Source organism: Aythya marila, assembly GCF_965140915.1.
Source record: "Aythya marila genome assembly, chromosome: 1".
Classification (NCBI taxonomy): Eukaryota; Metazoa; Chordata; class Aves; order Anseriformes; family Anatidae; genus Aythya; species Aythya marila.
Window position 1 is genome coordinate 45,962,649 of NC_139042.1, and position 72,089 is coordinate 46,034,737.

The 72,089-nt window shown below is 38.4% G+C and overlaps 1 protein-coding gene across 7 annotated transcripts; it reads right to left on the reverse strand.

The window, feature by feature from the left end:
• Positions 1-17,858: 17,858 nt before the first annotated feature.
• SPRY2 (sprouty RTK signaling antagonist 2) lies at positions 17,859-60,197 on the reverse strand. 7 transcript variants are annotated; one of them, XR_014319006.1, is made up of 3 exons: positions 59,011-59,852; positions 35,992-36,061; positions 17,859-17,925 (listed from the first exon to the last, which is right to left on the reverse strand). XR_014319006.1 is itself a non-coding variant. In XM_082778358.1 (3 exons), exon 3 carries the CDS (start codon positions 55,142-55,144, stop codon positions 54,203-54,205), a length of 942 nt encoding a protein of 313 aa, XP_082634484.1. In that variant the 5' UTR covers positions 55,145-55,195; positions 56,301-56,390; positions 59,011-59,830; the 3' UTR covers positions 53,846-54,202. The 7 variants fall into 7 exon arrangements, 4 of the variants coding, with proteins under 4 accessions (XP_082634484.1, XP_082634485.1, XP_082634483.1 ...); XR_014319007.1 differs by having other exon boundaries at positions 17,873-17,921; XM_082778358.1 differs by lacking the exons at positions 17,859-17,925; positions 35,992-36,061 and adding exons at positions 53,846-55,195; positions 56,301-56,390 and having other exon boundaries at positions 59,011-59,830.
• Positions 60,198-72,089: the final 11,892 nt, after the last annotated feature.

Below are 72,089 nucleotides of genomic sequence, written 5' to 3' on the forward strand. Positions count from 1 at the left end.
AGACAGCTCTCATCAGAAAGGGTATATATGGTCATAGGGGAAACAAAATGTAAACCATTGCTTTAGGTACATGTATATTGTGTCAAAAGACAAAACTGATCAGGAAGACTGTGAATGTTCTATCAGGTAGACTATGGTTAAATCAGATTCACTTTTATCTTATCACATGACCTAAAGAAATATGTGCTAGTGACACAGTACATACTTCCTAATGGAGAACATCTTATTGATTTTACTTGGTGACATTTACACCATTTCATTTTAGTGGTTTTAGCTTACATCCAGAAACAAAAAATGTATGTCGTATTACAGCTATCCAATTTAGATGGTAACAAGTCTCTAATTACTGAAATTAGATGAAGAAGAATCCTGAAGTCATTTAAAAAAATCCTATTTCAGCCAATTTCTCAATAACTTAATCTTCTGAGTGTGTCCTTCCTCTTCCATAAAGGAAAGAGAAAGAATACCAATGGGGCATTAACTAAGAAAATAAATTGGATTAAGATTGAGAATGATGTCCAGCATGTATCTATGCCTGTATAAAAGTTTTCATATTTGGGAGGAGAAAATAAAGTGCCTTGCTTCCCTCTAAATAACAAAATTATCTGTTATTAATACTAAAATTGGAAAAAAAAAAAAAAAAAAAAAAAAAAGCAGGAGGGAGGGGGAATGTGATCAGAATTTGGAAGTTTTATTGAGTCAAATCAATTCAACATTTTTGACAGGTAAGGAATGTGACAGCTGATTTTTTTGTCCCAGTACAAAGGTCCTATGGTTGAAATAGCTTTCCTCTTCCTAATCTATTCTTTCGTCTGTGTGATGAGTGTAGTTTCCCATACAGATCTCTATTCTTTCTCTCAAAAATCGTAAGAACCCCTTTGATTGTCCCCTTACCTTCTTATGCACCTAGAAAAGCCAGAATTCTCTACCTGTTTTACTTCTTTCCTAACGCTTCACAAAATGCCCATGAAAATAATGAGTAAACGTTTTAATGTGGGACAGGGTGTTGGAAGAAAACAAGTTAGGAGTTTTTGAAAACTGAGCTATAATATATTTGAGATGAGTGTGGACTGGACAGTTTTGCTTTTTTCATACTCTGTTTCTTGAAGTACAGAGATGTAAACATGCACCTATACCACGGTAAATGTAACATCCTTCCATGAGATCAGTGGTCAGGACAGTACTCCACTGCTGTAGACTGTAAATGGGTATGTATGAAATTTTCTTTACTCCAAAACCAGAGATATGGTGTGTCTGGACAGAGGACACTGAATACCGAACACCAGGATTACTGGTAAAGAGGTCTGTTATTGTGCTTTCTATGGTCTAATGGTGTGCCATCTATCAGAAAGCCTAAAACTTCTCAGTGATGTCCTCTGTCTTCCCCAGGTAGACTGTACTGAGGAAAGTGTATTAGTAGGTGACAGAACATATGTCACACAATATCTAAGAAAGCCTCTGTCTAGAAGACTACAACCTAATAAAGAGTATCTGGAAGCAATAATAAGTACAAAAGGAGACAAAAGTTGAGAACCACTTTGATGTTACTACGTGGTAATGCTTATGGCTTTTTTTATTATTAAACATTTTCCTTTCTCACCACATCCACATGTGTCTTGCCTGGATTTTGTTTCAGCCAGCTGTGCTGCATCTATGTGCTCTTTTTAACTATACACTAGAGCAACCATCTTACATCACTACTGTTTTTCTTTCAGCAACCTTCCTTTGTGGGGCTGATGTCCAAGTCCTGAACTGTCCATGGACTCTGTGTCAGTGATTGTATACTACAATTTGGAATGAAGGGAGCGTGCTGGGAGCTAGAGCAATTTAAGATCTAATCGCTCTTCGACTGATAATCAGCCCCTAAAACTGTCGACAAATGGAGTCAGAGAGGAATTTTATTTTTTTATTTTCAAAACTAAAAAACAAACAAACAAACAAAAACAAACAAACAAACAAAAAAAAACCAACACTTTAACATCAAAAATTCATAGTGGCACCATTTTAAATTTATATGAATGATCAGATACATCCTTCTCAACAGTTGCAAGTAGATACTAGAAAGCCATTCTCTTCCATATGTGTGAACATTAGGAAAAGATTGATTACAACAGGGTCAAAGTCAGGAACAACTGGAACATTATCAATGTCCTAGGCCTCAGTGGGGTACTTTTTCATGGCAACACTGCTTTCTAAGATCTATGTCCCACATGACGTAAGCTTTATCCTCCACACCCTTCTAAAAAGACTTTAAGATTGTAGGTCTGCATAAGAATAATTCACATTTTTCAAGCTGTATGGCTAGCAAGCAAGGGCCAGATATAACAATTTGTTTGCAGTGTGGTCTTTGAGTTTATGAACTATATGTGGGGAGATTTGAAAGAATAATTTCTGTAGCTGTTTCAGATAACAAAGGCCCTTACAATGGTAACTTAGTATTTATTCACTTAGAATTAATCTATTGCCAAGTTGCCAATATGCATTTTATTTAATGTTGGCTGCATATATGTATATTAATACTGACTTTTGCACAAGTATATTTTCTCATGAATCAGAAGGATTTTTTTTTTTTTTTTTTTTTTTTTTTGAGAAATTGCCCTGATTCCTGTTCCACTCACATAATTTTTGGTTGCATGTTAGAAAGACATGCAGATGTTTCAATGCAATAAAAAGAGGGAGAGAGGGGGACATAACTTTTAGTCCTTCTTGCTCTTACAAAAATAACACCAGGAAAGATGAAAAACACAACCTTTGAGGAAATTCTATGCCAGCTTGATGTCTGTATTGTCAAAACAATCAGCTAAAAACTATATGGAGAATGTAATAGTCTGAATATTTCATGCAGAAATTATTTAAGCATTTGCTGAAGGAAATTATTTTATTTAAGTTTATACAAAAATACTAAAGGGAAACCAATGCCAATATAAATATCGCCTTAAGTATTGTTCGTTATATTTTCAGGACAGCTGAGGTATCACTTTGAGGCAACGCATAGTTTTAGTTCAGGAAGAGTCATGATTGTAACCTTTGATCTTTATTTCCTACAGTTAATATGATAATAATTCTTTTTATCTCATCATGTACATACACATTCCTAAGACTTAAAGCCGGTGGTTGTGCAAGAAGTTATTTGTAGTTTAAATGAAGTACTTGGATGATAAATCAAGAGGTTTTATACAATACTAACTTGTGATAAATCATTTTTATGCTGTTTTGCTTTCTTCAGTGTAGCACCACCTCCAGCTCATACTAGCATATCATAGACTACATATGAAATTTTGTCTGCTCTTGGAATAGAATGCAACTTTTTGGGGGAAAGAAAATTTCTTGTGTGTTTATGTGACACTAAGAACCATCAGAGTCCACCAAATTAAAATAAACAAAAAAGAAAGTAATTAATTAATTTTAAAAAGCAGACTGTTCTACTGCAGGTAGGATCAACATCATTTAATTTTCATTTTACCTTTGAATAAATTATATCTAAAATAGGTCAGCAGAATCACCAGCTAGAAACATTTGTGTGTTGACAATGAAAAGAGCCTGAAATTATTAGGTCAGATGTAGATATCTACCTTGTAAAGAGGTTTCCTAATCTAAATTATCAACTGCAAAGAACGTAAGAGTTTTAGTTTTACACTGATAAAATTAAAATAATTTCTTGGGCACCAAGCATGACGACTAGAAATGCCAAATGTTTACAGTTCCTGCGTATTTCAAATTTTAACTGCATGCATCTAGTCTCTTACAAGGATCCTGTTTAAATCAGACATATTCATGTACTCAAGGGTAGTCTGAAGCTTTATGTAAGTACTTCAAAATTATAATCAGGAGTGATCTCAATACATAACAGTAGCTTGTGGCAATCCTGATCAGGAAGAGGAAAGGGATATGAAAAGAGACTGTTCAGCTGCTGGCCACAACTCTGTCATGAAATATGGACAATGCTTCAACATTATAATAGCACAGTGTGGTGGGGTGTTTCCAACCCCCTGCCCTTCTCCCTTCCCTCCTAACCAGTGAATTCCCCCTTGCATAGGTCAGTATCAGTCATTCCACTAATGGTAGTGGCCTTTAGATAATTTCCATCATTATTCATTCAAATAGGTTATAAGCTACAGAGGAAAGTAAAATTAAGCACATGTATAGATGGGGTTGTCTCAAGAACACATTTACCCTTATGAAAAACACACAAAAATAGCCCTTGGAACATGAGAAACATAATCACAGTTCATGCACATAATTTGTCTTCTCTGTTGTACTTTGATAACTTATTATAGTCAATAAAGCCATTATGCTTTTCTGTGAAAACAAGACTTGTTGTTTAAAAATGCCTGATGTATAACAGTGAATTATCCTTTTAGAATAAAAATGCAATCAAAATCAATGTAATGCCTGATTAATACTACCAAATGCTGTACATGAGCCAAAAAAGGTCTCACTGAATCCATATTGCTTGTATATAAAGACACGTATATACACATACTTGCCTATTACTCTTATCATATTTGTTCCTGTTAAAAATTTTATGAGTCAGTACAGGAACAAATAGACAAGCGGAAGAGGTAATTCAAATAAAAACATGAAATGTGTTTTTGTAGAGCTAACACAGTTAAGAATTACACGTATTTCTCAGAGGGTGTCATACACAACTGATATTCCTCATAGCATTGATTTCTGTGTGAGTTTTGAATAAAAACTAGGAGTAACTGTCAACCAGTGTGAACCACATTTGTTCTTGGTTAAATTTGCAGTGCCATTTTGATTCAAGCCAGAACATAAGCTGTGTGTAAAGGATTGTTTTAAATAATATGTACTAAAGGTTGAATCTTGAAAACTTTCACACACTAGAATAGTGCTACTGATGAGCATCTGATCCTGGTTAACTCAAAGTGCAAGAGTAGTCCCATGTCCACAGAAGATTCTTTAGAACAGTAGATTCAGGCATCTTAAATTTAAATCAAGTGTGAAGAAGTGCTTTGGAAAATTTCTTCCCCCTATGTGTTTTTCTTTCCAGTCAAAGAAATGTTAAATGCAAGGCTAATTCGTTGTGATGTTGTGCTGCAATATTTCCCTTGGCTTGTGTTCCTTATTATTTAATTAAATGTCATCAAATATTTCATTGTCAGACTAAAACATTTGTATTCTATTTTTATATCTCCATTATATATATATATGTATATCCATAGTGGATATGCATATATCAGAGACAGTGGAAGAATAAGAGGTAGAAATACTATAAGGAGTACTTTCTTCAGAACATTCTATGACTGTGGACTCTCTGTAGGTAATTTAATATACTCTGGCTTTCTTGGTATATCACCAAGAGATCACCAAGATTCATTTAGATTAAAATGAAATAGTGGAAAACCATTGTTTGTGTTTTTTTTTTGTTTTTGTTTTTGTTTTTTTCCATACCTCGTGTTATATTATTACTTTGTGTGTTACTGATTTGCAAGTAAGACATTGTATTTCAATTGAATTTCACTATCTTAACAGAAGTACAAAGGGAAGAAGATTTCACTCAGTGGCAGAGTCTAGTTTTCTTATATCCCCTTCAGGATTCATAGGAGGCATATGATAGCAACTACAGCAGTCTTTGCAGAGACACAGCATAAAGGAAAATAGAGCATGGTTCCTCTCATCACCCTTCTGTCATTCTTTAACTCTGGGTGTAACACTCCTACTGTTGAGATCATTGCTTTATTATTGGGGATGTCCGCTAAGACCACCACAAACTGTAGCAAGTAACATCAGTGGTCCCATCATAGACATCTGTCCACTGAGAATCAGTGTGACACTACCTCCTTTCATCGCTTTATAAAGCCTGTTAAACAGCTGTCTTATAATATTCATGTTCAATTCAGGCTGGATTTGAACTCGTTAACTATAAGTAAAATGTTAATTGTGCAACATTACCAATCTTACAGGCACCATTGCATATTAGAAAATGAATTTAAATTAGCCATTTGAGTACCACAGGCAGAAGGTTTTTAACTCTTTTCTCAGTTGACAAATCATAGGACATGAGGAATCAGTCTCAAGTTGCTCCATGGGAGGTTTAAATTGTACATTAGGAAAAATTTCTGCACAGAAAGGATGGTTAAGCATTTGAATGGGCTGCCCAGGGAAGTGGTGGAGTCCCCATCCCTGGAGGTTTTTAAGAGATGTGTAGATGTGGCACTAAAGTGTATGGTTTAGTGATAGCACTCTGTAGGTCGGACTTAGGACTTTGAAGATCTTTTCCAATTTAAATGATTCTATGATTCTGATTGCAACTGTTGCACACAGATGAGACAAGACAATATTCTAAAGCATCAGATGGGGTGACCATGCTCTTGTGATATAAGGGCTTGCAAGTATTAAGGAAAGCGGGGAAAGCTTGACTTTAAGAGTCTAAGACCACAGTTCTTAGCACATGTTCATGATGAGATCAGATGCCCCCTCCCCCCCACCGCACACACACACCTGGTCAGGCCTCACCTGGAGTACTGTGTCCAGTTCTGGGCTCCTTGGTACAAAAAAGACAGGGATCTCCTGGAAAGAGTCCAGCGGAGTGCAACAAAGATGACATGGGGCCTGGAGCATCTTCCCTGTGAGGAAAGGCTGAAAGACCTGGGTCCGTTCAGCCTTGAGAAGAGAAGACTGAGAGGGGATCTTATTAGTTTTTACAAATATCTTAAATGTGGGAGACAGAGGAATTTGGCCAACCTCTTTTCAGTGGTTTGTGGGGATACGACAAGGGGCAATGGCCACAGAGTAGATGAGGAAGTTCTGCACCAACGTACGAAAGAACTTCTTGGTGAAGGTGACAGAGCACTGGAACAGGCTGCCCAGGAACATTGTGGAGTCTCCTTCTCTGGAGATATTCAAGGCCCATCTGGACGCCTACCTGGGCAGCCTGCTCTAGGGAACCTGCTTTGGCGGGGAGGTTGGACCTGGTGATCTCTTGAGGTTCCTTCCAACCCCTACAATTCTGTGATTCTGCTTCAGATGGAGTCTTAATTTAGATGGTTTCAAGCTGCAGGGGGAGAGGCAAACGGTGTTCTTTGCAATTAAGAACAAATAAAGCCACACAGATTCCTACAGAAAAAAGATATATATATATATATATATATATATATATATGTATGCTTTCACATCTTCCAGCTGCTTGATGCCCCTTCCTTGTGACCCTTCCCACTGCCATCTCACAAGTTGCATCACCTCATTTTAAACTCAGGTACCTGCAGCTTTGCTTTCTAAAGAAATGTGAGAGATCTGTGGTGATGTGTCTTGGACAAGGAGGCAAACCAGGAAACCAGTATTCATGGCAATTTCATGTACAGTAAAGGAATACATGTGAAGAGCAGAGAATTGGAAGCAGAGTGAGAAAGAGGTAGCACTGGCCACAAAGAAAAATATAAAATTACCAAGTAAAAGCATTTCACAGAACCACAGAATGGCCAAGATCAGAAGGAACCTCTGAAGATCATCTAGTCCAAATCCCCTGCCAAGCAGGATCACCTTGTGCAGGATGGCATCCAGGGGGATTTTGAATATCTCCAGAGGAGACTCTACAACCCCTCTCTCTGGGCAACCTGTTGTAGTGCTCTGTCACCCTCACAGTAAAGAAGTCCCACCTCATATTCAGCTGGAACCTCCTGTGCTTCAGTTTGTGCCCATTGCCTCTCATTCTGTCACTGGGCAAAACTGAAAAGAAACTAGCTCCATCCTCTTGACACCCTCCCCTCAGATATTTATACACATTAATGAGGTCTCCCCTCTGTCTTCTCTTTTCCAGGCTAAACAGGCCCAGTTCTCTCAGTCTGTCTTCGTACGACAGTACTCTAATCATCTTAGTAGCCCTCCTCTGGTCTTGCTCCAGTAGTTCTATGTTCCTCTTGTACAAGGGAGCCCAGAACTAGACACAAGTCTTTTTGGAAAAAAGAACTTATTTGGAAAAAAAACTTATTGTCTTTAAGGAAAAAAATGAAAAGAATGAGAAGTTAAAATATTTAAACTGCATCAGCTAGATTAGATGTCAGTGGAGCAAGTGAATACTGGCTTTGTATTTGTTTTGCATGTCTGCTGATTCAGCTTAGCTGAATTTTTGTTAAAAAAAAAATAATTAATTAATTAAATCATACACACTGTGAAAAGCAAAAAATATCCAGATGAATATTTTTTAAAGGCTCAACACATCCATTAAATATGAAAATGTACAATGCCACAGACTGTGCTGCTTTATTTTGCAAGAAAGGCCAAATGTCCTGAACAGTGACACCACAAAGAGTGAAGTAGTTAACATTAGATTTAATTTGTGAAATATCTGAATTTGTCTACTTTTTAACCAAAACATTACAGGACATTAAGGCTTTGTCAACATTAAAGGAGTCAGCCTGGCTTATACTTTTCTATATCTGTCACATTATTCATAGGCACGGTCTCATAGGCTGTTTACTTGAATAAATGTACATATGTGCATAAGCAGATAGAGAACAGGAGCCATTAGCATCTACCATCAAAGTTCCCAGCAAGAAGATTTTTATACTTCTGGAGAAACTAACTCAAACACAACAGCATGCTTTGATGGTTTAGTTCAGACAGACCAGTGATTCAGAGCATCTTTATTTATTTATTTTCTTCTTTTAGGGATTCAGTAGATATAGCGAGGCAATTTGCAATAACTGCAACATTACCAGCATTTGAATAATTTACCAATTGGCAGAACAATTCCCATCTCCTCCATTTGACCGGATATTTGTTTTATGTGTGTGCTTGATATGCAATATTTACTCCTGATAAATTGGGGGAGGCAAGTGTATTTGCTTTCACTAAATCAGGACTAGAAGAACTTGTGGTTGAAGCTATGATTATTATGAATATGACATTGAAAATGGGACTAGAAAAACACTATCATAGCTTTTTTTTTTTCTTTTCCCAGGGTAAGACATCATTAGTACTCTACTTTTTAATCATGACTGTTAGCATTTCAATGAAAGAAGATATTATAGGTCTCAAAAAGTTCTTCAAAGCCCTTTTATCCACTCGTGAGCTTCTTCTGTAACTTTTCTACTAAACAAATTTAAAACATTTTAGAGGGTTTCCCCCCTCCTTTTTTATTTTATTTTTTTAAACGGGGATAAAAATTTAAAAGTCAAATTATGTAAATGTGGTGAAATTATGAGCTCTTTATAGCAGTGTGCTCAGGTGGCCAAGAAAGCCAAAGGCATCCTGGCTTGTATCAGGAACAGTGTGACCAGCAGGGCTAGGGAGGTGATCGTCCCCCTGTACTCAGCTCTGGTGAGGCCGCACCTCGAGTACTGTGTTCAGTTTTGGGCCCCTCGCTACAAGAAGGACATGGAGATGCTTGAGCGGGTTCAGAGAAGGGCGACGAAGCTGGTGAGGGGCCTGGAGAACAAGTCCTACGAGGAGCGGCTGAGGGAGCTGGGCTTGTTCAGCCTGGAGAAGAGGAGGCTCAGGGGCGACCTTATCGCTCTCTATAGGTACCTTAAAGGAGGCTGTAGCAAGGTGGGGGTTGGTCTGTTCTCCCACGTGCCTGGTGACAGGACGAGGGGGAATGGGCTTAAGTTGAGCCAGGGGAGTTTTAGGTTAGATGTTAGGAAGAACTTCTTCACTGAAAGGGTTGTGAGGCACTGGAACAGGCTGCCCAGGGAAGTGGTGGAGTCACCATCCCTGGAAGTCTTCAAAAGACGTTTAGATGTAGAGCTTAGGGAAATGCTTTAGTGGGGACTGTTAGCGTTAGGTCAGAGGTTGAACTCGATGATCTTGAGGTCTCTTCCAACCTAGAAAATTCTGTGATTCTGTGATTCTGTGATTATTAAGATACTATTATAATGCAACTCTTGTTTTTATAATATGGGCAACCTATATTCTGGGTATGTAGTTTTCAAAAGGAAACTTTGTTTCCTCATTTGGTATGAAAACAGTATCAAAGTGTGTATGGTTTGTTCTCAATTTCTTTGCACTATCTGATCTTTTTAAGTAATCTATAAAGATTTAAACCATAGGACATGAAGGGTACTCAAGTTACAAGTGCCCCAAGAGATCTTGTCTGTGTTGCACTTTAGAGTTAGAAGTTATTTCCCTAAAACAGAGAACAAGGAAAGCTTAGTGATTTAAAACTTTAATACTGGCGTTTTAAAAGCAGCAGTGTCACTATAAGCAGGAATATTTCATAAGCCTTCCTGCATTCAGATTTATTTGTCATCACTATCTATATCATTCTTTGCTGGTCACACTCCTGAAATAGATAGAATTCAATGTAATTCAATGCCTGATGTAGTTCTCTCCAAGTAAATACACCTCTGCTTTTTTTTTATTATTATTATTTTTTCTTTTTTTTTTTTTTTTTTTTTTCCTGTAACAACGTTGAATTTGAACAATCAGGAACAAGTTTAAATTAATAATACTACTAATAAAGTATAAATGAAATAAAATGAAACCAGCAATGATGGAATGCTATTCTGAGAGTAGCAGCAAGCAAAGCTTTATTTTAAACAATACTTTGGAAATATGTCTATTTTTATCAGTGGAAGAAAATCAGAATCTTAATCTTCTTCTGCAGTTGTAGCTATTTATAGCTGAGAGGCTTGAAATGTAAGTAGAAGAGCAAAAACTCAGCTGGTACAAATCAGCATGGTTACTGAAGTCACTGGAATGATAGCAGGGTTTCACCTTCTCAGCATCTGGCCTTCACACAATGTGAGCAGTTAATGTTTCAAAAGGTAAAGTATGTATGTACAAGCAAAGAAGACATGCTGAATCTTCTGTGTATGCCTTGTTAAAAGGTTGTGGCTTTGATTAAAGTGAATTCAGTGTCTGCTTGACAGGCAAGATTGACAGAACAGGAAACTGGTGTCTTCCATTAGCCCCAGAGTAGATAAAAGCAAAGGCAGACAGATGCAGCTCCCCCCCACTAAGGAAAGGTTTCCTTTAGGACTGAACGAACCATTAGTTTTCAAAGGCTTTCACTCCTTGAGAAGAGAATGCTGTACATCAGACCATACATGAATGTCTTTTTTTTTTTTTTCCCCTCTGGTAGGAGATATTAAGAAAAAATAAAAATAAAAATAAAAATAAAAATAAAAATAAAAATAAAAAGATGTAAGAAATGTGGAGAGAAAGCCTTCCCCTTGTGCCCTCATGGCTTCTGGTAATTAACAAACACAACCAGACCAACCACTGATTTATAGAATACTCTATACAGCTTTTTAGAAGAATTTTATTTCCTGATCACTGTTACTTAATTTTGAACGTATCAAAAGTGCCTCTTGCAAAATATATACTTGCCAGTAAGGATCTCTGGTTATCTCGGGGCTTTGGGGATGTAAAAGTCCTTCTATAAATAGAAATCTTATCGACGTCCAAATGAAGAAAGGACTCAGTTCTGCCTGATTTCTTAATTTTAGCTTACTAGAACAAGTACAATATAACAGAGGTAAGCCAAAGTGGACTGAAAAAAATTTGGTGCTTTTCCAAATGTAAGAACAAGAAGTTTTCATTTTGTAATGCTGTTTACCATTGCTTCTGCTTTTTTTTTTTTTTTTTTTTTCTTTTTTAATTTGTTTATGAGTAACAAGAATTCTGCAATCACTTAAGAGAAAAATGTGAAACCTTGTTAACAGCAATAAAAGTCTGTTAATACTTTTTCAGTATGCAGAAGAAAACAAATCTAATTTTCATCAAATCTTTTCTAAACACCCCTGTGGTTGTTTTGTTTTGTTTTGTTTTGTTTTTTACATGTCTTATGAGTCAATAATGAGTCAAATGTTAGGACATGCAATTTTAAAGAGACTGTGAATGTAAAACCTAATAGAATTTTCAAGGGGGCTTAAAAGTCCTATTACTAGCTATCTTCTGAGTTCTTCAGCCAATTTTTGTGGGTTTCCTATTGCTTTCATCTAAAGTATTCTCTGTGTTTTTATTTCCCCTATTCTTTGTCATCATATGAAAGACTAGCACAAACAACAATGGCAAAGAAATAGGGACTTTTGCCCATTAAAGGCTGTCTAAGTTAGACACAATATCATAAATAAATAAGAGTATGACTAGTAACTGAGGAACAGAGGAAATCAATGACAGAAAAGGGAAAACAGCCCTTTTCTTCTTGCATGTACACTGTAAATATTTATTTTGGTCTTTTTTTTTCTCTGATACAATCACAGGTGTGAGGAGAAGTGGTTTGTGCCAACCCAGAGCTTATTGACAGAAAGCTAGCTGCTGAACGTGGGGTTTTAAGGAGGAATCTTAAGGAGGCGAGCTAGCGTCATCAGGGCTGTTTACTGATCCAGATTTGATTTGCCACGTTAACTACAAGAGTTAAAATAATGACTGTTTTACTGTTATTTAAGCTGTGCTGAAACCACCAGGCCAAAAATGAAATTTGGTGGCGTCAACCCACTACCACAAGCATATCATTCCACTGTCCCCTTCCCAACATACAGCCACTGGCACTGAAGTAACTCTGAGTAAAAAAATAAAGGAAAAAGAAAACTAAAAATGAAACTTTTCTATAAAGAAAACTAAGTGAAAAGGGGGCTTTTTCCTGCTTGGTCTCAGTGATGATATCAAGGGAGTCAGGGCAGGGGAAGAGAGAAGATGAAAAACCAGGGGGAGTGTGAGGGTTGATGGTTCAGAGCCTGCCGACAGTATAGCATAGCTGCCAGATCCAATGGAGTCCCTAGAGAAAATGAAAGTTGCCTTCTTTCAATGAGGCTGTAAACAAGGTTGCTTTTGGGCATACTTGGATGCCACTGAAGACCAGAGGGTACTGCTGGGGGAATGAAGGAGCTTAACATGTCTGGCCTGGCACCCCTCTCACACTTGAATGTTTCAGACATGCATTTCTAGGATGTTATGCTGCTAACAATATAAAGTTGCAAATAATAATATTGTTAATTAAATAAATAAAAATAATAATAATAAAAAAAAAAGCTTTGGAAGGTTCATATTCTCACTAATACATGATGGCTACAGATGATATGAATATAAGATAAAAATGTCAAAAAAAAGCAAATCTTGAATACTGCAGCTGAAAGTACGGACATTGAAAGCTTTCCAAGAATTTCCAGTGATGAAATTGGAGAATTGGAGTGGACACTAAGAGTAAATTAATTGACATATATATGTTTAGAAGTTGTTAAATAATGCTTATTGTTTACTGAACTTCAAACTAATTACCAGTAAGGTGGGACATAATAATTTTTATTTTCTTTTCTTTTTTTATGGCAGATTATATGCTCACTTTTATTTTTACAAACATGCATACCAGCACATATACATGCTCTCAAAATAACAATGCTGTTAGTGTATAGAGTCCATCTGGTTCTCAGAACAGCAGTTCTTGAGAAAAGAACTACAAGTGAAAGAACTTCAAGTTTCCTATACTACTTGCTAGATCATTCTACTTTGTTGTTTCATTTATATACTATGATTTATCTCTAAATGTACTCATATACCACACAAATGTAGGACTTCCTCTACTTATTGTGATACCAGTGTGAGACAGATTTTCTTGTAGTCATCGAATTTCTTTATCAAAATCAGTGTCAGTGAAACTAGAAGAGATTCTTTCTCTGCAATCTATTTTAAAAAAAAAAAAAAAATCCAAACTAAATTCCATGCTACTATTTTGCCTCTATAAACACGTCAATTATACATTCTCAGATAGTCATAACTCTCTATTGAAGGAAAATGCTGTATCCCTGATAGAAGAATGTGACATCAGAGTTTCTTCTAGCATTTCAAGTAGATTAACTTAGATTAACTTTCCAGCCAATTATTTTGTATATAAATCATAACAGGTACCTGATTTTGGATACGACATACAAGAGCCTTCTTATTCCACTTAACTGAAAAACAGCAAAAGTCACTGTTGTTGGGATTCATTTTACCAAATATAGACATCAGTAATAATCATCATAAATCACAGTGCAGCTGTAGTTAACATCCGAAGTGCTCTCATTTCTGTTCAATGAAATGAAATAAGCACTTCTAAAGTATGAATCATCTCATCCTAAAATAGATGTTGAAAATAGGTCAGATGACTCTTATCCTTGTTGTACCTCTTTATTCTATTGGCTACAAAGGGAATCTTAGGTGACTGCCTCAGATATAAACACCTAAATTCAGTGATTCCCACCTTGCCAAGCTTGACAATTATTTGTATGGCGCTGAGTAAGACCCATTAGTTTATTTAATCCTGAAAGCTGTGAAAGGACTAACGTCCCTTCAAAATGTCTAGGTACTTCTATATCTGGGTCTCTTAGTATAGTTTATTTTATTTTTGCTCTTCATATTTTGTCTGTGTTCTTTTGAGTTTTTTGGGATAATCATCACTTCAGAAAAAAAAAAAAGAAAAACAAACAAAAAAAAAACAGTTGTTCAGAAGTAAAAAAAGAAGTAGACGTGTGGTGAATTTCTTATTACAACTTAAACTGAATATTTCAGAACTTAGAAAAGCTTAAATGGAGATGAAATCCTTTGCTTTTTCTTTCATATGAAATGTATACAACATTCCTCCAATCACTATGACCCTCAAGATCTTTACACTTTCAGGGTCAAAGATTTAAGATCCTTAACAACTTTGAGATGTGTTTTTACTGAGGTGTCAGTGAGATTACATAAATGGCTTACATCACTTTAGCAAAGGATTAACTCTTTTAATAATAGTCAGTTCCTGATTACCTTTGCCCTTCCAAACCACATCCTTAATTATATGTTAGTGTCAGGCCATTTGCCCAACCAGGGGCTGATACTTATATATATTGTATTTAATATTGTATTTTGTATTATTGTATTCATTTGCATAATATTGTATTTGTTTGTTCCAGCATGTCTCTGGGATGAGTTTATGGAAAAGACCTTGTCTCTTGTGCAGCAGATGAACCTGAATTCCTCTGCAAGGCTGTGAGGTTCAGCCCATTCCTGTTTTCAGAAGGCTGGCCATCTGGAAGTGCTTTACAGCTTTCATTAATAGAGAGATTTATTGAATGCAGTAATGTAAAATACAAATAACTGAATCAGAGAAGCATTCTTTATGTTACTAACATTGACATTGAATTCAAACAACTGTATATTTCCATACTTTCCACTTGACTTTCCATATTCTTGCAGTGACAACATATTTATCAGCCTCTTTTCCTTAATGCATGACACTATACAATATGCCTTGTGAAGTAAAAGGATAACTTGTGAAGTAAAAGTAGAATGTCAAAGGAGGGGTCCCCACTGAAACCAAAGAGGCCACAGTACAGAACGCATTTACAATGCACTCTATACCCACTGGCTGCTTAACAATGCTGCAGTCCTTCTCTGGACATGGAATGTGTCTAGGTAGCAAAAGAGAAACCTTGACACACCTAGTGGGGAGTTGCCTGAGACATAGCAATAGAGCAATATTTGCAAGCCTGGGATTTGAAGCTTGCAAATAATAGGCTGGTAGGTTAATAGACTGATAATAACTGTCCTGCAGAGGTTGATGGGGAAGCTGGTGGGTTTGGGGAGCTGTGCAGTGGGCCTTTGGAGCTTTCAGCATTTTTGAAAGGCATTATTTTTTTCTGCCGTCTGTAGGAAGGGCTAGAAACAATTTGAATATCTCTGTATCTCTTCACAGCAGCATCCTTGACAAAACTCCTCAAATTCCTCTAAAATTATTAGAAACACATCTGCAAGAACTATATCTGCCTGGCTCTAACACATACTTCAGGTCTGGGAAAGCAAAACTTTAGTGGTTTGCATTCACTTTAGTTTGGAAAATTTTTCCCTGCTGTAAGATCGTGAGTTCACAAATGATGCTAATGCAGTTCAAGAAGTAACACATGAATATAATTGAATTGCTTTTGATGTGCAGTGTAATTATCTTAGAGATCAATAAGGAAGCTAAATTAAATTTGTTTCTTATGTTTGCACTGATATGCTATTCACTCTTTCGACTATTGATCTATAGTAGATATAAACTTTTTTCCTTTTTAATTTTCTTGGACATCATTATAACATTACCTATTCTCATACACATTATCCAGAACACAAGTACCACTGTCTGTTATCATTAGCAACAGTAACCACATGAAAAATCTTATGATTTATTCATTTCTCCATTAATTCTCAGTCAAATCTCCCAGCTGCTTTGGACTATGAGAAATGTTTTCTTTCCACTTCCGCATTTTAATTGAATCTCATGAGCCCTTCTTCACCTTATTATTAATTCTTTACATTTAAAATATGAGGATTATGGAGAAATAAATTTGTGGAAGATTTAGGAGGAACAGGTCCAAACTGACTTTCATTTTTATTAATGTTTTCTCATTTCTTCTTGATACTCTGTCCTACAGCAAGATTTCATGAGGTTCAGTTTTCCCGTGTCAAACCAGTCTGATTTTAAATCTATTTGTGGGAAAATTGAATGATTTTTAATGTAAGATACCTAAAAGTAATAAACATACAGGCTCTGGTACTCAATATATGCCGACTTTGTTCATTACAGCACCATCAAAGCTATGTTCAAAACAGCGATGAGTCAGAGCTTGTACTGTCCACCTCTGCCCTGTTTTGGATCCCATCTTTGGAGAGGCATATACACAACACAATATCTTTGCTAGGTGTATCTAGCAGGTCACCTGAAAGTAACATACCTAGGCTTACTACAAATGAACAGAGTACTACTTACAGACTAAGGCACGGCATAATGTAAAACAGTATGCCTGGGCTCTATGTGCTCCCAAACAATTAGTTGTTTGGGAGAAGAAATTCTCACTCTCTGAATTGGGTCATATTCATTTCCACATTATCATAGCATGTTGTAATTCCCAAGGAAAAAAAAAAAATGGCAGTCTAAGTTTGTGCTAAAACAGGGAGTGTCTGTCTGTGAACTTGTCTCACCAAGCATACTTTTAACAAGCTGTCCCAATTGCCTGAACATTGTCTTCTTGTGATTGTGTGGCACCGAGTGTCCAAGCATAGTTTTTCTGCATATGTGAGAGACTTTTATAGTGTGGGCCAAGAGTAAATTACATTGATAACCATGAACAGACGTATTTCAGGAGAGGATAGATATTTTCTTTAACATTGTTATTCCATAGACTAATATTCTGCATTTTACTTGATTCACAAGTGTAAGCTAAAGAAGTGCAGGAATGATCAATAACAGATGCTAAGGGATCTAATTACAGAAACTGACATAGTCACATTTTTAAATGCAAGCACACTAGTTTATTTAGAGACACACATGCACTTTATATTCATTAGTCTTTAATATGCACCAACATGGATTAGAAAAATAAAACAGTGTGTGCCTTGAGATCTGATTTCACTGGTACCATCTTATATTGTGTTTTGGCCAGGCAACTACATAAGGAAGTTTTTTGTTTGACTACTTTGTGAATGTCTAGTTGGTAAAGTTTTCAGCATTACAGTTGGATTCAGTTTTGTAGGACCATAAGCTTTATTTATATTTAAGTCTTCTACACCCCTGACACACTCCACCCCCACACACACCCCCACACCCCCCACATTTTGCTTACCACTTAGAGGCAAAAAATCAAATCAAATCAAATCAAATCTAAATGTTTCTGGCTTCATAATACCTTTAAAAGTTTTAGGTTTTTTTTAAGTCCTTATGACATCATTTTGCAAACTTGTCTTTCAGATTTCAGGAGAGGATCCAGTTCATCTAAAGTGAGCAAGCAACTGAGGGTTTATGCTGTCTGTTAGAGTAGGCAGTGTCCTTCAAAAGGTAAGTGATAAAGTTTCTATATAGAAACTTTTATATGATGTCCACATTGAGAACCTGTCTGCTGCAGCATTAACTGCCCAAATTAAGTAACTAAACCTCAGCATCTAAAACCTTCTTTAAGTTTTCAGATCTCTTTTCTGTTGATGATGTCCTTGCAATGTCAGTCTTCATGGAACTGCTTCATCAGCTACCTAAAGAAGAGAAACAAATCAGGTGTCCTGGTGGAAGTCACCATATATTTCTAACCTGGGAATTCCAAATTATTTGGAGATTGGATTTTAATATATATTCTATATTGCACATATATACACATTTAAATGTTTTCTAAAATGCTGCAAGCCAACATTTGCAAATGATTTGTGAGTTTGGACCATACTATCTTATTCTATGCACAATTGAAAACACTTTAAAAGGGGTTGAACTTTCCAAGGGTGGATTTCACTTCTGTATTCAGATCTTTAGTTTCTCAAGCTTAATATCATAGCGTTGACACACACTGAAAACAGAGGCCCAAATATTTCTCTTGTCTTGTACTGCCTTATGTCTCTTTTAACATCTTAACAAATAGCCTATATTTTATTAAACTAAAAGTAAAATTTTATTTCTGTGTATATCATAGGGAACCAATGAATTTGCCATAAGCTATCACATGGACAGAATCAGGCATATTCACTGTATGTCACAAAACACACATTGTTATGGGTCTTCTTAATTCAAGTGAAAGGATTTCATACTTTTGGGGTAGGAAATTCCCTCATGCTATCATTATAAAAGCCTGAGTGGGAACACAAGAATCTTACAAGCACCATGAAGTTTCAGAGCTTACAGAAAAAATTTTGTCTTCCTAGGCACCTAAAAAATATTTTCATATGTTTTAACTGATTTAAACTCAGTCTTCCTGAGAACATCTTTTAACAAAATTCATTAGTAAAACCTTTATAGTGGTGAGCAACCTCCCTCCTCCCATTTCTTTACAAAGAAGATAAAAAGGCATAGTTAGACATCTCAATGTTTCCTGTTTTGGTTTTTTTTTAGTCAAGCCATCCGTGCTTTAAATTTTTCTGCTATTAATAAAAATCACTATTATAGGTTCTAATGCTGCTATAACTATGAAATTTAAACTTTTGTTTGATGAAAATCAGCAAAAAAAAAAGCATATTCAACTGACAAGGTAATGGTGCAGAGTTTTGGATGAGGAATCAGTAATATCATTTTAACTTATTTATTTTTACTTATTTACTTTTAAATGACATTTTCTAAAAATACTGTAGTTAAGAATGTCTCCTGAAAGGCCTGTACATATCAGCATGGAGTCTTTTTGTAATTCTCAATATAGTTTTGTTGAAATACAGACCTTTTTGCTAGCCCATTTTCTTACACTAGTATAAAAAAAAAAAAAACAAAAAACAAAACAAAAAAAAAAAACAAACAACAACAACAAAAGAACCTTTTTACTGTCTATTTAATTCCCCTTGCACAGGTTATGCACAGATTATGCTTTTTTTTTTTTTTTTTTTTCTTCCCAGGGAATGAATTTGCAATGTAATTGTGGTATTGTGGTAAAGTTTCGCTTCATGTTCAGAAAAAAAAATAAAAATCTGTTCTGTAGCAGAAACAGGACATTCCAAGGTGTCCTGCCCTTCAAGTGTTTGTAAAGAGGCTGGTTCCTAGACACAAGTAGGCAGGAAGCAAAAATAGGTAGATTTGCATAACATTAATTTATAAGAGTTGACTGTACTTCAAATAAAGTTTTTCCTACCATCTAGATTAGATTCATCAGTAGCCAATCTAAATGTCTAATTGAAGAGTAGCTCTCTGAAGAGTCTGTAACTGTCGCTTGGCTTCATCCTTCTCTGTTTGTTCCTAAGGTTTCTTTCCTCTCTTGTTTTCCTTCTGACACAACAATGCACTCTATTTTGGGGTTGCTAGTCATGATTCCAGGAATGGGAATCTAACTCTTGAGTACAACAGGCTTTACATAGTAACTTCTTGGCAGAAATTCAGAAATGCTTTGACCAAAGAGAAGGAAAAAAGGACCCAGAATAAGGGTAGCTTGAAATGAAAGACACAAAAAAAAAAAAAAAAAAAAAAAAAAAGTGTTGGGGGGAAAAAAAAAGAAAAAAAAAAAAAGAAAAAAAAAAGAAAGAAAGGGGAAAAAAAGAAAGAAAAAATACCTTTAGAACATGAAAGACTGAAGAATTGAGATAAATTGTAATATTTGTTTTTCATGCCAAATTGAAAGCTTTTTGCTACTCTATCACCAAGTATCATGAATACTAAGATACTTCTCTTCTAAATGTGTATGTGTATATGGGAACATTCTAAGCTGAAGCTTGCCAAACATCAAGTCCTTCTGTTTGCTCTCTTTTTAAAATTAACTCTTGATGGAGGAATGGTTCCATTCAGCAAGGGAAAGAGTCTAAGGTTTCCTGAAGTCTGGGGAATTAGCATAAGAATAGTCCTGGAAATGATGAACTGTCTAAAAAGATTATTCTGCTAACAAACAAATGGTTCACTGTTTGAGGGTACCTGCCTGGACCCAGCTTCTCTGGCCTCCCGCATTACCTCTATTCCCTCTAACACTGGAGAGACTTCTTTGGAGGCAGAGATGTAAAGGAAGTTTTGGGATTTTGGCACCTGAATGTGTCTCTTTCTATATTTTCCTCCACAAATTTCTTCCCTTTCTTTCTATTTTTTCTCCCGCTGTTTTGCCCCACTGATCACTCTTCTTGAAATGCCTATCCCAGCTAACAGGATGTGGCCACCTAATATGGTGCTTCTCTCATGCCTTCAAAAAGTAGGCACTCTCTTCAATTTTGTCTTATAATCACCCTTTTTGGTCTCTAAAAATAAATCTGTTTTCTCCCTTCCACGTTTACTGTGTCTCCTTCTATCTGCAAATTAGTTGAGAGAGAAAGAATAGGAATGTGCAGGTAACAACAAAAGACACTTTTCTGAAGAAATGACACACCCAGTTATTGCCAAGGTGAACTGTCCCTCTTTCAACATACATGTATCTGTTGCTAAACACAACAAAACAGCTATCACATTTTTAAAACAGTCTTGTTCAAGCTATTTATTAAAGTGTACTGTATATTTATGACTCCTTAACCAGAAAACCATACCCTAATGGATATATTTCAAGTTCCTGACCCAAGACCCTTAATTAACTGTAAAACCAACATTTTTATTCTTCTTCAGAGAAGTATTATATTAGCAGATTTGGAAGATAGTTCTGAAGAGGACTGTTTTTATAGTACCACAGATCCTGAGGGGGGGAAGTCATTTTCTATTCCAAGAAAACATCCACCACTAGCACCAGTGAAAACCAGAGCTCTGATTGTGTGTGTGTGTGTGTGTGTGTGTGTGTGTGTGTGGCAGCCCTAATGACTAGTTTTCATTCCAAAATCTCAGAGCACCCCTTTCACCTGATGATTTTTCTTTGGTCTTCAGCACACTTCCTTTCCTGCTTCATCATTCATCAGCTATTAGGTCATTAATTTTAAATGGGAGACTCTCAGTTACCAACAGAGAATTTCATTGTAAATCAAAACTTCTCCAGCTGATAAGTTAATTTGTCAGTAAAGCAGCTTGGCAGTCCTTTTGTTTTGTATGGAATTTTCCAGACAGTCCTCATAGCTGACACCACAGAAATGAGGATTAACATTTACCATGGGCCTTCAGTCTTGAGGGAGGTCCTAAAAGAAAACACAGATGATATATTTTCCTCTGTGTCCCTAAGGTCTCTATACCTACAACTATCTCTGTTCTACTGTCTGATGGAATATGTTTGATCATACTGCCAATGTATGGATGTATGCCAAAGAAATGTGTATGGCCATTAAGGAACACTTGTTCTCTGGCTGAAAGGGCCCCTTTACACGTCTGCTTTGAAAAATTTGCACAAAAGCTTAATCTTTGAGATATGACAGCTAACAAACTCATTATAATCCATATGGGGGAGGGAGTAAGTGGGATACACCATGGAGACCAAAAAACTCAGATGTCCACTAAATCTTCACATCAAAACAGCAAACAGAAAAAAACTTTGGAGCTAGTGAAATGAGCTTTTTATCAAACAAGGCATAGATAGTTGTGCTGGGGAAACTACACAACACAACACAGCATCTGGGATGTGGAGCTTCTGTTAAAAGCCATGTGGAGCCCCGTGAAGCTCAGTAAATTGAAACATGATGAATTAGCATGAACTTCACTGACTGAAGAAAGCTTACTAGCCAGATCATCTCTCCTGTTGTGACCAAATTTCTCCCTAAGCAAACTGTAAGGTGAAGGAAAGGGAGTGGAGTAAGCATGTGCTTCCTTTGGTAATGGTCTAACAGCATATAGACTGTGTCAGTTAGATTAGTCTGGCTTTGGTCTAAATTAGTGTGGGCCTGACATGAGGAATCAAGAACACATTTTCTCATTCCTTCTATGATATACAGAGCTTTGGTATAGCAAGGTGCTTCACATAGCACACGTTCCATAAACATTGTTGTTTTTTTCTTTTGTTTGTTTGGTTGGTTTTTGTTTTGTTTTGTTTTGTTTTGTTTTAAGTGATCTTCACCTCTCACATCAGTGTGCAAGTGTGTATGGACAAGCGAAATAATGACAAGTCACTTTTCCATTTCTATTTGTGACGTTACGTTATGACAGCTGTCCAGTGTAGCCTTCTCCAGTGTTGCTCTAATGGCCTTAAAACTAACCCTTGCTCTAATTCATGTTGATTTGCATGCGGAAGGGACTAGCAGAACTTGCCAGGAGGAAGAATGGATGGAGACAGAACTTTGGATAGCTTCTGCATGTTTGCTTTTTCATTCTGAACTTCTAAGGAAAAGGAAAAGCAGGGTATGTGCCTGTGCATTTATTCCTGGGAAAGGCCACTGGTGATGGAAGGCCACAATGTCTATGGAAGACCAGCAGTGACTATTCTGCAAACAAATATCTCCTTCCTCTGCTGCTCCCTCACTGATGCTCTCCTATGTCCTTTATACCACAGCATCACCACAGTTGTCCTTTTTTCTTTCTCTATTTCATTCTGGAAACACAATTCAGTTCCCATTTCCAGGTAATGTTTGAGGCTGTCACTTCCATTCTGTGGAAGTGAGGGAACTGACCTCCATTCTAAGCACCCTGGCCCTTACTCCTTCTTGGCCCTGGACTATCAGGATCACGGTTCAGGCAGCTGAGTATTAATTACAGAGCCATGCAAGAGAGGAGGCCCATGGTAGTGGAATTATTGCTGATATTTGAAAATATTCTGACTGCTTTTAGCCACAGGGCCTGATTATGTTAGCAAGCCACATGCAGACCTCCCATTAGCTCTCTGGGTGTTCCACAAGCAGGCAGACGGGGAATATCAGCCCCTCTCAGAAGTATCTAGCAGATCTGCATAGGACTATGAATGACACATACCAACATGTGATTCTTCACATGTAAGGCAAATTCAGCCTTACTGCTGAAGTGTTGCAATAGATGGAGAAACGGGCTTCTCAGATCCTTTCCCAGATTTTATGATGCAGTGTAGTTAACTAGGAATGGAAAAGACAGTCAAGTCACTGGTAGCTGCTCATATGGAATTTTGATGCATCTGTAAAGGGGAACGAAGTCAGCTTGCAGCATACTTTCAGCTATCGAAGGCATGCTGGGCAGTAAAGCTAATTGTGTTACTCTGTGTTCAAATAAAAAAGCTTGAAAGCAGTTCTGTCTATCTACATGAATATATGCATAGAGCTTGTGTATATGACTACTACAGTGAAGTTAAAATATCTGTCAAAAGAAAAAAAAAAAAAAAAAAAAAAACAGGAAGAAAGAAATATGTCAGTACTATCTCATGGGGAATTTTCCCTCCAGTTTGTAAGCAGAAATATCCTCCATTCATTTGTCCTTTAAGACATTTTCAAATAAATGGTTTCTTGATCATAAAACAAACCACGACATGCACACACACACACAAACCCTACCAATTCAAGACACTCCATTGCATATGCTGCATCTCAAGGGAAAAGATGAGCCAATAAACAGCACAACAGATGCTATTCACGTTGCTTCACGCACTGTTAAAAGGCTATCAGGCACTATAGTTCTGAGCATGGCAAAACAGCCTATAGACATAGAGGTGGATTGCTAATGATGTATCTTATTTAAGAGAATAAAATAAAAATGAAATTAATTACTTATACATTCACAGACACAGCAATAAAATATGTAATGATCATGAATTCTTTCTACCTCCGCCTTTACAATAAGATGTTAATGTGATGTTTCAAGAATATGGTAATTAATAAAGATTTCAGATTATTTGAAATTTCTGAAATAAAACGTCTATGCAAAATAACAACCTTGGTAAAGGCTTATAAGGAATATCTGGAACTGTGCTAGCTTTGAATCATGGAGTTTCAAGGGAATTTTTTATTACAGCTTTGGCTCCAGTGCACTCACACCATGTGGTTTTTTGCTTTGAGTTTTAGGTTTGAATGGACCAAGTACTTCAAAGCAAGACTCTAAATCAGGAAAATGCACTGAGTTTCATATGCTTTCCACTCAAAACCATACCTTGGCCCAGATTCCCTCACAACTGAGGCCAGCCTTGCTTGAAACTCAGCCCACGTTTTTTGAAAACGTTTACAAATCCCATCAAAACTGGCCTGAGTTCCAAGTTTGTAATAAAATCCAAACCCAAGAGTTCTGCTTGGCTTCAAATGTCTCTCTGTTCTACTAATTTCCACTTGTTTCCGTTAAAAATTTAAAAAAAAAAAAAAAAAAAAAAAAAAAAAGGATTTTTTGCTGATTTCTGCCTGTTGCACTGGTGAATCTGTAATAACTCCATAAACTCATCCAAGTTACTTCAGATTTGCACCAGGTTAAGTGTAAGCAGGTTCAGTAGAGGTCTTGTTAAGACAAAGGTGGGAAGCTGGATGTATTCTAAGGCTAAAACTCACAAACACAATGCATGGCTTTCTGTTAACAAAATGCAATTACACCCCGTAGGCTTCCACATATAAGCAACTCTTTCTGTGTTCAAATGCAGTGGTCAAAGCACCTCAGCAAGGTACAGTACCAAAGGGCAGCATCCCCCCTACCAAGTCTGGTCCTCACTAGCTAGGAGGAAGCACTCTGCTTCCTCCTGCCCCTCCTGCCAACACCAGCCTCAACTACTGGGTAAGCACACTAAGGGACTGCTGTCTGCTTTCATATCTGTCAGCTCCAGACAAGCAAGACTCAAACCATCGATGTTGACTAAGAGAACAGATGAAGACCATGCACTTGGAGATGCAAGACTGGGTGGGGAGCACAGGAGCCTGGATTTAGAGTGGCTTAAGGTGCCAGGAAGCCAACCTTGGTCTTGCAGAAACAGGATTGTGTGAACTCTAAAATTTCAGCATTCACCAGTCTACTATCTCACCATATATCAAAGACTTGCCCATGCATAAGCTATCCCACAACATTAAGAATCACCTTGCAACACAACACATCTGTCACCTGACCTGCCACCATGTTTTAGTGTCTGAGGAAAGTCCTTCAGAATCAAAAAGCCTGCAATGATCAGATACTGAGAATCCAGTCACCACAGCAGACAGCAGGTGTATCCCAAAGACAGATCTTAGTATGAACAAGAGAGATGATACTGCAACACCCACACAGGGATTGTATGATGGCAAAGCGATTTTTGTTTAGAAGTGCGGAGATATTTCTAGAAACCATTTCCAAATGGTTTAGAAACCAATTCTATTTTAAGTCAGATCACAGAATCATAGAATCATTAAGGTTGGAAGAGATCTCCAAGATCATCTGGTCCAAAATGCAGAGGCAGACAGATTTTTGGTGTGGGCACCCATCGACCGACTGTCCCCTTGGTACTCCCACCATCATGAATGGTGATAGGGCAAGGAGTAATGGATTTAAACTAAAAGAAGATAGATTTAGATTAGATCTAAGGAAGAAATTATTGACTATGAGGGTGGAGAGGCACTGGAATAGGTTGCCCAGAGAAGATGTGGATGCCCCATCCCTGACAGTGTTCAAGGCCAGGTTGGATGGGGCTTTGAGCAACCTGGTCTGGTGGAAGGTGTCCCCGCCCATGGCAGGGGGCTTGGAACTAGGTGGTCTTTAGGGTTCCTTGCAACCCAAACCAATTTGTGATTCTGTGACCCTGTGAATCCTCAAGGTGAAAGCTCACCCTGACCCTGTTACATTGCAAACAGGCTGGACTCGCACAGTCCTGCCTCTCAACAACAGTCGTTTCGGCTCTGCATTTAGTTCTCTCCTGTTCTGTGGAGTGGAAAGGGAGCTAGCTGAGTTCCTATGAGACTATGAAACCAAGCTGAGGTGGGTTGTGTTTTCATCCTTATTCAGCAAATGAGGTTTCCTCTGTCTGTCTCACACCCTTCTTCACCTTATCCTTCATTACCCCCAGATTATAAATGTTCAGTTAAATAGCATGCAATTCTAAAAAGTGCCTGCTGCCCACAACAGAAACCCTTCCCGATGCTGAAGCACTGTTAAGTGCCTCCGGCATTGCTCCCACACTTTTCTTTTGCTCAGTGCAGGTCCAGCCACAGCCCCAAGCAGCTCCAAGCCACCCCTCCACTTACTCCCCTGACTCTTTTCTCAGGAGAAATTTGAGGCACTGGGGAACAGCTACCTGAGGCCACAAGCCACTTAGAGATGCAGTCGGGAAAACAAAGTAAAAGCCATGAGAAGGCAGCACCCCCCGCCCCCCCAGCGCCCCCCTCCTTATCCTCCTCCCCCAGGCCCACCCGAAGAGGCAGGAGCGGGAGCCCACTGCCGTGCCACAGAGCTGTTTGATTGCCTAAGCCTGGTGGTCAGACAATAGGACCAGAAAGAATGGCTGCTTCCTTCCTTCCTGTCGAGTGTTCTGCCTGAGTGAGCAAATTCAATAGCACTTCGCTTCGCAGCAACACCAGGCCCTCGCACAGGCGAAAATCAACAAAGAGCCATTCTCGGGCATTTCCAACTGCACCTAAGCCAAGGCACTGAGCTGTGGAGCCATCCGGCGCGGGGAGGGGGGCACAGTAGACGTCGCTCGAGGGTGTGCGGCCAGGCACAGTAAACATCCACATTATTGTTTATGGCAAAGAAACATTTATTTGATTGCATTTTATTTTTTTTTAATCTTGGGCACTGAGCGATTTGGTTCGGAATCCCGCCCCAGACCCTGCCGTTTATTGTGTTGCATGTGTTGGTTTTGTTGTTGCTTTGTTTTGTTTTTTAAGTGCTGCTGAATTTGCTGTTTTAAAGCCTTCCATACAGGCTGGCCAAAGGATGCTATAAGGTATTCAGGGGTAACTAAACTCGGGAAGGTGACACAAGGGTTGCTGTGTGCAAAACCTAAGCCTGGTGTTTTCTTCCGATTCCAGTAGTCACACATTTGAATCACAGGCCAACAGTGAAAATCAAATAGGTGTCAGTCAAGGAAAATAGCCATGAAAAGCAGGTAAGCAGATGACAAAGACTGTTCTTGAGTGGGTAATGATAATGATAATATCATTATAAAATAAAAAAGATAATGATAATAGATTGTGGGTTTTATTAGTGTCAAGTTCTCTCCTGCCTTCCAGTTCAGCACTGTGCCAGAGGGAGAGGGAACATTGTGTCACCAAAAAGACAAGGAGCTGGGATGCATATGCCCAGAGCTGCCAACCAGAAGTCATGCTTTTTGTAAGCACTGAACTTTCAGATCCTTAGGGCTCCAGAACAAGGTTCAGTGCATGCACTTTTCCCTGTGTGAAAATAAAGAGCGCACTCAGTTCCCCTGCTGCCTCCTCAGCATAATTTGTACATTGCTGTGCAGAGTAACAGTTGGTCCCTGTGGGATTCCAGTGCATACACAGCAAGGCATCTCATCTTGTACAGGCATGGCATAAGAGGTGGCTGTACCAAGGGATGTATTATTGGGAACATCTGGGTTTTGTTGATTCAGCATGTGTGAGAAGAGGAAGGGGAAAGTGCAGAAAGTATCTCAGAAAATAAAAGCTTACACGGGATCTTTGGAGTGATCTCTCCCCCTTTCTCTCTCCTAAAAAGATAGATTTTTTTGCTTTTTGTCTTTAAAATGAGCAAAGTAAGATTGTGCACTTGCCTGCTGCATCTGTTTTCTTAAGCAAAGACCTGTTTGTTTTTCCCATTGTGTCTGAACCATATTTGAAACAGACCACTGAGCCAAGTTACATTAAGCCTGTTTCTTTTCTTTTCTACTTCTGAACTATGACAGATTATCCTAACCCATCTGCAGGCATGATTAAAAATATGAAAATCATTTTTACTTTTCTTTTGAACTTCCTTTGATATAGTATTTGCTGTCAGATAATCTATAGAGTTTTAACATCTGGTAATGTAAAATAGTATGTTGTTGCAGCTGAAGAAAGAGCTATTTAGATATTTTTATAGCAAGTTTGTTGTGGCATCCAATACTGCAATTGTGGCTTTAGTTTACAATAAACTTGTGGCAGTACAGCTATAACTAAATTATTCATTTTTATGCATCAGAACACAGTTTACAACTGAGGAAAAAAAAATCTCAGCTCGGAAGATCTTTATTAATATATACATACTGCTTACATACTTATGATAAGTGACAACCAAATGTTATCACCTAATCTTAGGAAACTAGCTCAGACAGCTTTCTGTTAAGCAATAACCTGTAAGTGAAAAAACACTGTTTCAGTCATTGCGCAGTGAAGGCTAGATTACTGTAGCTGAAAGATTTTTTTCTCTCTCCAAGATGTCTCAAAAGCAACATGTAGAGGAAAATTAACAATCGAAGAAGGGCATCTGTATGGGTTTTCATCTTTTAGAACTGAGTATCAATGAAAATTCTTACAGTTTCTAAATACAGCTGATATAGTTGTATCCATTCATGTTTACATTTTGATTCTCTACAGGAAGCTAACAGCCACTAACTTAACATGAGGCCCAGCCCTGGTTCAGTTTGCTTTGGTTTGCCTTGGTTGTATTAACTAGTACAGGAAGCTCATGATACCTTTCAGTTGGCTTACTTCTAGCAAAAGTACTAACCTAAGAGGATGTGGTATGCATCCCAATTAATTTTTATCCAAATTCAGGCAAAACTTCCCAAAGAAAGCACTATGTTAGGATTTGTCCTGTGGGGAAAAAAAAAAACACCGAAAGTCACCACCTCCAGTCTGTACCAGTCTGTACCAATCTTGTCCCAGATTTTATATTTGTAAGAATTTTGTTTACACTGTTCCTTATTTGATATTCTGTGGACATGATATGTACCTTCCTTGCTCACTTCAGCCAGAAGCATGCATCATCATAAGGAGATTTCCAGCCTCAAGTTTCATGTTCAGGTATGTCACGTTAACTCTGAGGGCAAAACCAAACACACAGACCCTGACATCTGGGAAGGTGGTTGTTAAACATCAATAGCTCAGAGTCCTTCCTTTTAGCAACTTCTGTTCTTTGAAAATGGTCTGGTGGCTCTTTTTATTTTATAATCTCCACTGTAGTCAGGCTAGAGAGAGGTCAGATGAGTCAGATGCTGGTTAAATCAACAGAACTGAGATAATTTTTGACACTTATATAACCTCCCACTTTCATTTTAGTAGTTTGCTCATACCTCAAGCAGTATCCACTACAACTTCCTATAGAGTTCTCGGGAATATACTATTTTAGACTGTATAGTAAATACTCTAATTAACCTCATTACATCACATTTCTTACAGTCATTCTATGCATTTATTTTCAGATCACACTTGTGTGGTAGAAAAATATTTTTTCCCAACTACTTCAGTTGGGAAGTTTGGCAGCAGAAAGAATAGGCACGTGAGAGTTGGTGGTACCCAGACTAGCTAAAGCACTTGTGGAAGAGTTGACAAAGCCATTTAGGATGCACAAATCTGCCCAGGACACTTAGTATTTAACCCATATTGAAGCAATGCTACTGCAGTGATTCCCATCTGCTGTCTCCAATTTATAGTAAATGGTTTTCTGAACTATTTAAAACAAAGTTGTCACAATGGTGCTTTTGATTAAAATTTTTATAGGGGGACACAGTAGCCTTTGAAAACAGTGGGGGTTGACAGTGGTCTGCTGGTAACTCTAAAAAGTTCAGGAATGCTGAACTTTAAGGTTAGGTTGTCTGATTGCAGTGCAAATATATGCTAAGTGACTTGCCCAAGGTCATTTGTATTATGATATCTATAGTAGAGCAGGCACTGAACACTGATTTTCCATAGCTGTGGTTAGTGCTCTAATCTCTGCTATGAAAAGAAAAAATATTTTCTAATCTGACTAAGTATGTTGAATTGTATTTTAGGCAAAGTTTAACTGGCAATACAATATACATAAGTAGACTAATAAGCATATCAGGAATCTCCATCTTTACTTCTTCCCTATGTGAACACTTGAACTGAAATAGGAGTTCATTTTAATTTACACTTTTTTTTTTTCTTTTTTTTTTTGGTGAAGACTCCAACCCAAGAATTGAAACAGGACACACTTGTTTCCAAATAAGAGGAATCAGAAACAGTTTTGCATAGAAATAGTGAATAGTGAATTCTGACTCGAAACCACTTGTGTTTCTGCTACATGAGAAGGTTGCTCTTGGTTAACTGAAGAGGTGGTTTAAACTAATCTAGTTAAACTGCATTTAATGGCAGGTGGAGGTCTGTTACGCATATTTGGATTAAAGAGTTTGCAACTATTTAACATGGTGACTTTTGAAAAACTGTGCATGACTTTGTTCTATAGACAAAGACTGATATTATTAGGGTGCATGTTTCTGCATAACCCCAATGTCAGAACTCGGGGGAAGCTCTTCTACTTCAGATTTCCACTCTCTTGTTTTCCATAAGCTAATAAATGGGGCAGACTGCCCTTCTCAGGGAGCTTACTGACTTGTCTATATTGGTTATACACTAATATTGCAAAATCACTTATGATTAATCAATATCAATAATCAAAAAAAAAAACCAAACAAAAAAACGACTCTCGTCATTCTAAGAGATTTCCAGTCTTTCAGTACCTGAGAAACTGCAAATACATACATGCTTTCTTTTTCATTTTTCAAATGGAAAGGAAGGAAAACTGTCTTTAAATGGTTACATTTTGGTTGGGTCTTATTGAAACAGAATTTGAAGAAGAATTTGAACACTTAGAAGAAATAAAAATTTTGGAAATTGTCACTAAAGAAAGCAAAATCTAATAACAGCAGTGATGTATAGAACCTTACTCAATGGATGATAGTCTAAAGCAGCAGCCCTTTTCATATCCAAGAGACTGCAGTGCAGATACTTGTGGAAACCTATACAAGAGCAAATGGATGAAGTATAATACTGTAGTAACATATTGTAAGGTATGGCATAAGCTCAGACAGTAGGGAGACATTAGCAGGTAAGCTGTTTTTCATCTTTACTCACAGGGTGAGTTGTGGACCCAGATCTGAAGATCTAATACTTACATGCTTAATTGTATTAAAAGCAACTTACACCTGTGTAAGAAAAATGCCCCTTTTGCAAATCCACTTTTTGGATGTGGAGTTAGCATGAGAATTATTGTCATGCAATAGTTTATGAAATGGAAAATGACTGCCTACATGTTTTGTTGCATCAGGTGCTTTATGCAGTTGTCTGGTTTACCATGCAACAAAGTACAACAAGCTGATATACCCGGCAGCATGAAATGAAAGTGCTCCATATTAAGAAGTGCAAACAACCCAACCATTTTTAAATATAGGCAGAATCTGTAATAAGCAGTAAAAACGCCATGCCTCTCATGGCTAATGAGTATTCCCATCTGTAATGGTCTGCCACATCCCTGGTTAATTAGAAACTAAATTGCTAACATCTCTAATTATTCATAATGACATTCTTTTACTTCTGTTAAATTAGTTATAAAAATGATTAGCATAAGAAATGCACAGCTTTGAAATACTAGTCAATAAGTCAAAAAGCCTCTCTTTGCCTATTTAATCTAATGAAAGGTATTTTATCTCACATAGCATCTAAGTACACAGGCAAAATTAACCCTGTGAAAGTGAATGGTTTATCAAAGAAAAGCTGAGTTGCACTGCTATCATTTATATGTATAGACTGTTTCCTTTAATAACGTATTCCAGAATACTATACATTGAATATGTTACCTAATTTTCAGGACAACATGAAAAACTTTGCAAAATATATGTTGTGTTTTAATGTATTAATAAAATGATGACCCAACTGTCTCCCAGGCTTTTCAGGCACTTGACTAACCTATTTGCTTAAAAGGTGTATATGAACAGGCAAGTTTTCACAGGGTGTCATTTTCCATATAATCAGGAGGGCTTTGTGCTAAATTGTATAAGAAAGCATTCAGGGTTAAAATTCAGCATGACTCTCCCCCAAACAACCCTTCCTGCACCTTCACCCCCACTCCCACTTAAACCCTTTTGGAGGTTCCTGCCCTCCCCTCCCTGTTCTCCTCTTAGAAGCAAACTCATCACCATTAGCACACAAATGCAAAATAACCAGCCTAGGCCTCTTCCCAGGAATACAAATTAGGGGCAGGTAGTTGAAGAGCTTAGAAAGCTGAAATAGCGAAGTTCACAATGAAAAGGATGAATAGATGAGAGACTGAAAGTGGGGTAAAGTGTTCAGCTTTTGTCATTTAAAGTGACGTCTTTAACTCTTTGCCTTCATGAGGCTGCTCTTCACAAAAATAATAATGAATTGCAATTAAGACCTGAAGGACAAAAGGGAATTATGTGCAAGGAAAAAAAATATGATGACATTAAGATTATTTTTTTCCTTCTGCAGTTTATGAATATCCATCTGGAAAGCAGAGAGGATAGTTTTTGAACTGTCATTGTTTAATGTGACAATGGTACCACTGTAGATAGTGAAACCAATGATGTCATCAAAGCAGCTGGAGAAAAGTTTGAGATGGCACATCAGATATGCTAAATTTATGTTGACTCCTGAATCTCTGTACATACTTCATGTTCTATTCCATGTTTTTAGGCCAAGTTACTGTTTCTCACTGAAACAGAAGATATTTTAGGCTTAGAGTTCTATTAAGTTTAAAATTATTTGGCATTCATTTATGAAAAGCCTTTGGGAATTTAGGTCTCATTGTCTCAGATTCACCTGCATCTCTGAATTTGTCCTCTGCTAGAACAAAGTTCCATTTTGTAGCATAAACCTTTGCTCACATCAGTAAGAGTAAGGGCTTTAAAAGTCTTCTTTGAAATGTATTATTTGTGGATACAGTATCCCACTGTTAGTGTAAAGTAGAATAGTTCTTGAAGAGGAGCAGTTCTTTAAACAAGCCCTCTGATCCATTTGAATGTGGAGTTTGGAAGGGGACCCAAATTAGGTACAAAATCTTTGGTCTATATTTTCTCTTACTTCTCAAGTTGTTAGATCTCTTTGGAAAACCTAGAACCTTTGGAAGAGTTCTGTAAATATTTCTCCCATTTATTAATACAACAGTATTTTCAAAGCAAATTTGCTCATTTGATCTTTATTTTAACTCATAAAAAGTACAAAGCCAAAGCAGGCCATGTAGGATGGATCCATGTGGAACTCTAGTATTTGGCACAGCATTGCATCAGTACTTAAGCAGCAATGTTACCAGTGGAATCTGGAAATGATGTCTTTTAAATGTTGACAAGGAAGAACTAAATTGCAAAAATAAAAATAAATAATGAACCCTCAAATATTTATGATAAAAAGATAAGTGAAATTAGAAATCCTTTGTGTATATGACTAGAGAATAACAAATAAGTATCATTCTGACATTTGTCGGCCTCAGGATTATAAATCTATTTTCTCTTTTTATCTGGGATGTTTGTGTTTTTTTTTATTAGTGCTAGTACATCACTGAAGACATTAATGGTTCCTCATGGGACTGTAGTAGCCATTTTTACTTTGCAACATTACTGAATTTAATAACAAATATGCTTTAGGAAAATTTTGCCAAAGGACACATTCATGCAACACTTCTGACTTCAAAGTATGGAAGCTTATCCAAAGTTACCAGGACCTTTAATTTTATGAAAGACAATTGAAAATTTCACAGGCTGTCTTGTACTTCCTGTACCAATAGCCAATATTTCTTGCTTATATTTTACAAATATCAAAGTTCAAGTTCTTCTTAAAATCAGAAGAAACATATTAAAATAGGAGAATAATGAAGAAAATAAAAGATGACTGAGCACTCCTATATTAGCTTTTCAAAAGAGTTTACGTCAATTCCAGCTATTGCACTTTCATGACAGTTTATGGGTGTGGGAGGAAAAAATCCCATTTTATTTGCATTGTTTTGCCTGTTCTCTTTGTTGAGGATTTTTTAGTTCCAGGATGATTACTTGACATTCCATATTCATTGTTTACTGCGACATAAAAAAAAAAAAAAAAAAAAAAAAAAATCAACTATTTAGCAGCTTTAGGGTATGTCTACAGGGACAGGTACAGGCAGATGCAAGCTTGTCTGTCTGTTCTTCAAAATGGCCAGACATGAGCCAGCTCTCATCCAAGTCATATATAGACACATTCACATGGCACTTGCGTTTGAGGTAAAAAACGTAGTTGAGCAACCTGTCTGCAATTACTTGACTTCGGACAGGAGCTTGCTCTGTCTGACCAGGTCAGGGCATAGCCAGAGGATCCTGGGTCTTCTTGGGCTTGTCCAGCTAGTCAGGCTGCAAAAAATCTTCCAGTACTAATAGAGGCACAACAGTGACAGCCGAAAACAGCACTATCAATATCCTTAAAATGTAAAGGATAAAATCTTAAGACATATTTTCTTTATGGTAATACAAATTTGGGTGTTTTTCAACAATCGCACAGCTATTAAAAAAAATGAAATAAATAAACCTTTCAATCTTAGAGAAGATTTATCCATTGCAAGATGTTGTGATTAATAAAAATAACAAAAATCACAATAACAAGTTTTTGTGGTTTTCTTTATTTGACCATTTCTTTGATTGTTTTTTAAAATATATTTCAGTACTTTGTTTTGTCTTGTATTAAAAATAATAATAATAATAAAAACCTAAGGTGCTAAGATTTTGTTGTAGTTAGTGGAAATATTAACATTCATTCAGAACTATTCATCTTCCTTAGTGTGCCTAAATAACTGTTTCTAACTCTGTGGTCTATTCCATCTTGAAACCCCTCACTGAAGTCAATAGGAACTGAACACATATCAGAAGTAAAATTTTGGAGCTTTGTGATTTCTAGACCATTTTTAAAAGCTTCTGAAGGAGCACTCATATAAAATACATCTGTGTAAGCCCCATAAGAACAAAAGTGGGTATTATTTAAGAACCTCACTGAAATGCAGCGGATCTGGAATAAATCAGGAAGAGTTTGGAATGGATTCATTGGAAGGGTGATGCTTCTGTTTAGCTTTCCATTTTTTTTTTTTTTTTTACGGGAAGAATTAGAAATGTCATTTGGCAGATGTCTATAATGTTTTTGGAACTAGAAGGAAATTTGGCTTTTCCATTTGGTGTGGGTGGATATTCCTCTAGGCCACATTTAACATGTAAAATGAGAGAGGTGGGTTTGAAACCCTTCCTAAATGGACACCTGTGGCTGCATGTTTTGCAGACTTACCTTAGAATTACCTCTGCCAGCAACCTGCATACCTGATCCATATATTACCCCTAGGGAGATGGCCCTTAGCATCAGTTTAACTTTTTTTTTTTTTTTTTTCAGTGTCAAGATTCAAGCCAAAAAAAAAAAATAAATAAAGTATCAGGATTCAGAGCAACCAGAAATCAATAGACTAGATAAACTGGTTTATCTTCTTGGCTTTTTCCTTCTTTGCAAAAGAGTTCTAAACACATTTTACCCAGCCAAATTCACCAAATTCTAATAGTACATCTAGCCTTATATGCATTGAGTGCCACTAAATATATCTTGGGTTTATGCTTGACATTATCTTTGATGGCTGTCCTATCTGTCCTATCCTGAGCAGGATGCAATTCCAGGCTTTCTGGACTTGGGGGCTGCTGTTTTAAAACTAATAATAATAACTGACAAAGGAAAAGGGAAAGTTCATATATAATGCAGAAGACTACAGGAATCTTCAAACAGTACCACACAGTACGAAGTGAAAAGTTATTACATGAATAAGATACAGAGGGACTTAAATATTTCATCAAACACATAGATGTCTAAACAGTCTAAATGTACTGTGCCCCAATATTGACATAGGTCTCCCTTCCCATGAGAGGAAACTCTAAAAGCTAAAATCTGTTGTTATTCATACATGTACATTTGCCTTACAGCAAAAAGATGTTGCTGCTAAGATTCTTGTATCTTGCATCATTCTTGAAAATTCTTGCAGGAATTGGAACTGCAAAGACAAGAAAACCAGTTTAGTTAATTTTCTTTTCTGCAACTTGACAAAAGCATACACAGGAATAAAAGAATAATAAATTTCTACAGAAAACAGTGAAGTTTGGTGCAGAAAACCTAGAAACATATGTACCCAGTTAGATGAATTTGCTTTGTGCTGCACCTGAGCTAATAACCCCTGCTGAGAGGTTCATAGTACAGGTTAAGTGCTGCAACACAATCAAGGAATTATAGATCAAAGCATAGATCAATCAGTGTACCTTCAATCCTCATAAATATATTAAAGTACATCTATAACAATCCATTTGCAAGTGTTTAGGGTGAAATTAATCTTAGCTTCTTTGGTCAGCTAAACGTTAGATTTATAGTCCGACTGTGGAACTCCTTGCTGAGGTATATTGTAGACAATAGTTTTAGAATTGTTTAAGAAAGTGGGCTTTAGAAATTAATAGATGGGTCTAGAAAGGCTGTTAAAACACTACATTGGGTACAGGAAGCTTCTGGGTTGAAAATTGCTTAGTTATAGGAGATTGTTCCCAAGGAAGTATCTGCACCGGCTGGAAAGTTTTTATGTGCATCTACTTCTGTAGGCAGTAGCATACAGGGCCATATGAATCTATTTGTCTGACTAAATGTCACTGGTCTTATGTTAGACACATTCATGTTGTTCCATTAGAGTCAATGGAGACATAAGCACTTCCACAGGATGTTCTAGATGTAACAATCATATGTGCAGCTGATTTAAAGATTATTATTGTTTTTGTTATTGTTGTTATTATAAGAATCAGAAGCCTGTAAAAGGAGGCAATAATCATCTATCTGCATGTTGTGGGTAACGTATCAGAATAGAGACTCAGTAGGAAATCCTTCACTGAGATTGTTTAGGTACAGCTTAGACAAATATCTGCAAAGAGTGGTTGCAGTACACGTAGTCCTTTTTACTCTAAGTGATTATATTAAATGACTTTTAGTGATTCAGTACAGTCCTGCCTTTTTCTACATGCCTGGAAAAGTTTCACTGACACTGTTATCGGACAGTGTATTTTGCAAGCCATGAAACAACTTTCTATTGACATTCTGTGTTCATGAAAGCTGTGTTCGGGAAATTATTTTTGAAAATAACAGAATTGTTCATCCCCAGAGATAAAACTGTGAGAAGGTGTGAGATGTGCAGTTTTCATGTATATTTAGCATATTACACTAAAAACAGTGAACAACAGATGGTGGAAAACTTTCATAACCATCAGAACCATAAACTATACTTGTTCCCATTAAAAAAAAAAAAAAAAAAAAAAAAAAAAAAAAAAAAGGCAATGGTTAAAATGGTTAAAAATTTTTAATTTTAAAACAGGTTAAAATTAATCCATAAAATAAGGGAATTTACATTCTATTTCTCAACTTGTATGCCATATAGTCACTCAAAATGATTATGTAGCAGTTAAACAAGTAAGAACAGGATGTAGTAATTTAGCTACTAGGGGTAGGATCTGTTCCAGAATCAGACATCTAAATTTAGGAAGCAATAAATGCAGGTGTCTAAGCTAAAACAAAGGAGATCTAGTCAATCCAGTCAATGAAGTCTAGAGTGCTATTCATCTAATTTAGGATGTTTTATAAGGCACACAACCTTCTGACTCAGTTGATCCTTTAATTATTCAGTTGCCTTTGATCCTTTGATTGTTCAGTTGCACATATACCTAATGCCATACCTGGACTTCACCTGCCATTCCTGATGGTCATACCAGACTCATACAAATATCATTGATACTCTTGGATAACTCAAATGACATGAAACACTGAAGTGTGACTGACTGAGTAGACTGTCAGAGGAACTTAGATCTTTCACATGCAGACATCTGCATTTAATAGAGAACCTTGCCCTAAATTAATTATTTCAAAATTAATACAGAATTTAGAAATAGTAATCTTTTCACTTTTGTTTTCAAGAACAAAATCACAATCTTAAAATATTGCTTGGATTTGGTTATGAAGTTATGTGCTATATCAAATAGATAAAAGATCTAAAACCAGCAGTGCTTACATATCCAAGTGATGTACAGATTAAAAATGTGAAAAGTAGTTTGAATGCAACATTTTACATATATGAATGTGAAGAAAAAATCTGATTGCAAAAATAAGTACAGTGTCAGATTCATTTTGATCAATCTTACAAATATAGATGTCTCCATCTGAGCTACACAGATTCCCAGTGACGTTGCAGATGCCCCACCCCTGGAAGTGTTCAAGGTCACGACCTTGAGAAACCTGATCAAATGGAAGGTGTCCCTGCCAGCTGTAGGGTACAGCTTACAATCTACACATGCATCTACACTTGATATTTATTGCACCAAATGGGTGGTTTTTGTTGCAAATTTGCCTTGAAATCTACATTAGGAATCTTCTAATATACACAGAAGGTGTGCTTGAAGCAGTTCTGCTCCTGGTGGAGCCAAGGGCATTGTTGTGCCATGGATGTCATCCACAGCACCTCACTTGCAATGTGGATGCAGGGTAATTCAGCAGTTACCTCTCTACATAGGATAGGAATGCAGTGTGAATCAGCAACTGACACCAACTTTGTTGCTGCCAGTGAGTATGCAATGTCAAAATGCAGGACTAGAATCATAACAGGTCACAGCAAATCTAGCCCTCTCATTTACTCTTAGCTCTGTAACAGCTATAATGTAACTCTAAGATTAGTCACATATATGCACTAAAGATCAACGTCGTCAAAGGGTGGCCCATATAGAAATAAATGTGTAAACTGTAGACATCTGAAGTGAGATGATTTTCCATCTGTCCAGTGCTCTGTAGTGCCATAACTTCTTTAAAAAATACTTTTAATGAAGAGAGAGGAGAGGAGAGGAGAGGAGAGGAGAGGAGAGGAGAGGAGAGGAGAGGAGAGGAGAGGAGAGGAGAGGAGAGGAGAGGAGAGGAGAGGAGAGGAGAGGAGAGGAGAGGAGAGGAGAGGAGAGGAGAGGAGAGGAGAGGAGAGGAGAGGAGAGGAGAGGAGAGGAGAGGAGAGGAGAGGAGAGGAGAGGAGAGGAGAGGAGAGGAGAGGAGAGGAGAGGGTGCAGTGACTGCACATTAACTTTGTCTCACATCACACTGCCACTTTCCTGTGCAGGGAAGCTAATGTGTAGAAGTATAGCCTTTCAACCACTAGGACTGTATTATTACATATTTTACTTCTATACTTCAACAATATCACCCTGCTAAGCAGGTAGGCTGGATTCAGCTAACTGTTGGCCAACATCTTGGGCCAAAAGGATGTGTTTTTCTCCATTCAGCAAAGTAGAAGAGAAGTATTTTACTTTTACTTATTGACATATTGGAGTTCATATCTGTTCTGGATATCTCAGGGCTGGTCTTCTGGGTACGAATGCTTACAGTCACCTAACCAACCTGCTAACTCTGCAGAACCATCCATAAGCTATAGCTAAGTAGCTGTGTTCACACTGCTGGGATTCTGGGGAACTGGTTGCAGTGTCTTATTGACTTAACTGTTTGAAAAGCTGACTTGAATTTTAGTAGAAAATCTTCTCTTAGAACAATGTAGAGAATTACTTTATCATCATATTTAGCAGAATTTTCAGCTTTGCTCTGATCAGTTATGTTCATTCACACTGAGACAAAATCATAGATCTAGCAAAACTCGATGAGTTGTTTTTCTTTATTTCTACACAAGTTTTCCAGAAAAAATTCTAATGGAGATGATGGACAGGATGGATAGTTGTCTGAGGACTGATAGTCTGTAGTAAACTGTAGTTGAGAGACACACAGTCAGATTCTCTTTCACCTACTCCAGGATGACCCAGCACAGCTCAGACTTGGCATAAATTACTGTTTCTCCAAAAGGTGTTAACAGCATATAGCTCAGGATATGGTTTCTGATGGTGACAACAGAGATGTTATTTAAAGAAAATACACAGACATGGCCATTTGTTGACAGGTTATCCCCCTCATGCCTCTCCTGCATCCACCACTATTGTGCTGGGATATTAGAGAATACACCCCTCCTATTCATTTTCATTTCTGATCAAGGATCTATTCTCTATAAAGGAAATATTGTACAGATATGTACTAAGTCCATGTTTTTGTTTGCTTGTTTGTTTTAGCATAAAATTTGCAAAAACAAAGGAGGTTAAGCCAGCCCAGAAATATGTTATGGTTGGCCTCTTGAAGGGGTTATCATTAATATTGATGGGACAGTGCCTATTTGTGAAGGCTGTTTGTCCCTGGAGATTGTGTTCTGTATTTTCTCAGCTAACTCTTGATTATGAATACATCCCAGATTGGCTACCACTTTTTGAAACTTTTCTAAGAGGTTTCTAAATAAACCTATAAGCAGGTTCTTGGCTTAGCAGATCCAGTCATTAGCTATCAGAGAAATACAGAATATTAGCCTATTATAGTCCTAATAAATGTGTAAGCCCTAAGACAGCTATCATTACAACCCCTATACACTGAAGGTGGGTGAATCCAGGATTGGACTGTGGTCAGGATTTCCATCTGTGCAAGGCAACATATATCTGAAAGCAGCAACAACTCTTTTACAATCACACTAACATATAAGAATCAAAAATGTAATTTAACCAAAAATATCTATAGTCCTGTGACAAGGTTTTTACATTGCTCACCAAAATGAAGTTTATTTATCAAATCTTCTAGGATGTGCTGTAAGGTGTGCTCCTGCTACTTTTTCCTGTCTGCAGCCAGTATTGGCATGCTTCTGAAATGCTGTCACTGTCCCTTCTTGCTTCTAGGCTAAAAATCAAACCGATGGTGCATGGGCAATGAGGTGGTGAGTACTTGGGAATACTTCTTGTAGTTACTCAAAAAGAGTAGAAATGTTTTAATAAACAATGCTTTATGCTTTTTAAGGCACAGATGTAAAATGTAAGATGGTTCGGAACATTCTCAGAGGTGTTAACCAAAAGCTCAGGCATTATCACCTCTTAAGAAAATTGGTTGGGGAGCGCTACTTGTTTTCTTGTGCTTTTAAAACAAACATCTACTTATCAGATGGTAAAATCATGGTGTTGAGAGTGTGACCGTAGCTTTTGACGTATTGGTAGAGATAGTAAACATTTTCTTGGTAGCACAAATGACCAAGTCACATGCACTGAATTTCCAGCAGCTTTGACAACATTAATATTTTACCTTATGCTAATGATCATGTGTGAGCAAGCACTTGGCAGAAAACAGAGTTGTTGTTTTTTTTTTTTTTTTTTTCCTTACTACTGGAGACAAAAAGACAACATCCTCCCTCGCCTAAGATAAATTAATTTATTTGAGCTAGTGGAACAAAATCATCCAATACTTTCTTCTGGCCTGTTAAGAATGGAACAAAACATGAACTGGTGAGGTATCATAGATATGAAGGAGGAACTCAGTTTCTTCCATAAAAGAAATCCACAAATTATTTTAAAATATTTTTAAAGCTGTGGAAAGGTGGTAACAACATAAAGTAGGGAAGGTCAGTAGCCTCTCTGATTGAAATGGTAAAAACTCAGTGGTGAACAGTGACAAAAGCTCATCAATAAACTGAAGTGCTGATATTCTGTGGAAACCAGGTTCTCAATCAAGGCTTGGGAGCCAGTGCTTGTCTTTAAAATGAAATGAGTTTTGTATATGAGGTAGAAACTCTTCTGTTTTTTAAACCATAATATGTCCCTCTTCTCCACATTATCTTATTGTTTTTAATCACGTTATAGCTGAAGTTTGGTTGCAAAATTATAAAACAAACATAAGTATAAAGGCATCTGGATTCTGAACATTGTTTCTTCATCTTCTCTGTAACACAATAAAAAAAAAAATCTCATAAAAAAAAAAAAAGAAGCTTGTATATAGGCCAATGTATAGCATACAGACAATATAATAGGACATTATATAGACCTCAGCTTCTTATTCTTTTGCAGTACAGTCAGTAGTGGGTAAAGTAGTCCTTCCAACTTATTTATGTTGAATAGCTTCCATAGATCCCTAAATATTGTTTCATGTAATCTTATTTATCCTAGGAGACCAGGCAAGATGTTTTGTAAGGCAAGATATTCATATTCTGATGCTTAGTAATTAACTGCAGGATCCACATACTCAAGGCCTAAAGATGGCTTTCTACCACTATTAATCCACCGCCTCTTATTAAGCACAGATGATACTTCCCTATACTTATGGATTATTTCCACCTCTGAATCTTACAGAAACTGCAGAATTAACCCCAAATAGCCCAGCTTAATAATCAATGAAAAATCACCAAGTGTCAAAATACTGGCTCCCATACTGGTATAGCAATTGTAGTGGTTGTGCAGTTGTAAAGTCACAGCTTTTGAGAGCTGCTGTATCTGTCATGTACTACAGAATGGACCTGCCCACAAATCTCCTTCTTCAGTGCTCACAGGCATTTTTTTTCCATTTCATTTCTCATTTTGGATTTGTCAACATCCTACCATGTCTGTCTACAAGGCAGAGGAGCTCCCTTTTGTTCGACATGAGCTGAACACCTAGGGGCACTAAAGGGGTTAAGTGGAGGAAATTCTTGTCAACTTCAATAGAGAATCAAGCATTTAAAAAAATTTTCTGTAAGAACCCAGTATGTCTGACATCAGAGCCACAGCACATCACAGCAAAAGAGTAAAATTTTTACTTAAAGGGGTTTTTATACTTTCTGAGTGGAAAATATTCATATTGTGGTTTCACACTAAAAATAAATTCTTCCATTCACAGCCAGCAACAGGTAGCTGAGGTTAGATCAAACCACTAGCTTACTAATGACTATGAATTGCAGTATCTATAGAAATGACCAGAATTCAAGGCAGTCTCTAAAATAAGTTTGATGAATCATTCTTGAAAAAATGTTATTCATGCCATAATAAATAGGCTCAGCGTAAATGTTTGCTATACAAATCATACTTTAAGTATTTTTCAAAAAATATAAAATACTATTCCTTTTTAATTTGTAAACTGAAATGATCGGCTTTCTTTCCTTTTGAAAGGCTTTTATTTATTTATTTTTTTTTCACAACATGTCTGAGAATACTCAAGTGATTCTGGGATCCTAATGTTAAGTGACTGAACTGAAAACATTCCTTTTGTGCAAGCATCTTGAATGTAATAAATAACAGCTCTTAAAAGTAAAGAATCCGAACTGTCTTGAGTTATAGTGAAAGCTATTGTTCAACAAAGATGCATTAAGAAGCAAAAGCTGATAAAATCTTTAGATTCTTATTCTGCTGTGTATCATTTTTTGGTAGTAAATTACTAGGTCATATCCTCTGCTTGTATAAATCATCAGACCGCCACTACCATTAATGGAGCCAGGTTCATCTACCCAATTTGAGAATTTGGGTTTCAGTCAACAAAAAAAAAAAAAAACCAGCAGCAACCACTTTCTGCAGCACTGTTACCTAATTTTCTATGGAGGTATATTTTCAGAAAGGAGTGATCTTACACCCACAAGACTGGCAGACCCTAACAACAAAAGGAGACTAGGATGGTTAGGAAAGAAGGATTAAATAAATAAACAAACAAATAAACAAATAAATAAGTAGATAAACAAATAAATAAAACACTATAAAACACTCCACCAAGGAAGCAGACACCAAAATATTAAAATTTTTTCATCTGATTTTTCACTTGATTCAAAAATTTTCCACATTTTCTTTTTGGTCCTTAGTGCTTTATTGCCCTGATAAGCCTTATTTTAGGTCTCTGGAATAGGTGCCAAAGATAATAGTTTTTTCATATCCACAAAAATTGTAGACAGCCTTCAACAGGGAAAAAAAAAAAAAAAAAAAAAAAAAGAAGGAGAAGGAGAAGGAGAAGGAGAAGGAGAAGGAGAAGGAGAAGGAGAAGGAGAAGGAGAAGGAGAAGGAGAAGGAGGAGGAAAAGGAGGAGGAGAAGGAGGAGGAGAAGGAGGAGGAGAAGGAGGAGGAGAAGGAGAAGGAGAAGGAGAAGGAGAAGGAGAAGGAGAAGGAGAAGGAGAAGGAGAAGGAGGAGGAGAAGGAGAAGGAGGAGGAGGAGGAGAAGGAGGAGGAGGAGGAGGAGGAGGAGGAGGAGGAGGAGGAGGAGGAGGAGGAGGAGGAGGAGGAGGAGGAGGAGGAGGAGGAGGAGGAGGAGAATATCTTTCATGCTAACTACATGATATGCCTGAATCAAATGTGGACAACTCAGGTTTAAGTCTCTATATTTAGAAATGGACATTTTTTGTGTCTGCTCGCTTCCTGTATTGCGATTGTGTGACTAAGTCTCTCAGTAAATGCAATTCAGCATTAAAACCAACATTCATTATTTCCTGGCCACTGGTGCTCATAGCCATTGCTCCTACAGCTTTCAAATATCTAGACAAGTTTTTTTTTTGTTGTTGTTGTTGTTTTTGTTTTTTTTTTTCCCTGAAAACCAGGCTATAAGTTACTTATAACACAATAATTTTATTTGTAGCACAATTGCAGCCATAGAAGGAGACTGGTAAAACAGTCTTGCCTATTCAAAAAAAAAAGAAAACAGTGGTCTACTGGCTTCTCCTGCTTCTTTGCATATGTTCAAAAATCTTTCAACATTTAAAAAGTCCCTATGTTTTTAAGGCATATTTAAAAGATTTGGCATCACTGTGATATGTACATACCTGCTTTATATAACATATCAAATCTGTGCACGCAACCACCCTTTTACCTCTCACCTGCTGACAATGTTTTCTCCCAAAGCAGTTCATAAGTCCTAAGGGGTTATGAACCTGCCTTTCTGTGCATTTGCGTGCAAATTTATATTGGCATGTTCGGGAACTGACAAGGCCTTTGAAAGTTGTCACATTATGATTAGCAATATGAAAAACAGCATCTTCATCACTCATTTCTCACTGAAAGTACAGAGTGGAAAAAAGCTGTTCTGTTTACTGGACCAACATACCACACTTGTGAGACTTCAAGATACACAATGCGGAGTGGATGTACTCTGTACATGTACTCTCTCACGGTTGGGGGAAGGATGTGCTTTTCATGGTCTCATATGAAAAACAGAGGAGAATGCTATAAAAAAAGGTTGTACTCTAAAATAAGAGTATAAGTAGCAGTGAGCATGGTAATAGGAGGTAGCTTCTTTCCATTCGTCATTTCCCCTAGAAGAGATATAATTGTAATGTGCATATATATACAGGAGATATAATGTGTAATATAGAAATGTAACTGAGAAAATATTTTGCCCATCTTAATGGGCATCTTAGATCAAAGCAGTGCTAGCACGCATAGACACTTCTGAGAGTAGTTCACTGTAGTTTACTTTAAGCATGCTTTCACTCATTTAACTTCAGATACTGCTTATAGCTGATTTAGTAATACTGTCACAAAACACTGTGCAGATACTCTTACTATGAATGAGCCTATGCCAGTTAACCAAACTGTCAGCTAAACAAAATTAATGGTCTACCTAAACTTTCTTGCAACAGCTGAACTGAAGTGAATTCAGTCAAACTGTTGCAACCTCAGTACATAAAAACAAAACAACAATAACAAAAAAAAAAGAAAAAAAAAAAAAAGAAAAAAAAAGGGAAAAGAGTCTGCACACAAGTTTGTAAAGTAAAATGCCTAATGAGAATCTACAGAACCATTAATGGAATCAATCCCAGAATAGATTTCCTGAGCACAAAACTTAAAGATCAATTCCTAAAGGAAGCAACTGCATATCTGCTACAGCAGTTATAGGAATAAATTATCTTAGTCATAGAGTAAGTTAAGCAGGATCAGAATGAAGGTTAAAAATCCTAAAGTAAGGTTGCCATTCCTTAACTCAAAAGTGTATGTCATGCAATTATAAACTTTATTTATTCCCCTAGGCAGCTGGGATTTTCCCAGGATACCCATTCAAGTGTATGTTCAATCAGTACATATTCAGGAATTCACCTCTTGTCTATACAAAGTTTCAAGGAGGTCAAGGGGAATTTTGTCATTGCCTGCAGTGAGGCCAGGCATTTCACCCACGAATCTTGCAGCTGAAGTGAGGTCTTTGGATAAAAACTGTGTGAAATGTAAACAGCATCCTGGACACATTTAATAAATTGAACAGGATGTCCCTCCATATAATAGTTTTCTTAGTTTATTTTATCAAATTATTATTGTTATTGTTATTGCTGTTATATAATTATTAATAATTTAATAATAATAATATAAAATAACAATAATATAAAATAATAATAATATATAATAATAATAATAATATAAAATAACATGACCTTCTTATTTTTTTTGTAGCAGAGATTTTAAGGGGGTGAACTGTGACAGTTTTTCTCTCTTCAATCTCATCCCTCAGACAGCATGCATATAGAAACATTTTGCATAAATTTAAAATACTTTATTGGGATCTGATTCATTCTCTTGTTTGCCATGCTAAAGCACAATACGTTACACATTGTTTTTTCTCTGTGAAAGCCTGCAAAATCACTTAGTAATCACAAGGTTCCATAAACCACCCACTCTATAACCTGGGGGCTAAGGGAGCATGAGGACAAATGGAAAAAGAATGAACACTTTCCATATCTTGTGGAAAGATGAGGCTATAGTGATTATCCTTGGAGGAAACTGTTTTGAGGACTGTTTGCTTTAAGATGTATTTAATACCCAAAATTAAGATATACTATCTTAATTTATTCTTAAAAATTAAATAAGTGCTGTGACATATGAAAGTTTACAAGTTAATGAAAGATAAATCCACGAGAAAGTCTTTTTTTGACTTCTGTCAGTAGCTACGTACAAAATAAATTTGTAAAAAGAAAAAATGACATTGCCCAAATCAAACAGATAAAAGTACAGATTCAGTTTCACTATAATATTGAAATGGAGTTTACCTACATAATTTTAGGCAACTATTCCACATTGGAATAAGAGCTCCTATAGCCTAATCTTTGCAAAATTGCAAAATTCTAAAAAAAAAAAAAAAAAAAAAAAAAAAAAAAAAGTTACTTCTATGCAATTAAGTTATTATTCGGGAGTAAGACTGTATCATCCTTATTCATGAAGTCTGTCTTTGTGAGTTTGCTTGAAACAAGATCTGTGGGAGGGATCTCTTTCCTCCTGGACTGCAAATAAATTCGACAAGCCCAAGAATGTTCCTGGGCACCATGTTCCAACTGGCCCTAAAAGGACAGTGTCTATAGTAGGCAATTCCCTTAACCTCTAAAAGAGGGGAGCTGCCGGAAACCTGATTTTTGGGAATGACCCTGGAACTTTTTGACTCCGGAACTGCGCTGGGGAGAGTACTTTTTGGCACGTGCTTAGTTCACACAAGTCTTGATGCTTCACTAGTGTGGGCAACAGCCATCCATTGTCCAGGAACATTTACACCTACTGTCTGATTTGCTAGTACAGAGGTAGTCAGGGATACTGTTTCCCACTTTGAGACTTTGTACTGTGATTGCATGTGTGCTGGAGAGAAAGGTTCAGGCACAATTCTAATGTAAAGGACTTCACTTTTTATACCATAACCTTCCAATTCCCTATCCCCCTATCATATGTTTCAGAGCACTTTAGAGAGTCTTCCACTTAAGACAAAAGGGTCTGAGGGAAGCACAAACACACCCCTCCCCCCCTCCAAGAGCCATGGTGAGAATATTAGGCAGTATGCAGGTACATAACCTTTGGATGTGGCTGCAATATTATGGGATTCTCATGCATGGGTTTCACACTATGAAAACGATACTTCTCCAACAAAAAGTTAATAAAGAATAAAAACATATACACCATAAACAACTGCCTAATCTCCCAAAGTATTCTGTCTCCATCTGCAGAGCAGCATAGGTAGAAAACAGTAAACTTACTTGTATAACAAACACTGCATTCAGCAAATTCTGCAAGAAAACACTGAACCTCCTGCTTCTCTTTACTTTTCTTCACTGCAGATAGGTGAGTACCCAAAGTGCATTCTTCATCCCTTAACTGCTCTACTTAACGCACTTCATAGTGTCAAATAAATCAGCTAATAATAATAACCGCAACAATCCATTAAATTGTCACTCTAAAATAATTAAACAAAATGTGAAACAAAATGACCCAAAGCAAGCAAAAACAGTTTCAAAATTTTCTCCTGTTTGCATTATTTTATGCAGGAGAAAAGGAAGAATAACTTAGTTTGCTCTGTGCATGTGTTTGTGTATGCCAACTTTCACGTCTTACATGTCGACAAGAAATAACAATACTTAAATCAGTAACTGATAAAAACTGTACTACACTGGAAGCTGACAAAGGTCCAATTTGATTTTTACACCTCAAGTAGAAATGTCTGTCTCAAAGTAGTAGTTTTACATATAACCATTGAGTGCATTTAATTTAAAGTACAACTAATTCTGAAACACAGATTGCTGTAGCCCGAACGTTTGACTTCATTTCTGAAGACAACAATGTTAAGTTTGAATGATCATTTAGAAATTTTCAATTGCAGTTTTTTTTGAGATATGATAAAAGGTCATCAGGATATTATTTTAACAGTAATCATATTGACAACCACACAATTTATGTATGATCAGTGGATATACACTGCTTCAGAGTTAGTCCTAATCAAAATAAAAAAGGGAGGGTAATTAAAAAACAAAACAAAACAAAACAAAAAAAAAACCCACCACACACATCTTCTTTCTTGTTCAAGCTGATTCAGCCTGATACATTTTGCCTGCAACATCTGATTTGCATCAAGTGCCTTCTCTTTTAATATATCTCAGGTGCACAGAGTGGTTTTGCAGTTTTGCAGTAGGCTTTCAGGAAAGCAGAGCTACAGTGATTATACAGTTTCTTACATTTTTCAAACAGATTTTCTCCCTTGGTGAGATTGTTTTAAAATGTAACTTTAGTTCAATGGTATTAAAACATCTATAAATAATCTATAAATTGCATTGTAAAATCTTGTAATTGTTGACAACTTCTACTGAAATGGGAACCATTTTATTCTAAAAGTTTAAACACGTTAGCCATAAGCTTCTCTAATTAGCACACAGGATTTCAGTTAAAATGAACAACAACAAAAAAAAATCCTGTAGAAGAAGCAAAGAAACTTCGGGTATGTAGTACAGTCTCCTGCCTTTTCCGAAGGCTGAAAACTACCAAACTCCCATCAAGTGAAATCCATTCTACCTATGCCTGTAGGTAGTTGCATTGGCTTTCTCAACAATGCCTATGACAGAGGAACAGTAAATAACAAATATTTTTATTGTAGTAAGACCTCTGTTTCTGACATCTGAAGCAGAACAACACTAAATTAAAACACAGGGTAACTACTTAAAGACACACAAAATATTCTCTAGCAATAAAAGCCATACTAAAGAAATGAAAAGAGGATGTTTTCTGGAACTGTGTATTTCAATGTCACATGAATGGAAAAACACTTTATATCTCTCTAAAGTGCAGGATAGCTACAGTGGAAATCATTTTTTCCACCTTGTCTTCAACTTTATAGGGTGTATACTAATAAGAATGTTGCACCCTCCTCTTTCACCTTTTGTCCCAATAAGTGGCAGTAAACCCTTATGTATTAAGGTGAGGAAGGGTCAAGTGGAGGGACAGGGACCAGGACCAAAGGGAAGAAATATAAAGAGAGAAATAAGATTAATATATAGAGGGTCTCCTCAGACTGAAACAATGCTTTTGGAAAAAAGAAATACTATATATGTGCCCAGAGTTTTCATGTCAAAGAGTCTTAATTTCAATGAGATATCTTTTTTTTTTCTTTTTCTAAATTTCCTGTTTTAAATCATATTATGCACAGTTCCAGTTTTCTAATTAAAACAACAACAACAACAAACGTACTGCTTATTTTTCTATGAAAAAAAAAATGGAAAAATAAAAAAGAAAGCAAATTGAGTATTTTCATTAGTAAGGATTTGATATGTTTTTTTTCACCATTTAGTCTACCTGTGACCCCAACCTGCAATTAATTTATTTAAGATGAGCCAATACACAGCTGACATTTTCAGTAAGAAGTCTATCCAACTCCTATTCATACAGACATTACTCAATCAAGGATGCTCTCATATTCAGCCAATTTCTTTCTGGGTCTTTGCTCCAGTGTCTGATTGAGAAATTAGTCTCAGAAAATGAGATCATTATTACTCACTGTACCTGCACACATCTAGGAACATCTGAGACAAGACAGACTGTTCAAATCCTTCTTCCTCAACAATTAATTCCTAAAAATAATTGAATGTTCTACTGCAGTGCAGAAATGCATTCTATTCTCCCCTATCATTTAAGAATAAGCCCTAAGATTTCACTCATCACAAAAACTAATAATTTTGTATTTTCCAAAGTGAAAATTATATCAGTTCATGTCGTGCATTAAAAAAAAAAAAAAAAAAAAAGCAAATCATGCATGGTGCAGTAAGTGATCAGTACCTTGCTACTGTCAAATCACTTCCACCTCAGACAAGCTGATGGTTTGGTAAGAAAGTGTAAAAGTAATTCCATAACTATGGAATTAATCTTCCTGACCACATAACTACTGTACTGTTCATTTGAAGAATTTTCTTTTGAAGACTGATTAGGTAACTCACTTGAATATGTAAATACTCACCTGAATATGATCTCAAATCCTTGAAGAACACATTTTATTTCCATCTAAAGTACTATACCTTTTTATTTTCCACTTGAATCAAAGTTTCTTTTTCTTTTTACTGTTATGATCACTATCTCAAAAAAGAAATTATAATCAGCCTCAAACCATTAAAGAGCAAAATAAAAAATTTGCTTGAGGATATTAATAGAGACATTCCTAAGTTACTGTACAAGCAAATTTGATGTATTTATTTGTAGCTCACACCATACGGAAAAATAATTTGCTATAAGCTATTTGTTTCCATTGTTACTATAGCCAACTGTCAGTCCAATCCTGCAAGTCTCTAACTTTATGCAAACATTACAATGACATCAGAATTCATAAAAGGTTCACAGATCAAAACACTAAAGCAACAACACAACAATTGGAGCAGTAAGAAGGGTTTTCCCCTCTCTCCTGTCTTAATAGCTCTCTTAAAATCAAAGTTCTATAGGGTGTATATCTGGCACAGCTTTTACTGTTATCCTCAAAACCTGTGTACGGAAAATTTTCCTTTTATAGACCTAGACTTTCCTATCTCAAAGGACAAAGCAGGTATGCTTTAATAACATTATCTCAATCCACTTGAAAAGCCCTCTTAATTCTTACTGAAACAATCTAATCTATTTGAGGCAAGATTTTGGTTTTATTTAGAATAGTAAAGCTTATCTAATTAAGTGTAATATTAGGTTGTTAACTAACATGCAGAAGCCAACTTTTAAGAGTCTACTGCACACATGCTAATTTATACTAACAGAAGCCTAAATCCCAGAACACTAGTTAGACCAATGTACTGCATAATGCCATCTTCCTGTGTATACCTTCATTCCCAAGTGTCATATATACAACCTAATTCGCTGGTAGCATGCTTACTATACTGAGGAGGAATGTACTAGTTATCCTCACTAAGAACCAAGTGGAATGTGACAACCAGTGTTCAATGTCAAGACCAGCTTCAAATTTCACTATCAACAGGAAGATGGTTTTCCCTTTCCATTAGAACCTAAGTAGTTAAAATATTTGTTAGTATACAAAGCAAAACAAAACAATTGCAGTATTATAATTTCTTTAAGAGGACTTGGAGTTGCGCCTTTCTTGACTGCTACACTGCTCAGCCATGCTGCAGTTTGAAAGTTTCACCCTCAGCTTTCCTTCAAGTTACCTTCCTTGAGTGAAATATAAGTCACTGAAAAGTTAGGGCTAATCTTCAGTATTGTCAAGTTCATTAATACAATGAAAAGAATAGGTACACTGTGTACAAAAATCAGTGTTGTGTTGGTTTCCAAAATACAGCCTAAAGGTCAAAGATTTCCCCAATGAATGGGCTAGTTGATTATTCCCAGGCTTGTTTTCAACCAGCATGATTGCAAGTCTAACCAAGGACCGTTTAAGCTTTAGCACCTGATTTTTGAATTAGAACAGAGGAAGGTTACCAACCCCTTCAACATTTCAGAACAAATTTTCTGTTAATAAAAATAAACTAAAAATCCCTGTTTATCAGCAATGAAACACAATCCCACATATATACCCCAACACAATATACTGACACACTTTAGGAATAGACAAATTACTCATGTAACGTAAGCTACCTTCTTCCTGGCAAATTAGACTCAGAAGGCTAAATATATACTGTTTGTCTCTGTATACCAAATTATCCAGACAGTTCATGCAAGAGGAAAGAAAAACAGCTTTTTTTTTTTTCTTTCTTTTTCTTTTCTTTTCACTAGAGAGGTAAGGAGGAAAGAAAGGGAGAGAATGAGCAAGGCCTATGTCTCATCTATTTTTGTTTTGCAAACTAGTCAGGACTTGCACTTTTTAATTTCATTTGATGACTGATAACCAATACACACAAACACACAGGTTTTTGAATACTGCAATGTAAATTGCTTCAAACACCAGAACACAGATTAAAATTCAGGGGCAAAAAGATGTAACATTTACTTGATGCTCTGTTTTTCAACCTTTAGTGAATAACTAAATTTATTAGTTATAATTTGTTTTTGTTGGAGAGAGTTCAGAAAAGGCTGTGAGATTTTTCTATGCGTCAGCTTAAAAATACTTACAACTATTTCTTGAATGTCAGCTTAAGAAATGTATAAATAAAATTCAACATTAAGACCTCTAAACTTTGAGAGACATGCTCAGAACAGGAAATGATAGTTTGTTAATAAAGAAAGGTAAATCATTCTCTAGACTTCCAGTGGGAAACTTGGCAGGAAAAGGATTTTGACCTCAGTGGAAGGTAACTGCCACAAATGACAAATCAAGCAACTTTCTTATTACAAGTGAAGCAAATGTTTGACATAAGGCTGGACCACATTCAGACCTATCATTCCCTGTGGTCTATTCTTCTGCTTTTAACAAATAATCCTGCAAAGTTTTGCACCCACCATATCAATTTTTTTTTTTTTTTTTTTTTTTTGTGGATGATTACTTTTTTCCTATCATAAGCACAAAAGCTCATCACTTATAGAATAGGTCAAGCTTTCAGTGCCTATTAGTCCTAGTCTGGAATGAATTAATGCATTTTCCTATTCCATTTTCCTTCTCTGATGTAGGAACAGCATATGTGACATTTGTGTAAAGGAAGTGAAAATCATGCATTATTTTCAGATGAAGCAGTAAACAAATAAAAGTACACTTGGAGTACACTTCTATTTTGTTTTTCCAGATGATCAGATTAAAGTCACTGTGACTATATTATTTTGAAGTTTGCAATTTGAAGTACTGGTTTTCCCAACTCAGAACAATAAATGGGGGGGGAAAAAATGACAAGTAGCCCAGTTTAATTTCAAACGTTAATATATTTTCTATTTTATAGTGAACATATGCATCGTTCACCCCTTATTTGCAGCAACTATGACGTCCTCATAAAAAGGGGTGACATTTGTAAGATGCCTCTTAAAATAAATATTTCTTTTATAAAATAATAAAACTTCAAATAAATATTCTTTACACTAAACAATATGTTGAAAAAAATTAGAAAATAAAGGCTGAATTTTACTGTAACTGTACAATATACATGAAGTCCAAAGGGAAATCAGAGTCTTGTAATAGGTTTCTGTAAGACAAAATACAATCTAAAAACATACTGATTGATTCACATTCTTCCGAATGTACAACATATTAGTATAATATTTTGTGACTGTGCCATGTCTTATGACACGAATTACTTTTTCACAGTTGAAAATATTATTGTATATACAAAAATATAGCACATTATCTCTGGCAGAAAACAATGAAAAAAGGGAGTCATTTGCTAATTTACAAATTTTTGCAAGTACTATTCACAAACAATAGAGTTGCCTAGGAGTGTCTGTGTTGCTTTAGCTTATGCAATATGTGGGTCACAATGTACTGTATCCTTTTTTTTTTTTTCTTTCCCTGTATCCCACTAGCTGGATTCTAGCAAGCATATCAGTTAAGATGGCACACAAAGAGAAAAGCATGTCACTGCAAACAGCAAAGTGTATCCCCAACCCTTCTACTACAGTGCCAAGACCATAGTTGCTTAGTTGGTTGCATATGTATGTTAAAATAATCCTTATTACTTGACTATTTCCGATTAGTGATGCTATGTTGGCTTTTCAAAGTTCCTGGGGGGGACACTGGGAACTTTGCAGCAAACTGTGTTTGAGTGTTTACAGCGGCACCCAGGCCTATTTACCCGGTCATAACAGCCCTGGCACAATTTAAGGCAACCCTTGGCTGGCAGGTAACACCACAAGCAAGGCAGAAAGAGGGAAACCACACCCATGGCAGACCATCTAGTGCAGCAATGCGACTGACTGCAAGAGCAGGGGTTGTCAGCGCAGTTGTCCTCATCATCATTAGAGCAGTGATAGAAGAGGCCCTTCACACAGCAAACACAAGTCCCGTAATCAACCACGTTCTGGGCTGAGCAAAGACACTGCTTGTCACAGATCCAACATGATGGGAGGGTCCTTGGATAAGTGCACTCCTTACACTTGCATTTCCCACAGTCCTCGCACCTGTAGCTGTGCGTTCCCAAGTCTTCTTTGCTCAGCGGCTTCAGCTCACTTGACTTGAGCTCAGACTTGGGTTGCATTCGGATTATCCCGTCAGCCAGAGGCCCTGAAGATGATCCTAGAAGTCTTTGTTCGGAGGAATTACTGCTCGTACTTGTCCTCGTACTGCTCCGTGAACCTGTGCTGACTGTGCTGATGGAGCGGGACAGAGGTGCCCGAGGAGAAACGTGGGTTTGCATGTGCTGAATCCGGCTAAAATGACGATGTTCAGGCAAGCCATGGGGCCTTTCATTTTTGGGTTGGGTTGCTAGGCGAGGAGTGGACTTGACCCCAGGCCGTGGAGCCACTGTCGGTCCCTCTGTGTACTCATTTGTGTTTCGGATGGCTCTGATCTGGTCCAAGGACAAGACGTGAACCTGCTGTGCCAGGACATCCCTCAGGTCGGGCTCCCCGTGTGGTCTCCCACTGTCACGTCGAGCCTGTAGCAAGACCTGCGACCCACTACCGTGCTGAGCTCTTGTCTCCATCAGTGCCCGGAAGCGTGCTCACTCCAGCAGGCTTAGAACACATCTGAAATCCTGGAGCAACAAAGAGAGGATTCACTAATTGCAACACATCTCATGCTTTCCAGCAGCCTTTCCGGCCTGCAGGATCCCACAGAACTGCACACATTCAAGCAATGAATCAGCCATTAAAAAAGGAGTCACATCTAGGATGGAGTGTAGCACAGGTCAGCTGAATATGCCTCACTTGGCCTGTTTAGGCTACTCTTGAGGAGAGCTTAAAGAAGATTCTGTTCTAGGTCCATGTATTTTAACTCATGGCTCTAGAAAGTCTAGGCATTACACCTGATAACCAAGACTTCCTAGGCCATCTTCTGGTTAGACTGCGGGTTCTAATGTTGGTAAATTTCAGCTATGTGAAGTCACTCTTTACATGATACTACTGAAAAACTTATTTTACATTAAATAATAATAATAATAAAAAAAAAAAAGAGCCTGAAAGTATTTAGCAAGTGTAATGTGACCTGCTGATGACAGACATAATTCTCCAATTTTGTTTAAAACTGGATAATATTTTAGTAGGCTAGTCTCTTTACACATTAAACTTTACATGATGTAAATAGGAAATTTTAGTTTAATACCAATGGTCCCAAGAAAAACACTAAATAGCAATAAAATGTTTGAGGTTAGACATTAAATGAGTTAGTGCTACCAAAAACTTCAACAGCAGAAGTAAAAATATCTTTCTCCAATATTTTAGTGTGTGTCATACTTGTGACAATCCACTACGATTGTTATTTTAAGGATCAATACTACAAAAGCAATGCTACCAGTTTTATTTTTTTTTAAACATGTAAAAAATTCCATAGACTACATTTCCAATTGTGAATATTACCAAGAGTGGCTTGTGGGACAGAGGCATGCACAATACAATCAAACAAAGCTAGCATCCAAGAAGACTATTTGATTGCAATTATTACTTTAAAGGATCATTAACTACAAAGTTGAAATGCAAACTGAAGAATTTAAATGGAAAGCCAGTAAAAGACCCAGAATATGTGAACTTGTACATAACTAACTTCCACATTAAAATATGCACAAATTTCAAGCACTGACCTCTAAATAGTTAGTATTTGTTTTGCCTTTATCATATTTTAAAGCTGTTCCCAAATCCAATTACCTATACAAAAATCCAGAACAATATTTTACAATTAAAACCCAAGCAGGAACCAAACTTCTTACAAGGACCACACAATGTCTTCAGTTATACCTAGAAAGAGCACCATAGTGTTACTCTGTACACATCAGTTACCAACAATAATACTATACCACAGTATAATAAAATATAGCCAAACACTTTAACAATGAATATCTCAAAACACTGTCTTTATTCTAACAGCAGCGGAAAACATTTAATGTTTTAACTCCTGGCATCCTACCCTCAAGTACGTTTTCTTTCCAAATAAACAAAAATAAAAATAATAATAATAAAAAAAAAAAACTGAAGTTTTAAGAGTGACCTAATGCTTTAAATATTGCCAAATCCTGGTTTTGCAGGCAGTGTCATGGTGCCCCCCTCCCAAATAAAATAAAATAAAATGTCTTGCAAAGTTGTCTTGAAGCACTGCTTCTGTTTTCTTCAAAGTAAAGTTTTAAAGTATAAAATGCTTCAGCCAACTGGCTAAGTAGGCATTCCCTCATCTAAAACTGTCTCGAGATAAAAAAGAATGTAAAATACGTTCCCCATCCTTGAGAGCAACCGGTAACCCTATCTGCCCTCCACCCTCTACCCCCCGCCCAGACTTTAGCCAGCAAAACTCCTGGCTCTCCAGCAGTGACAACCCAGCGCAAAAGCGGAGCTGACCCTGACCTGCGAGGCGCTTAAAACGACCCCGGTCTCGGCGGCAGAGCCCCCCTCAGACGCACAGGTGGGAGCTGGAGGAGAAGCTCTGGCACTTTGCTCCCTCCATCTCCCTGCAGCAGGTGGGGCGCGGCAGCCCCCCGCCCGCCGAAGCTGCAGGCAAGGCAGCGGCCCCGTCAGTGCAGACAACCTGGAGATAAAGAGGAGACATCCCCTGGGCTGGGAAGTGGGAGGGGGCGGCCGCAGCCGACTTATCAGGAAAGTCAACCCCACGTTTCCTTTTAACTCTTCCCCCCCGTGCCCTCCCCCGAAAGATGCTAAAGAAGCCTTCCCCTGCCGGGTAATGCCCGGCGCCCTGCAGACGGTTTGAGACAACACCCCCAGGACAGCTGGGTAAAGGCAGATTACCCCCTCTCGCCTCGCCATAAGCATCCCTTCAGGTCCAAAGCTCCTCTCGCTTTACCCATTCTCAGCGAGTTGTCTGAACTTCAGTTCCCCCCTCCCGCCCCTGCCCAGGAGGCATTTCTAGCTGAACATCAGTCCTAGCCGGGCGGTCTGCCTTCCTTTCTCTTTGATAGATCTGCTAACAGGTCAAGATGTAAAGCTCCAGCACGTTTATTTGCAAACACACGTATGCCTGAAAACTCCTCTGACCCACCACTTCTCGCCTTTCCATCCACCAAGCCCAGGGAAGCAGCGCTGGCCTTTTTGTGTGTGCGTGTGGGTGATAACACCATTCCCCACTTCCAAAAGCCAAAGTCCACTCTCGCAGAGCTCAAGTGCCATGATTGCTAACTTTTTCTAGCTGGGATTTTCAAAAGGGCGAGTGGGGGGCCGGGTTTAGTGCTCGCAAGTTTGGGGAACTGCGAAGCACAAGGGGCTTCTTGCGTGCTGTGGAAAAACCCCGTGTCTCGCTGGCTGGGAGAAGGAGAGCCTAAGGGGTAGAAGTCCTCTGCCCGTGAATTTCTGTTTTGTGTCCGGAGCCTGTGCAAGGCACCCCCACCCCCATCCCCACCGCACACACACCAACCACCTCCTCTTCTTTCAAAGTGCTTTGAAACCCCCATTAAGGGCCGAGTGTGTGATCGGACTATGGATTAGGGCAAAAGGAACTTTACCATCGGGGTGGGGCAAACTGACACACAAATAACTTGCAGAAAACACCAGCAGGTTTTTTTGTTGTTGTTGTTTTGTTTTGTGTTTTTTTTTTTTTTTTTTTTTTTTTTTTTGGTATGGGGGCTGCTGCACAGTAAACCCACCAAAAGGTTAAAAAAAAATAAAATAATAGAAGCTTCCCTACTCCTCCACACATGCACTCTGCACACTTTAACGTGGGGGGAGAAGTTTCCCCGTCTTCTGGATCGAATTAATTTCATCACACGAGAAATATACATGTACACACACACATACACATATTTATCCCAGGCGTGCACTCACTTCCGAATTGCACGGATCTCCCAACGCCACGACAAGACGGGCGTAAATCACGCACTGGAAGGCGGGGTGCTCGCTCTCCCTCGGGCCGGGGGGCACAAGCAGCCCCTGCCCTCGCCTCCCCCGCCGCGCCCTCCCTTCACCCCCCGGGGGCTCGTCGGAAGCCCACGCGTGCCCGGCGGGGCTGGGGCGCTCAGGACCGGCCGTGCCCTGCTCCCCGCAGCAGGGAGATCGCGTCGCAGCCCCCCGCCTCCCCTTGCAGCCCCCGCTGCCACTGCCTGCGACCCCCGCGCAGTCCCGCGGCCCCCGCGCAGCTTTCCGCCCCCCGCGGCACCCCAGCGGGGCGCAAACGCGGCTCAGCCCGCAAAACCCCAGCGGAGCTCCCCCCCCCGAGAGAAACCGCTCCGAAATCCCACCTCCAGCTCCTCTCTGGGAAAGGAAGGAGAGGGGAAGGGGGGAGAGGGAGAACCTGTGCGAATGGAAAAGGGATCGGCCTCAAACATTTCCACGAGTTTTCTTGGAGCAACCAAGGGGGGGGGGGGGGGGGGGGGGGTTACTGAAAAGCTTGTTTTGCAAAGAAGGAAAAGGCTCTCACCGTGATCGCGGCGCTGCACCAAACCCCTCTCTCTCTTGTATTTTCTTCTTCCTGCGGTTTGCAAATAAATCCAGCCCTAAAGCAAAAAAAAATTCTTTTCCAAACTCTGCTTTAGTCCAACTTGCAAATTAGAATAAGAATGATCACCATGTAAAAAGTCCAGAGCAAAGTTAGGTCCCTATCCCCAGATCGATTATAAATACGTGTGTGCGCGTATATACTATAATAATAATAAAAACACCTCTCCGGATCTGGATGGGGTTTCTTTGCTTCTAAAAAGAAATCACTCTCACATACACTTTCCTTTTTTTCGTCAATGAACAGGAGGCCGAATCGCCAATACCAAGTCACTTTTTTGTTGTTGTTGCAAATGATCGAGAGGAAGGGGAAAGCCAAAGAAAACAAAATGAAGTGGATCTAAAATAAAATCCCAAAGCTTTCTTCCACTGAGCTCCTCCAAAAAAGCAACTTGTGCAATGTAGCCGTTCTGCTGAGAGGCTGCTCGCTGCAAGCTCCTCTACCCTCTCTCCCTCTAGCTTTCTCGCTCCCTCTGCGAGCGTGTGTTGCAGGCAGCGCTGTGGTTTGCAATCGGGGGGGTGTTTTGGGAGCGCAGCGGATTTGTGGTGGTGGTTGTTGTTGTGTGTTTGGAGGAGGTGGAGGAGGAGGAGGAGGAAGATTTGAGATCTGAGCTGTAGGGGCTCGGCGTTTTTCTGCTCGCTCGCTCTCCCCCTCTCTCTCTTTTTCTTTCCGGAGGAGGTAGGGTGATCTCTCTGCAAAAGCAGCAGTAAATGGCGTCATGTGGATCTGAGGAGGAACAGAGCAGTTGTTGTCCCAGAGGATATATCGCATCCGGTCCCAGCTCATTGGCTCTGCGGGGCTACATTCACTGGCGCTCCCAGCGCCCTGCCAGCACTCCGAGCTGTGGGAGGCATTCAAAAGGGCAGCGCTGCCTCCGCCACCAGCGCCGCTGCCACCAGCGCCCCGGCCCCGGCCTGGGGAGCCCCGCAGTCCCGCTCCCGGGGCCCCGCGGCCGCGCCGCCGCCCGGCTCCACCGGAGGCTGCTCCGTGCACGCTCGCACGGCGCTCGGGGCTGCTTTTGTGCTCGCGTGTGTTTATTCAGAGGCAGGCAGCGCTCGCTTTACAGGGCGGCCCAGGGGAGCTGACTTCTCCCGGGCAAGGAGACCCGTTCCCAGGTGCTTCCCTTCCCCCACTCCTGTTCCCCCCCCCCCCCCCCCCCACACACACACACTCACTCAGTGGAATAAAACTTTAACTTTCTGTTCCCCCCCCCCCCCCCAACACCACCCCTTCCTTTTCAGCAACAAGCCCCTGGCCAAGCCGGGGAGGAGGAAGAAGGGCTGCATATTCCTCGGGGCGTTGTGCCGCGGCTGAAAACGCAGGGGTGCGGAGCGGGGCCCCGGGCTCCGCAAGAGTGGGGGTGGTCGGGGGGGGGGGAAAGCAGCAAATCCCCCGCAGGGTTTGCGGCGGGGGCCCGGGCCAGGCTGCTGACAGCGAGCCGCGGTGCTTTCCGTGCCCCGGGCGATGGGGGAGGGGATAGGATTCATTTTTATTATTTTATTTTATTTTATTTTATTTTATTTATTATTGTTTATTTTATTTATTTTACTTTATTTTATTTTATTTATTATTGTTTATTTTATTTATTTTACTTTATTTCATTTCATTTTACTTTGTTTCCTTTTACTTTACTTGTTTATGTTGCTTTTTTAAAAAAGAAGAAAAAAAAAACAACCTTGGTTGCTGTTTTCTAGTTAATGCCCTTTCGCCTGTGGGAGCAGCTCCCAAACGTGACTGTTCATCTTCTGAGTGTCCCCTAACACGGTGCCCTTTGGGCGAGCTTCAGTCACCGGCGGGGCCACTGTCGCTGGGCCCGTGCATCTTGCTCCTACATGTATCTTTAAGCGCGCAAAGCAGCGTATCCACGTAGGCATGCACAGAGTGCTAATATGCCCGTATCACGTGTGGCCCTGCTTAAAATATACACAGCGTGCAGAGCAGTAATGCATTGCATTATTTACATGAGCTACTCTCGGTGCAAAAAAAAACCAACAGCCCTTTTTAAAATACTGGAGGCAATTTGCAGGCACTTCCTCTTCTACACCTGCTAGTCACCACTTTTTGAATGAGGTGGTCGTTATTAATAAACATAGAAGAAGAAGAAAAGAAAAGAGCAGTATAGTACACTGACGGCCTTCAGGTTTTCATAATTTTCTAGGTCGATATCCATTCATCCACAGTAACACTGTGCAGCCACACGTTATTTTTCGTAGTCACTTCACGGGAGGATGCATCGGGTAGCACAGGTCCACATTCGTCCTCCCACGGGGACTTCACCAGCATATTCTGGGCACAATGCTGCCGCCCTGGCTCGGATGCTGCACCCCTCCCGTCCTCACCCTCCTCGCCCCGGGAGAGACGCGGATGGAGCCCCTCTGCCGGAGCCCTGAGGAGCTCAGGGATCGCTTTTAGGGAGGGCTCCCCGCCAGAGGGAGCGCAGGGGTGCGCGGAAGGAGGAGGGGGACAGACACACGGAGCCCCCCGTGGGAGCCCTAGGCCTTTAACGCTCTGCGGTGGGCGATCATCAGGATCCCCAGAGTTGGGGGTGTTGGGGGACGAGGTGTTGGGGGGCATCGTTTGCAAAGCGAAGGGCAGGAGGAAGCTCCCTGCTTGGAGCTGCACTGCAGAGCGTGTCTGTGGATTCGCCGCGGGTGGACCCGCACATCCTCAGGGGAGCACTGCATGGTCAAGACTCTTGTTTCCTCGAGGAAATCCATGGGGTTCATCCGTGAGGGATGTGCACAGGTTAAAACACTAAACACTGGGCAGACAGAAGGCACGATGTTAATTTCACTTTGCTGTGGAAAGAGAGAAAAATCACTTCCTCCCACATAGTAAAGCCAAAAATATGTAAAGAACTCTTTGTATGAGTCTGTTAGATTATTTCTCAGCATATAAATGGAGTACATAAACTGAAAAAATCATAATAACATTTTTTTTTTTTTTTTAAATGGGGCAGTCAGTGGTGCAATCAGCAATTTAAATGCCAGTTCTCAAGTACAGGTGTATACACTTAATATAGTGAGTAGTCCTAATGACGGATATGAAAACAGTGAAGCTGTTTGTATTCATAGAGCCAGTCAAGTGTGCAAAATGGTGAAGTATCAATCTCATCGGAAAAAAAAAAAAAAGAGAGAGAGAGAGAGAACATAAAAAGTAAAAGCAAACATACAGCATCCTACCATTGCTTAGTTTGAAAGAGAAGCACCAAACCTGAAAAGATTTGTGCACCAGATTATCTACTTAGCTTGCATACAGATAATCAACAACAATGTACAGGTATGAAAAATTAAGCATACATACATATATATATTATTATTTATTTTTTTTTTCATATTGCGATCTCAAAGCTGAATGCACAGACCTTTAATTTGACGATTTTTTGAGACCAGCTTTCACAGGATTACATACATCACTCACATTTCACGGTTCTTGTAATGGATAGTGGGTTAATGCATGTGACTATGTTTCCCCTAGTGGTTTGCTCTAACTACTGCAAGATCTTTTATTTTTTTATTTTTTTATTTTTTTGCTTTTAGCCGAAGCAGACCTTGTTTTTGGAGAGGAAGGTCTTGAATACATTCTCAGCACAGGAATGTAGCTGTTGTACATATATGTGTACACAAATACACACGTTTGTATATATATACATATATATGTTTATGATTTCTTAGAATAGGAGCAATTCCAGTGACTTCAGGTGAAGGGTTGGGCTGAGAGAGGTCTATAATGTGAGATCTATCTGAAATAGTTGAAACTTTTCATCAACATCCTGAAATTGTCTCATAAGATTTTATTTTATTTAATTTTATGACCCAAGACCCAACAACAGTTTGTATTCCCTCTTTCTGTAGAGGAAATGGGAGTTAATTCATAAGTAGGGAACTGATTCTAACAAGGGAATGAATGTGAAGTGAATCTGCTGACTGCCAGAACTTTTTGTGCATTAGCTCATGAGTTAATGTACTGATAGAAGGATATTGATTCTGCACATCCTGGAAGGACTAAGTTTGGCTATATGCTGCTTCTAATGCACTGTATTTCCTTAGAAACTTCAAACTTTAATTGATTGCCTTTCATGTCTGTAACTTTTTTTTTTTTTTTTAAAAAAAGGTAATGCACATAAGAGAGTTACGGAATTTTTTATAGGAGCTTGTGATTAGCTGCAAAGCTTTTTGCCTACTGATAGTTCACTAAGATTCTCAGGGCAGACCAGGACACTTCGATGTAGTGTACAGAAAAACAGAGAAGTCTTTACGGTGAATGGATGGATTTTTTTTTTTTAATGGAGAAACATATATATATATATATCTGTGATTCAATACCATTAGTTTTGCTTTTGTGGTTTTCATTGTAATTTACTCAGGAGACATCCCAGAATTCCTTAAGACTAGAAAATTAGTGAAAGCAATACATTCCGCATGCTACTGGGAACTCATTCTGGTGTGACAAGGAACAACATTGTTACATGTGAAAAACAATAAATGCTACTTGGGTTTGGAATATGCATGGTCTGCATCTACTGAAAGTTGGTCTCCCGCTGTTAGTGATGGGCAGATCTTCTGGGATTAAGCTACTGTCATTCAGATATGGCTAATAATTGCCTGCTTCCTTAGAGGTGATATAGGCCAGAAACTTCACCCCATCCAATAGTTGCTCTGGTACATGGAAGGACAGTTGCCAGGAGAATATTTTTCTTGTTGAATACAACAAATGTATTTATGTAAACTTAAAAAAAAAAAAAGCAAATCCCTTTCCCGATTCTTCTGAAATTGCACTAAAGAATATGTACATTTAGTATTTATAATATAATGTAGAATTTTTGCATATAAATTGTTCTAATAAAGCTAGTATGTTCTTTGATGTGCCACTCAATATTATTTGGTTATATTTGTATCCTTGATAAAATCAGCATTGTTTTTTTGGAATTCAACTTTATAAAACTTTCCAGTTTATACAATTGATTTTATAATTAGTTCCCTTCTTTAGGAACTTGAGACCAAATGTTCCAAAGTAGAACAATTTGGCATGGGCAAGGCTAGGTATAATTTATTTGGTAGACTGGATTTATGGCATGCTTTTTCTTTTGTATTTGTTTGTCCTATGATTTTCCTGCTAAAATTTTCAACTGCTTTGGTTGAAATCATGAGAATGACAGAACAGACAAGCCATGTCTGTCAGTATTTTAAATGCGGCACTTTCTAGCTTTATTTAAATTAGAGGCTAGATAACTCTGGGCTTGACTATACTAGACTTTTATGCAAAAATAACTAATTGCCTATTAAAATATTAATAAGTAAGTGTGCTAGCTTGGAAATTCCCAAAATATTTTTCAGCAGGATGTAGACATTTGTGTGTTGACCTGAGATTCAAGACTCGGAAGAAATGGAAGAGGTAAATATTAGCAGTTAAGGGAAATTTGGGAATAAGATTTTATGAAAAGACATTGTATTTCTGCTATGGTACAATTTGCAGCAGTTGTTTTTAAACCTCTGCAACTTATAGACTTTTTCTATGATTTGGAAGAGGAAAAATATCATAAATAAAGTGCAGACTTTTTTTTTTTTAAAAAAAGAAAATTATAAATTATAAGACCTCCCATTTAGAAGTAGTCTGTAAGAATCCACAGATCACAGTGAGAAAACCACTGATGTAGAGATACACAAACTAGCTCTAAACTGCAATGTAGTGGAAAGGTAAATGAATTTCTTGTGTACTTCAAGCAATGTAGCTAGAAGAGTGCAGGGTGTCTGCTCTTCTTGGAAGGGCAAGGTAGATCTCATGGGTCTATGCTGTGACAGCTATGCAGCTCCCAGAATGTAAGCTACCTTTTTTACTGGAGGCTGGATTTCAAACAAGTAACTGTCAGAGATTAGCAATTGGTAGTATATAGTTTGCAAGCTAGCCAAAGGGTATGTACAAGTAAGACTTACAGGTTTGCTGCAAACCAAAACAAGTGAATTGAGCAATTGTTAAAAATTGTATCATAATTCTCCCATGTCCTGATTTTTTTTTTCTCAGTTGTGAAATGTTTGTGTTCATTGCAGTGGCACACAAGAACATCCTGTAAGTGGAGGTGACATATGCAGTATAGAATCATTTGCAAGAGATGAATGATATTGCATCAAAAGGAATGATTGTTGCATCAATAAAAAAAATAAAAAATAAAAAAAATCACTAAATATCCTGATGTCAGATCTGCATAGGACTGTCTTCACTCTCCTGATTATAATGGCAATATCAAGAACTATAATTGAAATGCTGAGTATTCTATCACAATTTTCCATGTAAATCTCAATATAATTTAAAAGAGATGTCACTATGTCTGTTTTATAGATGAGAAAAACAAGGAGTAAAAGAAAGAAATAACTTATTTGAAAAGTGAGATGTAGGAGTCCCAGATCCCAGTCCAATCTATCCACTCCACAAATGCTGCTTTACAAGAAGACTCATAGAGTTGTGTTCCCTAGGGGCTCCAGGATCTTTTGCACAACTAAAATTTCAAGATTTGTCTCTAATAGAATCAAAACACCTTAAAAGAGATTCAGAACAGTTAGATAATTATAATTATACTTATCTTACTAAGAGAAGGAAGAGGACAAAATGTTTGATTATCTAAACAAGGTTATCTCTTCAGGAGCATCCACTCCCACTACTTGATTAAAGAGTTCCTCTGAACTTCCGTCTCTACATCTGGTGTAGTTACTCCTATCTTATTTGTGGTTTTGTAATCATCTTTTCCTGTATTTTAAGCAGGCCTATTACTTTCAAAAGCCCCACAGAGGGAAAGGAGAACTTTGGCTTCTCGTTAACCGAGAAGCCAAATCTCTGAGCTGTTTCTTCTATGCAGGCCACTGATACCTTCTGAAGCTCAAGTGAAAGTCTGGTGCTCCAGGTCGCGGAAGGGATCCATCTGCCCAGAGCGGCTCCCAGGATGGCGTCCTAATTAAGAGAGCTAAAAGAAACATCGAAAATGGCAGTGCAAACATGCACAGTAAATCTACCGTATCTGACAGTATGAGCTTGCAAAATAACCCCCCTGGAAAACTTCCTTCATTCTTGAGGTTACGTGTTTAAACTGTATAACGAATTCTAAGTTTTCTTATTGTTACTTGCTTGCAACACAATTCAAATTAACATAAATTATATCAACTTCTGATTATTTAAGTTGTGTCAAGGCAATTATGTTTTCCAAAGTACGTGCTGTTCATTTTTTTTTTTCTCTTTTAGCTCTGTAGATTTGTTTTCTCCACATGGCCCCAAATTATGGTTCTATAAAATCTGTCATAGCCAAGGAAATTTCTGTGAATGCCTTCTTCAAAATCCTACTGAAGACAATTGAAATAAAGATCAGTGAGTTTGAAGGGTTTTGCATCAGGTACAGCTTGACATTTGAGAAAACAGAGTCTTCACCGAGTCAGAGAATAGATGCATTTAGACAGTCAACGAGTGAAAAAATATATAGTGATTGTACATGTTGGGCCACAACCCGGGCTAGCTTTAGTGCTTTCATGTTTTGTCAAAGCTAGAGCTTAAGTACCAAAGGCAAAATCTTCATTCAACCCAACTTCAAAAACGATTTATTTATTTATTTATTTATTTTGGTAGCAAAAAGGAATAGGAAAGCTAAAGCATTTTCTCTGTGGCGAAGGGGGCGGTGGGAGGAAGAATGCTTCCTTTCGCAGAGACCTTCTCGGTTTTAGAATTGCAGAAGCGGATTCCGAAGGCAAGTGAATGAAATCCAAACTGGAATTTCCTCAGCTCCCCTTCCTGTTCCTATCTTTGCCTGTCTCACCTTTTGAGAGCCTGATTTGTATTTGTATACATGTGTGTGATCCTGATTTCATTGTTTGCCTTTTCACACGGGCACTTTCACCTACATCTCCCCCCCTCCTTCCCTCCCTTCCCCTCATTTGGCAGCCAGTTGGGCTTCTTCCTGCCTTGAATACCGCATTCCCTGGTTATTCAAGCTCAGTCATTAGCACCCTGTCCCCCTACTGAAATTATGAATGAAAAGCCTTGTTGTTCTTTACAAATAACTCAGCCTTCCTCAGTCAGTCAAATTCAAATGGAAGTGACTGCCAGACAAAGCGCCTGTATGATGGACAGTCCTCCCAGCAAGCCGTCGAGGCTCGCAGGAAGTTTTTAGTGCACAATATAGGTACGGGCAGCACGGCCGATCCCCCCACCCCCCCGGACCCGCTCCGCCGGGCAGGGGGCGGCCCCGACGGGGCGCGGAGCAGCCGCCGCCCCCTCGGAGCTCGCCGTGGGAGCTCCTTACACCTTGCCCGCTTCTCAGCCGGGCCGAGGCACCGCCGCGGGCCGCCTCTGAATGCCGGGGAGGCTGGGGGATGTAGGGGGCTTGGGGGGCCAGGGGGGTAGGGGGGTGGCCGGCCCCGAGCCGCACAACCCCCCGCCGCCGCGGCGCATTGTCCCCCGGCCCCCTTTTCACGGCGGGGGAAAAGGTAATTGACAGCCCCATTGTCTGCCCTGGCCCCCCGCGGCTTTAAAATACTCCCAGGCCCCAGTCACACGTTGTCAATAAGAGCTGTCGGAGGTGACGAGTGAAGAAGGGCTGTTCAGGAAACAGTTTGAGCCCTTCAAGTGGACAGGCCTCAGTGACTTCTCCAGCACTCTGGCTGCCAGAGGCAGCCCCTTCAAAAATAACCTTAAAACAATAAATCAGACGTGTTTCCTGGACTATACAAGGAACAGCTGGTTGTTTTTCCTCCCCCCACACCCTTTTTTTTTTTTTTTTTTTTAAGCCTAAAAATTATTTAAGCACAGGAAACCAAACATGTCAAAGTTTGGCAAAGCAGTTTGGGTGATTTAGCAGTTACAACACTTCTTTCTGTATTGGCCAATCTTTGTGCTTTGACTTTTTATCTCCTCATTCCCACTGGTTTCTGCATTTGCTCTGATGGCTGTGATAACTCATCCCTTGCCTTCCGCACAGCGAGGAGTGCAATCTGCATAGATTGCAGAGAGAAGTTTGCTCTAATCCTCGTCTCTCACAGGAACGCTGTATCCTGGAATTCAAAAAGATGTCTTGGGCTTAGTCGATCTGTTTATTTAGGAATGAAAATCCTGCACCTGAGAATTACTGAAATTTCTTGCCATAGGCAAATCTGGACATCTGTGCCATACTTAGTGTTTTATACAGGCAGCACTCATTGCCTTTACCTATCTGATAGAAGCAGTGTTGATATATCATCACACATGACACATCATCATATGCAGTGTGTGTGCTTAATGATACATAGGATGTATTAATTTTTAAATGCAGCTTCTCCTCCCCCCCCCCTTTATTTTATTTTTTTTCTTTTTCACCCAGAGGCCTTTGCAAGCATACCCTCTGTTCCTGCAGTTGGATCCGCATGGGTCAGCATTTATGTTTGTATCAAGCCCCTGTGGGAACCCACCTGCCTGGACCTGATTTCAGCCTTGGAGCTTTCCTTTCCTGCCATCACTTAAGGTAGCTAGCACATGCTAACTAACTAAAATCCATATGTATTAGAATTAGACTACTTAGTGTTGTCATTTAGCAATGCCCAATTCTGATGATATATTCAGTGCATGGCACTGATGGTGCTTAGGAAATAAAAGGCAGAGGTTAAATATGCTTTGCAATATTCTGCAATGACCATGCACTATGACTGAAACGTTGTAAACCATCCAGAAATGTAACTGTTCAAAAGACTGACAGCAAAACCAGAAACAGAGGTAAGGATTTTTTATTATTATTTTTTTTTTCTTCCCTGATAGTCTGGGCTATCTGAAACATAAATTAAGGAGAAAAGGAGATAGTTGATCCCCAGCAGCATTAAATTTTCCTTATTAACATAGCACTGGATGTATGTTCTTATTTCTTTACCACACCATCTATTAAAAAGAACCTTTTTGTTTGCTTAAGGATGACCAAGAGGCATTTAAGTGAAATAAATTGTCATGAGAAGTGAGGTGTATGGCAGAAGGTTTAAGTCTGTGATCTATATGCAGCACAGTTTACTCCATTGCACTAACACATCTACTCTGGCAGCTCTGTGTTCATGGGCCACGGGAAGGATGATTAGTGTATCTTTTTTATTTTTGGAATACTGTCATTGTCTATCCTACATTTGCAACAAGGGATGCAGCTGTTAAAAGAATTGCATCTCCTTGTGCGTCTAGTTCCATCTCACCTATTCACAGCACACTTCTTCCATATTTTAAAGACCAGGTTAACACAGACATGCTAAGTGCCTCAGAGTAGTTTGCAGGCAATTTTAGCCAAACCTTACAGCATGCTGTAAGACATGGTCTTCCTGAATACCTTTTGAAATCCTATGGGAGTAAAAGCTGTTCAAAACCTCAGAACAGATGCTTTCATAGGATCCAGTCTTTAGATTGCAAATTACTTCAGGCAAGGATCTCCTTCCTGTTTGGCAATTTCCTAGAACACATTTGCAGCAGGATAAATAAACAGTGTATTACACTGAGGAGATATTCAGCTGGGGTGATTTACCATTACTAACTTCCATCCTCTGGGAATCCACCTCCATGTGGAAGTTAGGGGTTATCCATATTCTGCAAAAGCTTCACAAATTGGGAATCTATGATGGCAAGATTTCACTGTATGGCCTGTTTTACTTGTTTTCTGTAATCAACAATTTCACATGCTTGTTTGTCACATTATAACAACCACAGTCTGCTCATGCAGTGTGTATGGCAGCATTTTGCTGTTAAAATTAAAAATAGTTTTATAATTCTGCCAACTGGGAGTTTTTGGGTGTGTCTTTTTTGCTGGGGAGTGGAACAAAAATGCATGGGTAGCAAGTTTGGTATTGCCTTTGCCCTGCAGTGCAGTGTCTGCTTGGACACTATTAGACCTCTGAAACAAAACAAAACAAGCAACAAAGAAACTCTGCTCTTCACTGACCCACATGTAGGAAGGCACTTGAAAATCCATTACAGAATATGTATATTAATTCCACAGAAGAGCTGAACCATTCATTTCTTAAATCTTTTCAGCTTTTTAGAGAGGCAGGGAAAAAAAAAAAAAAGTTTGTGAACATCACTGGCAGAGAAAGCCAGTGTCAGTACTATCCTGACAGGCTTTTCCTTCTTAGCTGAGCTCATTTTTAATGGGGGACAAGAAGCAAGTATGACAAATATTTGTCTTCTGATTTACAAACAGGCCTGTGAGCTAAGGCTATGAATTATGCCTTCTGAAAAGTGACAGAAAGATGGCAGGAGGGTTGACATAGTGTGCTGAAAGAGTAGTGACAGCAAGGCTGACAGAGAAGCTTAACTGGACAGTCAAGCGTGCAGAAAGGGCAACTGGATGGGTGTCTTTATATGAGAAGATGGTAAAAGAAAGGGCCAAGTACTAGTAGCTGTCCCATAGGAGGGTCCATTTTATTTATTTATGTGTTTATTTATTTATTGCTTTAAAGTCACAGAGAACCATGTGCTATCTCTGATTTGCAGTGGAGAAGGCATTCTTGCTTTTACTTCGCCTTTGCCTCAGTCTTGCAGTCATACTCCTTTAACATTTTGTTGTGAAACCTAGACTCTGTCAAAGTCAACAGAGATTTTGCCATCAAGTTTAGGGTGGCCAGGAATTTACTCAATACAGAACTCCAGCATTATCAGTGATGCTGTACTTGCATAGACCACAACTAAATTTGGGCACAGGAAAAGGGAACATTTCTCACATTTCCCAAAATTGCAAGTTCCCTCTTCCCAAAAGAAAGGTGTAAGAGACTGTTGAAGGACGGTTAATAGTCATTAGTCAGATCTGTATGAACAGCAAGAACTTACAGGAAAAACACACATTCTGCAAGGTATAGGCCAACCATAGCCTGCAAGTTCAATCTATCCAGCTCATAGCCTGCTCTCAGCCGTCCCCTTTTCCAGGGGCAGCTTGGGAACAAACTGCATAACATATTCATGGTTTCTGTGAAACACTGTGCTACTTTGCATGCCAGTCCAATGGACTGGCATGTATGCTCTACCTCAGGCTATACAAGTGGTAAGTGCAGGAGTATAAAGCTCTCACTGGCTTGTAGAAGGAACTATGTTGCCCAGACAGTCAGAAAAATTGGGGACTACTGATTTAGATCACGGCACAATTTTCCTTAGAGATTCTTGTCAGTGCTTCCACTATTCAACCAGGAAGAAGTTGGGCTGCCAAATGAATTGAGGGTGAAACCTGTTTCTGAACATATCTTCAGGTTCTGAAGCACATAAATGTAACAGATGAAGTTCTGACTCTTTTGAAGTCTATAGGAAAACTGCCCTTGACTTTGATGAGGTCTGAATTTCATCTTTTTCCCATCACCTACTTCTTTCCCCTTCACTTCATAAAATCAAAACTGAGGTCCATGTGTATTTTGGTATAGCTGTTTAGATTTCTGCTTTGAGCTATGCACAGGCATACAGGCTCCATTTGTATGTACAAAAGCCAGCTATACATATTCAATAGCAGTAACTGTGCATGAGAAGATCCTCTACAACCTACAGGCCTCAGCTTATGAAAATCTGATCCCGGAAGCTTTATGGTTCCTGACTCTTTTAGGGAGAATCAGGGAAGTGAGGGACATGTCTGTCTGCTAGATTTTGCAATGAGTGCCCTTTTTAGGAAAATAACCTGTAAAATGCTGAGCGCTGCTATTCCCTTTAACAAGAGTCTCTTTAAAGGCATGGTAAAGTAGGATTCAGTTCTGTGAGAATCTGATAATGAGAATCATGAGGAAAAGAAAAGGCCTTTATTGACTCTGTCTTAAAGTTTTCTGGAGTCCTTTGTATGGACTTTTTAGTGTGTGGAAGAGCTTAACACACAGTTTTCATCTCTTTCATACAAGGAAAAAGCTGGAATTTGGGGGCAAACAGTCCCTACTGTTGTCAGCTGTTACGTAGCACAAATGTCATATGCTTCATCTTCAAAAACTTTTACAGTTATTAGGCTTGAGACACATGGAAATTTTACCTAGGCAATGACAGGAAGATCAGGCTCATTA

Excerpts from the sequence above, each read along its gene's own strand:
- SPRY2 (XM_082778358.1), bottom strand. The coding sequence starts at position 55,144 with ATGGAGACAAGAGCTCAGCACGGTAGTGGGTCGCAGGTCTTGCTACAG.